The sequence below is a fragment of the Schistocerca gregaria genome, chromosome 5 (assembly GCF_023897955.1).
Source record: "Schistocerca gregaria isolate iqSchGreg1 chromosome 5, iqSchGreg1.2, whole genome shotgun sequence".
Taxonomy (NCBI): domain Eukaryota; kingdom Metazoa; phylum Arthropoda; class Insecta; order Orthoptera; family Acrididae; genus Schistocerca; species Schistocerca gregaria.
This window is the reverse complement of record NC_064924.1, coordinates 659,468,869-659,540,957: the sequence shown is the minus strand read 5'-3', so window position 1 is coordinate 659,540,957 and position 72,089 is coordinate 659,468,869. Positions and strand designations below refer to the sequence as shown.

The 72,089-nt window shown below is 42.5% G+C and overlaps 1 long non-coding RNA gene across 1 annotated transcript; it reads right to left on the bottom strand.

Moving 5' to 3' along the window:
• Positions 1-25,720: 25,720 nt before the first annotated feature.
• LOC126273190 (uncharacterized) lies at positions 25,721-71,133 on the bottom strand. Its single transcript, XR_007549318.1, has 3 exons — positions 70,781-71,133; positions 59,916-60,022; positions 25,721-26,036 (listed from the first exon to the last, which is right to left on the bottom strand). It is a non-coding gene; the product is annotated as an uncharacterized LOC126273190 (long non-coding RNA).
• Positions 71,134-72,089: the final 956 nt, after the last annotated feature.

The window sequence follows — 72,089 nt, the reverse complement described above, 5'->3', positions numbered from 1 at the left end:
CGCGCAGTCACGATTCAGGGAGAAATAACTGTTGTGAAGTTTAAACTCTGTCCACTAGGAAGAGTAAAGGTTTACACCACATTTCACATGTAAAACCGTTTATTGAAAGATAATCTGCTTTTTAACTTTGTCTTTGCCATAAAACTATTCACTTCACGTTACTAGTATGCGTTGTCACACTTTGAAACTGTTTTCATGCAACAATGTGTTGAAATTAACAATCCAGTCTAGAACCTACGGAACGTTCAGTAATTACCACTGCATTGTGATAGTGAACAGAGGACACAGTGTTACTGTGTGTGTACATTCTTGCTTGATAGTTGCACGATTACTAACGACTATAAGGCTTACATACTTAGAAAATATACTGGCACTGCCAATGAGATTTTAATGCAACATTTTGGTTTACTTGAAAATACATTCTGGATTTAAAGTGCTTTCTGAGAGATATCAGATGACACAGTGGTTAGTTTATTTGACAGCTACACGATTATATCACGACGCCACTAATGAGTGACAATTTACAATGTTGCTTTTGCGGTGTTTCTGTTTTATATATGCACAGTTTTTCTGAATTCTTCTGGAAAGTATAACATGTTTTAGTAGTAACTTTTGTAGTATAGCTACAAGGAGACAGCCTTTTCCATAGCAGAACAATACGTTACATTACAGTACTTTCTTGATCACGATAAGGTACGTAATAACTACGATATCTATACGCATAGCATTGACTTCTGCAGAACTTAGCTTTCGGAGGACGATAACTACGACACTTCCACAGAGATAATCTTACAACACGACGCACAGTTTAGCGCTACAGCATACGTATTTGAGTGACTAATTTTGTACTTAAAACATTTATTTTTAAAGATATTTGAAGTACAATGATACAAAGGTTTTCCGTGATACATTTCATTCCATTGCAGTAATCTGCAACACATGAGGATATAATTACATTAATCCTCAGGGGGGTACACGCTTACTTTGTGTACCATGTGTGTGGCAAGCACAAGGAGCCCTAGCTATTATGGTATTTGCTTATACAACTTTACACATCGGTACCATATTTTTCTAACACATTAATTACACAGCTATCTGATAATTTAACTGAGAGAGGCAAACATTTATTTTACTACATCAGTGACAGATGTTTACGTAATTACACCATTGGATAACTTCACGCTTACGAAATTGTATTTTGTCTGTACTTTGTGAACCGTTCATATTTTTTCGGAACCATTGTGATAATATGAGAGCTTTGAATGACATATTTGGTATGGGATCATGATTTTTAAAGTACGTTTGAGGTAGATGACACTTTTGACATGAGCAGAGAATTTTTTTTAGGTTTTGAAATTATTGCAGAAAGCTATGACGTTTTTGAGCTTTGACTGAGGTGTTATGATTTTATTATTACGACGATGATGTGAATTCTGCTGCCGAGGTATGTTTAAGCTGATGCTATATGAGTTATTTGGTTATGCTACGTATCTGTTATGATGAAATATTGAAGAAGTGTCGACGAATATGTATATGTGTAATAAGGTAAAGATCAATGAGTAGTGGTTAGGGAATCTGGTTTGTGAAAAAGGATGTTGGAAACCGAGAATCGTACTTTAAGAGTTATGAAATGTGTGTATATGCGTGAATGTATCACAATGCTGGCGAAAATTATTTGGACGCTATTATATTTAAAAGGATTTTTTTCTACAGATTTGTAACTCAAATTCTTGATCGATCAAACATTTTTATATGAGACTGTCACTGTAGCGGAAAGTGCTGTCGTAGATATTTCGGTAAGAAAGTTAAGTGACCACCTGCACGTAATGCGTCGTGGGCACCCAGGTGCGCGACAGACGCCTTGAAAAAAGCCATTAGTGTGTGACTGTCAGAGGTATGGGTGGAGAGAAAAAAAAAAGAGACCGTTATCCTCGGTATTGACATTCCTTTGTAGAAAGCATCGTAAATACGACACCCTCAAACTTGAAAACATGATTACACTGTAGAGTTCTTAATTTATGATATTTACTGAAATGAAATGATGAGAAACGTTTCATGTCTATTGTCTTGCTAGTTGGAAGATTGTTTAGTGCATTATGAAATGGCTTATGGCTAGCGAATGACGTTTCACGCCTTGCTTTGCCTATTTTGTTTAATATCTAGTTTCTAGCTGCACTGCAGCATTGGTTAAAATAAAATTTTATAGATGTACTAATATAAATATTTTCTGTCTACAGATCCAGTATAATAATAATGTGATATACTTCCAAAAAATGAGGGAGCACAAAAAGACATTTCCCTTCACAGGAACTGCATACATAATTTTCTTTTCAAGTTCTTGGTAATTTATTTCATAGGAAAAGTTTTTGTGGTGCACTACTTTAATTATATAGACATTAAAATGTGAATATACATTTCCCTTATCTGCGTTGTTGTCTTTAGTGTACTATTTTTTCTGCTTGTGGGTTTGTCATGTTTATGTATAAGTTATTACATTTATTGCTGCTTGCTTTGCTTACTTGCATTTTTTGTCATTGCTGTTTGTATTAATTGTTTTGTGATGCTGCATTGCCTCGTCCCTTAGTTAAACATCTGAGCTCAGTAGATTTAAGTTAGCTTAAGAGGGGGTAGACTATATAAGAGAATGAGTTGCGATGAATTGAAAGGAATGCATTGAGAAGCTATAAGAAAATGGTTTGGCCAAAAAAGTATTTTGAAAGAGGAGAGGAACAAAAAAAAGTAGGGTTTAGGGACAACAGGTTTAGGTAGGATTTTCTTGGAAATAAATGATGAGGTAAGATAATGGAAAATAAATAATGAGGTAAGAAATATGTGAACATATAAATACAAAAAGCATGCTTGGATAGAATTTTTTTTGGTGGGTACAAATGTTGACATAAGACGAAAGATCTATGGAATGAAGTTTTCGGTTGGACTGCAGTACCAAATGCTACACTGAAAACAAACCCTATCCTTTCCTTGTGTTATCCCACTATGTGTTTGTGTACCCTTGTGTATTTATGTTCTTCCAGTCTTTATATGTTTATCTGATAAGATTTATGTTGTAGAATTTTTCTAATACTCAGCTACATGAACTATGATGAGGAATACTGTTATCCTCAAATATAATTTGCATTAATAATATGTTATTTACTTTGTAAATATGTTAGACATTATTAATTCTGTTCTGGTTTAATGCTCATGTGTGAAATTGATGTTTCAAAAGTTTTTCTTGTTGTTAAAGAGTCAAACAGCCATTTTAATTTTTGAAGCAAAGACTTTGAGGTTGGTAACCAGTTTGTTTTATTTTGACTGTTTTATAACATTTTCTTGTGTTGTTCTTCAGGAAGTCTTTTTCGATTTCTAAACTTTGGGCGTTTTCATAGTTTCTTTTAGTCTGTCGGATTAATTTCGACGTTTCTTTTCTTACAGTTAGAAAAGTGTTGTACGAATTTTCAGGAAACTGCGATTTCATAATCCGTTTTCCACCAACGGTGTTTTTGTTTCTTTCGAAGCAGAGTTAACTTTAGTGCTGTTGTGACGAACCTTTCTTTTAGGCTTTGCAAATTGTTGGATTGTTCTTTGTCAAGTTCGCTTGTTAGAGTTGGGGTTATTAAAGCGTTGTCAAACTTTGGAATAAAAATTTCCCTATTAATATAGTTGTGGGTACCAAACAGAGACTACACGAACACCTACATCTACATGTAGATGATTACTCTGCAATTCACATTTAAGTGCTTGGCAGAGGGTTCATCTAACCACAATCATACTATCTCTCTACCATTCCACATCCGAACAGCGGGCGGGAAAAACGAACACCTAAACATTTCTGTTCGAGCTCTGATTTCTCTTATTTTATTTTGATGATCATTCCTACCTATGTAGGCTGGTCTCAACCAAATATTTTTGCATTCGGAAGGGAAAGTTGGTGACTGAAATTTCGTAAATAGATCTCGCCGTGACGAAAAACGTCTTTGCCTTAATGACTTCCATCCCAACTCGTGTATCATATCTGCCACACTCTCTCCCCTATTACGTGATAATACAAAACGAGCTGCCCTTTTTTGCACCCTTTCGATGTCCTCCGTCAATCCCATCTGTTAAGGATCCCACACTGCGCAGCAATATTCTAAGAGGACGAACGAGTGTAGTGTAAGCTGTCTCTTTAGTGGACTTGTTGCATCTTCTAAGTGTCCTGCCAATGAAACGCAACCTTTGGCTCGCCTTCCCCACAATTTCTTTTGGAACTCATGTGGATCACCTCACACTTTTTGTTATTTAGCGTCAACTGCCACCTGCCACACCATACAGCAATGTTTTCTAAATCGCGTTGCAACTGATACTGGTCTTCGGATGACCTTACTAGACGGTAAATTACAGCATCATCTGCAAACAACCTAAGAGAACTGCTCAGACTGTCTCGCAGGTCATTTATATAGATCAGGAACAGCAGAGGGCCCAGGACGCTTCTCTGGGGAACACCTGATATCACTTCAGTTTTACTCGATGATTTGCCGTCTATTACTACGAACTGCGACCGTCCTGACAGGAAATCACGAATCCAGTCGCACAACTGAGACGATACTCCATAGGCCTGCAGCTTGTTTTGAAGTCGCTTGTGAGGAACGGTGTCAAAAGCTTTCCGGAAATCTAGAAATACGGAATCAACTTAGATCCCCTGTCGATAGCGGCCATTACTTCGTGCGAATAAAGAGCTAGCTGCGTTGCACAAGAACGATGTTTTCTGAAACCATGCTGATTACGTATCAATAGATCGTTGGCTTCGAGGTGATTCATGATGTTTGAATACAGTATATGCTCCAAACCCCTGCTGCAAACCGACGTTAATGATATAGGTAAATTTATCCCACGAACATTAGCTACAGGTTTCCCGGCCACCGACACCCGTCGCGGGCTTGGACACCAGCAGAGATGGCGGTCACGGAACGCCACAACGCCGGGATACGAGATACGTGCGCGAGATGACCGCGAAGATTGGAAGCATCTCGCTACCGCCCTGCGGCGGCCGGATAGGATTGTAGGGTGCAGTGGCTGCCGGACAGCCAATCAGCGCTGCCTGCCCTCACGCCCTGCGCCCCCGAGCACAATCCGGGTAGTCTTACGCGGGAGGCTGGCGCCGCAGCGCCGACTCGCATTTCCGAGTGGACTGCGCAGCTCCGATGACCAGGGCGCTATGGGCTGACACGACGGCTGTAATGCTACAGTAACAAACAAAGAAGTAATACTGAAGCACTTCGCTAATTTACAGGAGTGGAGTACCGGCAGTTTGATGCTCTCTGTCCGACAAGATATGCCTCATTACACTGACAGCCAACTCCAAGAATGATAGCAAAAGATGAAATTTTACTTAAAGTCCGCAGCTCGCACGGAGTCCCAGGTTCGATTCCCGGCGCGGTCAGCGATTTTTCCTGCCTCGAGATGACTGGATGTTGTTGTGTCGTCTTCATCATCATCTTTCATCCCCATTACGCTCGGAGGAAGGCAATGGCAAAGTGTTTTGGGGGTTTACTGGGTGCGAAATTTAATACAAAGAGCTACCGCCTCTGTCAGCAACAAAGGTTCTAAACCGGTTGAGTCCTGAGTCGAACTAAGACTGCAGATATAATTTCATCACTACATGATCACACTGGTTCCCATCCTAAATTGTCATGCAATAAGAGGGTCATACTCAAAACATTGCAGGATACCGTCAGTCCCACGCAACTAGCGCTTGAGAGAACAGATGCGTTGTTCATTCGGCCATGGAGGATTGTAAGTCTAGTACGAAAAAAAGTTAAATATATTTCAATTTTTTTTCATTGTAATGTGATAATTATGCATACGTTGTGTTTCAGACTAGAATGTCGTGTTCCCAGTTTGACACAGATTTGTCACAGGAAATACAAAAGTGGTCAAAGACGTCCGTCTTCTGGTCGGCTCCTGATCGTTGTCAGAAGGAGGGTAGTTTTTGATTATGCAAAGGCTTCTATTATTTGGAAAAGAACAATCCGGATTTCTTTAGGTAATGAGTATGAATTTAATAATTACTTAAGGGACCTTTAAAAATGAACAATAAAAAAATTGCATTTGCAAATGAAACCATTAATAAATGGGGAGCTATGAGTTGTATAGAAGACAAGGAGCGGCCTTCTGTCTACGACCAGGATGCCACAGTATTCTTTGCTGTAGTAAAGGCTATTTGAAATTTATAAAAATAATATGACATGGAGATAAAAAATAAAGGAAAAGAATAGAAAAATAAATCTGGTAAACACTAAATATATTCGAATAATTCTCACAAGCAATTAGGGCTTATTTTAAAACAGTAAACCTTACATAAGCAATTTTCTAACTGTATGGTGCGATCAGATTTCAGCCTGTCCTGTGCTAACTTCTTGGGTCACGTTTTAGTCACAAATTACAGGCATTACTTTTCTCCTTCCTTCGAGACAATTCTTGCACCGTTCAACACCTTCATAACAATAACTTGAGGATTTACAGTTTCGAACATAAATTACTTGAATTTTATTAATCAATAACTGTTGTCTGCACGCTGGCAAGACCGCTCATTTTTTTGGCTTAAAGACGACATTCTTTACGCTTTCACCTTACAAGCAGAAGTACGATAAAATCTGAAGATCTACAGAAGTTTTTACTGCCATCTTTAATTTAGATTGAAGCGGAACGTTCAGTTCAGCTTCTGTTAAAATGTTTCTTTGACTGCGCGATCGATGTATTAGCGCCCGCGCTAGATGCGCATTTTTACAGTTACGTAAATTATTTAAACAAATGTCTTTCAAAGAACAGGTCTCATCTCATAAGTTGATCATTTAATATACAGATAGCTGAATGCCTTTACAAGGATACTCACAGCTTTCATACGATGGAAATCCCAATATTATTACAACAGCTACGTCCCACGCCTTGAGTCAGGGAATCAGCTTATCTGCAGCAATCCAAGTAAGCACATACCAGGGTTCATCAGTCGTGGCAAGTAGTGGCATGCCAGTCCCTCAACAGTCCATGACCAGATGTTTTCAAAGGGTGAGAGGTCTAAAGGACTTGCTGGATAGGTCAACAATCGAATCCATAACCCTCATCGACGAAGAAAAGGGGACTGCTTGCTGTCACAACTTATCTTGTTGAAAGCTAACACGACGGAAGTCTCGATGATAGGGCACAGCCACTGACCTTAAAACGTCAGGAATGGAACGCCCGATGTCCAGATTCTGACCACGAGAACCAGAGGTGATAACATACCCAAAGGCACTCCATAACATCATGCCAAGTGTGGGACTGTATGCTAATGACAAATGAAACCTGAACATGTCCGTTCTCCTTGGAAACTTTACACACGGATACTTCCATCCTGATGCTGCACGTAAAACCGTGAGACGTCTGAGAAGACAACGTGGCAACACTGTTGCGCCCAGTGTTGTTGGCCGCCGCGCATATCTCTGTTGCCGCGTCGAGGGCAGCAGCCACAATGGCCGCCCAGCTGACAGTCCGTAGTGCTCCTGACGTCGCTACATTGTCCATGTGCCTACTTCGCTTACTGCAAATAGCCCATTACCTGACTCAAGGTATGGGACCCAGCTATACAATCCTTCATAGCCGAGTGAACAATGTATCTGTTCTCTCGTGCACTAGTTGCGTGGGACTCCCGGTATCCTGCAATATTTTGGCTGTGACGCTCTTATTGCATGACTGTTTAGGATGGCAACCAGAGTGATCATCAATATCACGAAACGAGAAACCGCAATTTCGTAGGCCTCTGTCCCTCTGCTGACGAATTACGATACGTGCTCTCGGAAGTCACAGCTCGATCTTCTCACAAACAAGCAACATGTAGATGGTGTTACTCCTACTTACTTTGTGTGGCTATGAGGGAATTCTTCTTCTTCTTCTTCTTCTTCTTCTTCTGTAGAGGTCAATCCAAGGATTGGTTTGCAACAGCTACAATGGCAGCTTGTCTCCATTCTGTGCGTCTTTCAGGTTTTCATTTCTTTATACGTGTTATATCCCACATCTTTCACAATTTGATCCATGTACCTCAGTCGTGGTCTTCCTCTTGGTCTTTTTCCCCTCCACATATCCCTCAATGGTTGTGTTCAGCAGTCCTTTATGTCTTAATAGATGGCCTGTAAATTGCACTCTTCTTTTAACAAAACAATGAAACTCCAGAAGCTTCTTTTCTCACCTGTTCTTTCCAGAACCACATCATTTGTGACCTTGTCGATACATTTTATTTTGAGCATACGTCTATAGCACCACATTTCAAAAGAATTTAGCTTCTGGTCTTCCTCTGCCACGAGAGTCCATGTTTCGCACCCATACCATGCTACACTCCACACATATGATTTCCAAAATCTTTCCCTGATTTCAAGGCTGATGCTCTTAGATGTTAAGATGTTTTTCCTCTTGTTAAAAGCAGCCTTTGCTTGAGCAATTCTACTTCTCACTTTTGCCTTGCTCCTTCCATCCCTGCTAATATTACTGCCCAGATAAGTAAATTATCAACTTGTTCAAGCAGTTCATTACCTACATGAACTTGGACTTTCACTTGATCTTTTTTGTCGCAAGCCATTACTTTTGCTTTTGCTTTAGTATTTCTCATATTATATTCTTCCCCCATAACTTTATCCATTCTATTCAGCAGGACTACAAGATCTTCTTCACTTTCAACCAGAACAGCTATATCATCGGCATATCTTATCATATCTATTCGTTGGCCATGAATTCCTACACCTGTCTGTGAATTTCCCCTTACTTTTTTCAGCGCCTCTTCAATGTATAGGTTAAAGATAACAGGGGATAGTGCGCAACCTTGTCGGACTCCTTTCCGTATCTGCACCTCTTCTTGTTTTTTCCGTCGACGGATAACTGCTGTCTCGTTTTTGTACAGGTCCCATATCACTTTTCTATCTTTATAGTCTATTCCTACTTTTTTGTAATTCTAATAACTTGCATATCGCAGCATTTAGAACACTTCATGCCATTTTGAAATTTATTGCATGCTGCCTTCATAGCGTTGCAATTTCAGTGGCCATCAGTGTCGCACTGCCGGTTTTCTTATACTTTTTTAGTGTTGTCCATTTACCCCAGTTCTCTAAACCACCAACGGCTAGAAGAATGTCTTTGAAGAGTTAAAGACAGGAGAGCTGTACTGACACACTGAAGCTTGGTGTTATGCCGCATTTAGTGCTAGGGGAGCTATTAGTAATGAGGTTCCCTGATACAGACAAAGATCTCGGTTGGAGTCCCAGTGTTGTAACCGCAGAAAAGCCAAGTCTAAATGCAGTTGTTCTCAGACGATACACCAGAAATCATACGGGGAGATAGAGTTAACAGGGGACGCCAGGCGTGTCAGAGGGGTCACAAAAGATAACGACGCAGCCAAATAGCCGAGGCGGCGGTCCAAGCGGCCAGGCAGCTGCGCGTGATAAGCAAGGAAGCAGACTCAGCTATTAAGATAAACAGGGCGCTCTGGGCAGGTCCCTTAATAAACAATAACTTGCAGTATCAACACTCTTGGCTAGAGGGAGAAGTCTGGGAGCGGAGAGAGAAAGAAAGAGGGCCCTAGGTGGGGACCGCACTACGTCATGAGGAGCCAATGAAGGGCTCAGGACGCAGTGCGTGACCATATAGGGAGAGGCCCCTCTACCCCTCCACCCAGCTTCTGAAGAAAAGTACTGAAGTTAATACTAAAACAATCCCTAATAAGGAAAAGTTGCACTCGACGCTACGTCATGCCAAGCGCTGGCGGGGTCGAAGGGGAAGAGCTAACAAAACTCGGAGGCACGCCGCTCCGGGGATCTCTCTCTCTCTCGGGTTTAGGCAGCGACGGTAGTCAGCGTGAGAAGCAGCCGACTTGGGCTGAGGGCGGGCTGCAGGCAGACAGTTGGAGATAGTCGCCGATGAGCGTTTAGGCAGCGACCGCGGGACTCTGACGTAGGGTGCTAGTGTGGGCAGCAAAGTGCTGGAAAGTTCTATCAGGCAGCCAGAACGGTGAAAGTCAGTCACCGTCTCTGTAATGGGCTTGGCTATTCTGTAGGTACAATCACTACGCAGTTAGGGTGATCTGTATTCTTTATGAATAAATTAGAACTTTTATAACGTCCATACGAGTTTACTTCTACCAACATCCTAGCCTTGTACCTTCACACCAGGGAATTTAACATCTTAGCCAGATCAAAAGTCTCCCTCTCAATTAGGTCAACCGGCTAATTCCCGTTTACGAACCGTGTCGCTCAATCCCTCGCAAAACCCACGCTTGGGACGCGACATAAATAAAAGTTTTGGTGCCAGGTGTGGGGTACCACAAAGGCATATAGGCAAAAAGGAGATAGGAGCCAGTAGATTTTGCTACAGCGACTGTGGCAATTAGCAGGAAGTTGTGGCGACTCGCAACTTTCAGCATTAGTAGCCCCACTACGACAGAGTCCAGAGAAGTAGTCCTCGCGGGTGCAGGGCAACGCAGGATAGCGGCAGCACGACGCGGAGCGACGAGGCACAGAGGTGCCTGAGCAGCCAGCGTTCGAGACCGGGGGTCCGGGCCGAGCAGCGGCAGCAGCCGTAGCAGCGGCAGCCGAGGCGAGCGACGGGGTCGGCACAGCCCAGCAGAGCGGCGGCCGACGCATCGCGGCAGCGCGGAACAGCGCGGGCATAGAGAGCACAGAGACAGCGCGGAGCAGCGCGGCACAACGCGGGACAACGCGGATCAGCGGAACAGACGGCGCACCACAAGAGAAGCGGTACATATAAAATTATATTAAGAATTTTGTATCTTGTATTGTAAAGTGCTAACATAGTTAAGTTGGTAAGATGGCCCAAACTAACGAAGTTCCGTCATCCTCCAGTAGCGGTAAGATATCAGTGAAAGAAGCCTTGTGTATAGTTCCAAAAGTGTTCGAAGGAAATAAGAGAGATCTTAGGGAGTTTATTGAAAATGTAGACGCTGCATTTGAACTTGTGAAACCGGAGGAACACGAAACGTTACTGAAGTTTGTTAAAGCCAAAATAACCGGAGAGGCCAGATCGAGGCTGCAAGTAAGGGAACGCACGGGGACATGGCAGGAAGTAAAACATGTTCTAGAGGAAAATTATGCGAGTAAGCGTACCATTGACTACTACGCGTGCAAGATATTTCAATCGAGACAGGGACAAGGAGAGCCAATTGCGACATGGGCAAGCCGAATAGATGAAATGCAAAGGGATTTCAGGGAAGCAGTAAGCAGAGTTACGGCTAGGGAGAACTTAAAGGGCGCAATAGAACTGGTTGATTCACTAGGAAGAGCATGCTTTATACAAGGGTTAAGCAATGATAGAATACAGACGATAGTAAGAAGTAGAGGCGATGAAATCACGCTAGCAGCGGCCGTGGAACTAGCATTGCAAGAAGAAAGTGCAATACTGTCAATGAAAGAGCGGGGACTAGCCCCAAGAGTAACTTTCAACCGGGGAAAGGAAACGGTGAAGAATACCAGAGATATTAGAGATTTGAAATGTTTCAATTGTGGATTGAGAGGGCACATGGCAAGGAAGTGTAGAAAGAATAGGCCAGAGGGAAGAGTACGGATAATGACGGGCAAAGAGTTTACGAATTTTTGTTACGGGTGCGACAAGCCAGGACATACAGACGCGGAATGCCGGGTAAGATTAAGAAAAATTCAGCCGATAGATACAAGAGACTTTAGAGGAAATCATAGGGAAGCTGATGGAGGGTTACGAGAGTGGAGGTGCCCACAATGTAATCTACCAGGGAACTGTGGAGTTCCGTGTACGAGGGTAAAAGACGTTGCTTGTTTCAAGTGTAAGCGGCCGGGACATTACGCGAAAGATTGTCACGCAGGGCCCTGGCACGCATGGAGAAAAGGCAGGGTGCCAGTATCGAGCAAAACCGGTAAAGTGGTGCAGGGAAACTAAGAGGCGGCAAGGCCGCACAGTCGGGCCTTGTTGCGATAGGTAAACCCTCAGTTAGGGTAATCGACTGTGCAACAGAAAATGACGTTTTGGCTTTATACTGCATAGAATTAAAAAGATATTTGAAGTTGCTAATAGACACTGGAGCACAGTTGTGTCTGCTCAAGAGAACGAGTATTCCGATAAATAGTACACTTGCAATTAATGAAGCGGAAAGGCTTCGGCTAAAAGGTGTAACCAGTGAGGCCGTCAGCACAATAGGTACGGTACAGGTACACTTATGTGTGGACGGTTCTGAGCAAGTAGGGCAAAAATTTCACGTGTACGGGAGAGGATTAGATATTCCGTACGACGGACTGATAGGCAGAAATTTCTTGACAGAGCATAGAGTTAAGTTAGACTATGCAGGTAAAATAGTGAGACTAAAAGGGCGAGATATACCCTTAGTAGTAGAGGAAGAGCCAAAGGGACATGAGAACGAACAAGATTCAGAAGTAGGCGGGGAAATAGGGCCCCGAGAGGAAAAAATAATGTTATTAAAGGTGGAAGGAAATGTAAAAAGGGGAATCGAAAAGGAAATGATTATTCCTAGGCAGGAGATTGCACAAGGGGTACATGTACCTGAAGCGTTAGTAAAAGTGTGAAATGGGAAATGCATAGTAAGTGCATTAAACTTGTCAGAAGACAGAGTGCAGTTAGGAAACGTCAGGTTAATGACGGAAGAATTAGAAAAAGTAGGGAAAATACGCGAAGTAAAATGTTGTACTAATGTCATAGGAAAGACAGAAAGTCGTACTAGTGTGTTGCGAAGGCAATTAAGAATGGATCATTTGAACGCTGAAGAGAAAAGCGCTCTAGCAGAGGTTTGCGCGGAATACGGAGATGTATTTCATCTACCAGGGGACAACCTGTCCTATACTTCCGCAGTGAAGCACAGAATACCGATTGCACCGGAACACGCGGGAAAGGTAGTAAACGCTAGACCGTACAGGATCCCGGAAGCGCAAAAGGAAGTGCTAAGGGAGCAAATAGAGCAGATGCTAAGAGATGACATAATTGTCGAGAGTAAGAGCGCTTGGAACGCACCGTTACTGTTAGTTCCAAAGAAGCTAGACGCTAGTGGCAAACAGAAATGGAGAATCGTAGTGGACTACAGACGATTAAATGATATCACTGTAGGCGATGCATTTCCACTACCGAATATCTCCGAGATACTGGATCAGTTAGGGCAAGCTAAGTACTTCTCGACGCTTGACCTCGCAAGCTGGTACCATCAAATATTGACGGACGAGAAGGACAGAGAGAAAACGGCATTTAGCTCAAACTATCAGCATTACGAATACAAACGAATGCCGATGGGACTGAAGGGAGCCCCAGGATGTTTTCAGAGACTGATGAATACAGTCTTGGCAGGTTTACAAGGAGTGAAATGCTTAGTATATCTAGACGACATAGTATGCTATGGGAAAAACCTGCAGGAGCATAACGAAAAGCTCCGGGAAATATTTGACAGGTTGCGAGAGCACAATTTGAAGCTGCAACCAGACAAGTGTGAATTCCTGAGGAAGGAAGTAATCTTCCTAGGTCATTGCATCACTGACAAAGGAATATCACCAGATATGGCGAAGGTGGAGAAGGTGAAGTTCTTCCCACAGCCAAAGACAACTAAGGAACTAAAAGGGTTTCTCGGATTGATAGGTTACTACCGCCGTTTCATTGCTAACTTCAGCAAGATTGCGAAACCTCTCCATGAGCTCTTAAAAAAGGGAGTGGAGTACCGATGGAGCGAACGTCAGAACAATGCGTTCGAAGAACTAAAAGAGAAATTAATAAACCCTCCGTTACTTCAGTACCCTGACTTTACGAAACCGTTCATCATTACAACGGATGCGAGTAATGCAGCCTTGGGTGCAGTGTTATCGCAAGGTAAGAAGATTGGCGAAGACTTGCCCATCGCATATGCATCCAGAGCATTGAACAAAGCCGAACTAAATTATAGCACAACGGAAAAAGAGTTGTTGGCTATAGTTTACGCAGTAAAACAGTTCAGACCATATGTATATGGCAGAAAGTTCACTGTAGTGACAGACCATAAGCCACTAACGTGGATATTTAGTGTCAAAGATCCGAGTTCGAGACTCCTGAAGTGGAGACTGAAACTCGAGGAGTATGATTATGAAGTAATATACAAGCCAGGAAAGTTAAATAGTAATGCGGATGCGCTGAGTAGAATAAGGCATGAAGGGAAGGAAGAGATAGATGCGAAGCAGAAGGTGGAGACAGAGATCTCGGCAGCAAAAGCAAATGGGGAAGAAAGTTCCGTAAACGTGCGGCAAGCACAAGTGTCGAGTGAAATAGAACAGGAAACGGATAGTGGTGAGGAAATTAGTCCCGAAGAAAAAGAAAATATACTAAAGGAAATGCATGACAATCCATTGGGAGGTCACCAAGGAATGCACAGGACACTCGAAAGAATTAAAGCATACAAGCAGTGGCGCGGAATGAAGCGTGACATTGAAAATTACATTAGGAAATGCCCATCGTGTCAAAAGAATAAAAACACGCAAATGAAAACTAGGATGCCCTTAGAAATTACAGACACAGCAGAAACAGTATTCGGAAAGTGTGCGATGGATATAGTGGGTCCACTAGATGTATCTAATACAGGAAAAAGGTACATGTTAACATTCCAAGACGATCTGAGTAAATTTAGCTTAGCAATCCCAATTGACAAACAAGATGCCGAAACAGTAGCTGAGGCATTTGTGGAAAACGTAGTATTAAGGTATGGAATTCCATCAGTATTATTAACAGATCAAGGGTCTAACTTTCTGAGTGATGTATTTAAAAGTGTATGTAAATTGTTGAAGGTAAAGCGTATAAATACTACAGCGTACCACCCTGAATCAAATGGTGCACTAGAAAGAAGTCATAGAACTATTGTAGAGTATCTCAGACACTTTGTAACAGGAGATCAAAGTTCTTGGGACAAATGGGTACCGTATGCAATTTTTGTGTTCAACACTACACCACACAGCAGCACAGGATACACACCATTTGAATTACTATACGGAAGAAAGGTTAACATACCAGGAGTACTGCAGCAAGAAACACAGCAGGTAAGTTACAATTATGAAATGTATGTAAATAAACTAAGAGCGAGAATGCAGGAAGCCCACAGAGTGGCCAGAGACTCGATTATAAGAAGTAAGAAAATCAGTAAGGAACAGTATGACATGAAACAAAATCCAAAAAACTTCAAGGTAGGAGATAAAGTATTACTGCACGATGAGTCGGTGAGACGGGGTAGATCTCGGAAATTAGATTCACAATGGAGAGGTCCATTTGAAGTAGTAAAAGTGGAAGGTCCTAACGTAGTAATAAAAGTTAAAAGAAATAAGGAAACAAAAGTACATGCCAACAGGCTGAAACAATTCTTTTAAATTTCAGGTATGACACTCAAGTGGCAGGTCGTGAAATTCGTCATAGTGATAACAGCATACAACATCACTGCATCAGAGCATGCAACAAATGAGTACCAAGTGACGCCATTTCCGAGTTCATCAGGACTATATTACGATAATAGAGGACAGGTAGAAATATACAGTACCACATGGAGAATAGTCACATACGTAAATCTAGATATAATAACAGAAAGGTTTCAGAATGCAGAGAGGTATGGTAGGGCAGCGGTACAAAGGTGCCGAGAAACACTAACACAACTAAATGTAGGATTAATAGAATGCAGGGTACTAGACCAACAAGTAACCCATCATGTGGAAAAAATCACAGGATTGCAACTTTTAGTACAGCAGCTAACGAAACATGAGACCAGAAGGAAGAGAGGAGTATTCAACTTCGTCGGGCAGGTAAGTAAAATACTGTTCGGGACGTTGGACGAAGCAGATGCAGCATACTATAAGGAAAGAATAGACGCTATGGAGAAAAACTCAGAAGGGTTGTTGAGGCTAACAAAGGAACAGGTGGCAGTGGTAAGAGCCACATTGGCGGGAGTAAACAGGACGGTATATACACTAGAGTCAAATGAGCACGTTCTGAAGACAGGTATGCAAAGACTAGAACGATTCATGAAGGAATACGTGAAGGAAACCGATATAGGGTTTAAACGTGTAGCGTCCTTCGCCACAGTAACAGAGCAAGTATTACAACTATCGGCAGTGTTTGGTCAGATCGAAGAGGAATACGAACAAATGATAAATGCCATTGTAAATGCTCAGAAGGGAATACTACAGCCTCATATAATTAATCCAGTCCAAATTGTAAAATACCTAAGTTTAATACGGGAAGAACTAAAAGATGTAAAGTTTCCTGTTCCTCTTACGGAGTCCTTAGGTTATCTATTGTTAAGAATAATTGATTTAGATGTTTTCATCTCGGGTAGCATACTAGGATATGTAATTAATATTCCATTAATAAATAATAACAATTTCAATTTGTATAGAGTACTCCCACTACCAAAAGAAATTCCAAACACGAAAGGTAAATATGTGTACATACAGTCAGAGAAAGAATTCTTACTAATAGATGAATCCAAAAGGCAGTACGCGAAACTTTCTGCCGAGGAACTAAAATGCAAGGAGCTAAGTAAAAATAGGAGACTGTGCAAACAAGCATTCGCCTTGCTGTCAACATTCGACCACGAAGAGTGCGAAGCCAAATTGTTGCAACCGGTAAGAGAAATTCCGGAAGATTGTGTGCGAAAAATAGTCGCACTGAATCAGAGCCTTTGGACTCATTTAAACAGTAACGAATGGCTATATGCAGCACCGAAGGAAGAAGGCTTAACAGTATTGTGTGGAAGGGAACCACCAAAGGACCTAGTAATAAAAGGGGTAGGAAAAATTAGTTTTTACAGTAAATGTAAGGGGTATGGCACTAGAGTGTTCATACAAACAGATAGAGTGATCCAGAGTAATGTGACGAAGAAAGACATAGTTCCGCAGATCAATCTAGAATTCGATTGTTGCGTGGTAAACAAGGAAAAAAGGAATGTCTCAACGTTAGCATTAGATTTGCCATTGGACCAGGTAATAACACAGTTAGACGACTTGAAAGTCGCAGGAAAAAGACTGGATGATGTCCAGAAGATGGTAGAGAGACAAGAGGAGGAAATGAAGTACTCCAGGTACTTCACACATTACTCCATAACTACGTATGTAGCCATATCAATAGTTATTCTAATCATAATAACATGCTGTTGTAAAAACTGTAAATGTTGTAAAGACTGTTTTAAAAGTATATGGAAATATTTTGAAGACAGTGATTGTTGTGGAAAAGTATGTATAAGAAATACCATAGTGAACCAATACCCAGAGACTAGTTCAGCTAGAAGACACAGTAATAAAGAAACTGAAGAGATAGTAATTTATGAAAGATGTGGAAAAGACCAAGGTGGTACGGTCGCTTTCAGAAACAGACGTTAAATAACTGTATTTGAAATGTGTAATTGAAATGTAACTGTATTTGAAATATGTAATTGAAATGTAACTGTATTTGAAATATGTAATTGAAATGTAACTGTATTTTAAATGTAATTCTAATTGAAATGTGAATGTATGTATCAATGAAAATGTCTTTTGATTTTAATGCAAATGCTTTTGACATAACTGAATGTTAGGCATGTATAATGTAATTGTATTATTGTGTGTTTAATGAATTTGACTTTACTAAATGAAAATGAAAAATATAACATATCAGATGCTAATGTAATAAACAAATCTGTAAAGCATGTAATGGAAAAAAAAAGAGTCACAATTGACGCTACTCTGAGGAGTAACGCCAATTTCCCTGGCGGGGGAGGTGTTGTAACCGCAGAAAAGCCAAGTCTAAATGCAGTTGTTCTCAGACGATACACCAGAAATCATACGGGGAGATAGAGTTAACAGGGGACGCCAGGCGTGTCAGAGGGGTCACAAAAGATAACGACGCACCGTGTCGCTCAATCCCTCGCAAAACCCACGCTTGGGACGCGACACCAGCTAATCTGCAGATTGAAGGATTCATTCTGAATTCGAATCATCATATCTAGAATGAATTTTCACTCTGCAGCGGAGTGAGTGCTGATGTGAAACTTTCATAATAGATTAATACTGTAAGCCGGACCAAGACTTGAAGTCGGAGTCACGTACTCTACTAACTGAACTACCCATACACGACTCACGATCGCTCCTCACAGCTTTACTACCTTCTAAATAGCGCAAACTGTCGTTCTGGAAACTACCCACCAAAATGTGCCTAAGCCTTGTCTTCCCAATATCCTTCCTCGGAAGAGTGTTAGTCTACCAAGTTTCGCAGGAGGACTTTTGTGAATTTTGGAAGGTAGAAGATGAAATATTGGCGGAAGTACAGCTGTGACGAAGGATGTGAATTGTGCTTGGGTAGTTCAGTTGGTAGAAATCATGTCCGCGAAAGGCGAAAGTTCCGGGTTTGAGGCCCGGTGCGGCACACAGTTTTAATCTACCAAGAAAGTTTCATCATCATATCTGATCTCCACCATGCCGGATGCGGTTGTATAATACTTTACCCAGCTACACTTCTTGTTTACGAATTTGAGTCGAGTTGACGTCTCGAGATTAGAGGTTACTGAAGATATACTTTATCCAGCCATCACAAGTTTCCTGTTGGTCTCTTTCGAGATGCATTTCGATCAAAGTGTGGTCGAGGTATCCTGTAGGGTTCCATTCTCTTCATACGTTGATATCATTCTAGAACTATTACTTCACCGATTTCCGGAAGGCTTATTTCCATCTATGTTTTTGGCTGATATTTTCTTCTTTATTTTATCCTCTTTTGCCATTTGTGTGCGAGAGTGGAGAACTTCATGTTTGGTGCCTGGAGAACCCTCCAATCCATACGACAATACAGGTACTAAATGTGCTACTTGGCGAGGTGGCACTGCCGTAAGGCACTGGTCTCGTATTCCGGAGGGCGTCGGTACCAGTTCTCATCTGGCTGTCCAGGTTCAGATTTCCTTGGTTTCCCTAAATCGCTTAAAGTAAATGCCGGTATGGTTCCTTTGAAATGGACACTGCCGGTTTTCTTAGTTTTCCTTCCCAAATCTGAGCTTTCTTTCTAACGACCTCGTCGTCGATGAATGTTAAGCTTTCCTTCCTTTACAAAGAGACTGTTATTTGTGGAAATATTTCATCATAAAGTATTACGGTATAACTTGGAAGATTTTTTTTTGTCTACTGTTACCAATCTCTTGGTGTGTGGGATTACCTCAAGAGATAACGCTACCTGTTTACTGGGTGTCGGGCACAAACTCTGTCTATTTGTTTCCAGTTCTTAGATGGAGTGCTGGATAATTTGCACTCATTACTGAATCTACTGTCTTGGTTTTGCTAATTTTGAGAGCCTTTGACATAAATTGTTGTTGATAGGTATCTAGCTTAGCTTGAGCTTCAGTGTGCGCCTCATAGCGTACCTAAAAATAAATTAAACTAATTATCTGTGTCAGTCATTTTTATTTTATTTCACGATGCGTTTATAGGGACTACACCCTTGTCTTTAGGTGAACCCTTGGATTACATAACAGGCTTTCGAAATGCGTCGTGGAAGAAAAGTGACTGACATAGATAACTGGTTTAATTGATCTTCTATGTCATAAACAGTCGCATTTTGCAAACCACAGTCCAACAAGGATTATATAAGGTCACAACATGCCATTAGATTTTCAGCCACTGGTGGAGAACGCTTTCTATGATGAACTTATTGCTTAATGGACCTTAGGACTATTGTTCTTTAACGATTCTCGTAAGTTACAATACTGACTTACTGTCTGATGAGTATGTTTCATTACAGCTTTGTATCTGTTTTTGTTCTGGCTCTTGCAAATATAGGATCTCACGAACTTCTAAAATGATTTCGGATCGTCTCATTCTCAACAATTTTGTTGTTCAATAAAATATAAAGTCAGTTTCAGTTTAAGTTCCATTAGGCCCTTGGCAAATCAGTTTTCTACTTACATTTGTGAAAATATATGTTAAGGACAAACACGATTCCCTTTTCATTAGGTCTACTTTAGCTGAATGTTGTCACTTTGCGTTTAACAGTATCTGAAACGCTAGCACACTGAAACGAATAGACAGAAAATTACTGTTTTATTCGTAAAACGAATTGCTTACATTTTTAGTCGTTGATTGCTTTCAGAAAGAAACATAATATTATTGACTTCATAACTGTGGTTGCTACATGTAACTTCACATTTCTACGTCAGAAAACATTTTTACCAGTCGTGCATGCATGGTTTTTTCCCTACCTGTTCCACTCACGTTATAAAAGTACAAACAAACTTCCTTTAATTTCTTCGGAATAAATTTACTTACCTACGTCGAAATTTCTCTATTCCCCTGATTTACAAAACGTGTAGCTAACGACAAAGGATTGTTTCTGCACTTCTGGTATACTACGTTTAGGTAAGTGGACTCTGGCCACTGCTGAAACCTGTACGAAGAAGTTACTGCCTACTGGTCACGGGAGGATACTTATAGACTGTGTTTCTTTAAGTAATAATATTTGTTATACAGGGTGTTACAAAAAGGTACGGCTAAACTTTCAGGAAACATTCCTCACACACATAGAAAGAAAATATGTTATGTGGACATGTGCCCGGAAACGCTTACTTTCCATGTTAGAGCTCATTTTATTACTTCTCTTCAAATCACTTTAATCATGGAATGGAAACACACAGCAACAGAACGTACCAGCGTGACTTCAAACACTTTGTTACAGGAAATGTTCAAAATGTCCTCCGTTAGCGAGGATACATGCATCCACCCTCCGCCGCATGGAATCCCTGATGCGCTGATGCAGCCCTGGAAAATGGCGTATTGTATCACAGCCGCCCAATACGAGCACGAAGAGTATCTACATTTGGTACCGGGATTGCGTAGACAAGAGCTTTCAAATGCCCCCATAAATGAAAGTCAAGAGGGTTGAGGTCAGGAGAGCATGGAGGCCATGGAATTGGTCCACCTCTACCAATCCATCGGTCACCGAATCTGTTGTTGAGAAGCGTTGTTGTACAGGAGCAACTTCTCTGACGCTGACACTAGGGTTATCGTCTACTGCACGAAGAATTTCCTCGTCCATTGCAGATATTCTCGTCGTTCTAGGTTTTCCCCAGTCGCGAGTCATAGGCTGGAATGTTCCGTGCTCCCTAAGACGCTGATCAATTGCTTCAAACGTCTTCCTGTCGGGACACCTTCGTTCCGGAAATACAAACGTACAGCGCCACGGCTATTGCCCCGTGATAATCCATACATCAAATGAGCATCTGCACTGACTGCAAAACCACGTTAGTGCTGAACACTAACCTGTTGATGCTACGTACTGATGTGCTTGATACTAGTACTGAAGAGCAATGAGTCGCATGTCAACACAAGCACCGAAGTCAACATTACCTTCCTTCAATTGGGCAACCGGCGGTGTATCGAGCAAGTACAGTACATACTGACGAAAGTAAAATGGGCTCTAACATGGAAATTAAGCGTTTCCGGACACATGTCCACATAACATCTTTTCTTTATTTGTGTGTGAGGAATGTTTCCTGAAAGTTTGGCCGAACCTTTTTTTTAACACCCTGTATATGAAACAGAAAGGATCACTGACTGCCGAATGATGGAAGAGTAAACAATATTTTTAACTAGTTCCGTTAAAGGGAATGTAGTAAACCAGCTGTAGTGTTCAGTAAACCAAGACTGTGCACAAATAGGGAGAAGCACTGTTATCCATCGGTAATACGAAATGTGAAACTAATGAAGTTTTCAGGCATCAATTAGAAATATACTGTTCGATATCGACATCATTTAGTCGCGGTGCAAGAAGTTAAACTACGCAGAATCAGTAACTGGCACGTGGAGAGGAAACTTAGGTAATCCGTCACCGAGTCAGTGGAGTTCTGACAAGCCGATCCTCATCCATGGGGCGGGTCCATATAGGTGGAGCCTCCGCTGCTCTGCAGACCGTAGCACCTGCAAGTCACATCGGCCATCATCCACGTCACATCAGCCGTCATCCAATTCACAATTGCCGTAACCCACGACGCCGTTTTCACGAATAAGGGAACTCAACAGAAGGCCCACAACTGTACAAAGTCATTCTTGGTTCTGCGCACATGTCGTGAGGGCAAGAACTTGTTACACTAACTGCCCTCTTTGAAGCTCCAACACTGATATTTAACGTCATTCTGATTTTTGGTTGCGCTCAACTGAGCTTTGCCAAGTGGTGCTCAGTGGTATATACACTCCTGGAAATGGAAAAAAGAACACATTGACACCGGTGTGTCAGACCCACCATACTTGCTCCGGACATTGCGAGAGGGCTGTACAAGCAATGATCACACGCACGGCACAGCGGACACACCAGGAACCGCGGTGTTGGCCGTCGAATGGCGCTAGCTGCGCAGCATTTGTGCACCGCCGCCGTCAGTGTCAGCCAGTTTGCCGTGGCATACGGAGCTCCATCACAGTCTTTTTTGAGCGAGGGCGTATAGTGGGCATGCGGGAGGCCTGGTGGACGTACCGCCGAACTGCTCAACACGTGGGGCGTAAGGTCTCCACAGTACATCGATGTTGTCGCCAGTGGTCGGCGGAAGGTGCACGTGCCCGTCGACCTGGGACCGGACCGCAGCGACGCACGGATGCACACCAAGACCGTAGGATCCTACGCAGTGCCGTAGGGGACCGCACCGCCACTTCCCAGCAAATTAGGGACACTGTTCCTCCTGGGGTATCGGCGAGGACCATTCGGAACCGTCTCCATGAAGCTGGGCAACGGTCCCGCACACCGTTAGGCCGTCTTCCGCTCACGCCCCAACATCGTGCAGCCCGCCTCCAGTGGTGTCGCGACAGGCGTGAATGGAGGGACGAATGGAGACATGTCGTCTTCAGCGGTGAGAGTCGCTTCTGCCTTGGTGCCAATGATGGTCGTATACGTGTTTGGCGCCGTGCAGGTGAGCGCCACAATCAGGACTGCATATGACCGAGGCACACAGGGCCAACAGCCGGCATCATGGTGTGGGGAGCGATCTCCTACACTGGCCGTACACCTCTGGTGATCGTCGAGGGGACACTGAATAGTGCACGGTACATCCAAAACCGTCATCGAACCCATCGTTCTAACATTTCTAGACCGGCAAGGGAACTTGCTGTTCCAACAGGACAATGCACGTCCGCATGTATCCCGTGCCACCCAACGTGCTCTAGAAGGTGTAAGTCAACTACCCTGGCCAGCGAGATCTCCGGATCTGTCCCCCATTGAGCATGTTTGGGACTTAATGAAGCGTCGTCTCACGCGGTCTGCACGAACGCTGGTCCAACTGAGGCGCCAGTTGGAAATGGCATGGCAAGCCGTTCCACAGGACTACATCCAGCATCTCTACGATCGTCTCCATGGGAGAATAGCAGCCTGCATTGCTGCGAAAGGTGGATATACACTGTACTAGTGCCGACATTGTGCATGCTCTGTTGCCTGTGTCTATGTGCCTGTGGTTCTGTCAGTGTGATCATGTGATGTATCTGACCCCAGGAATGTGTCAATAAAGTTTCGCCTTCCTGGGACAATGAATTTACGGTGTTCTTATTTCAATTTCCAGGAGTGTATTTCCTTATTGCGTAGTTCTCCAACAACGCTAGGATTGCTCTATGCATTTTTACTTGCGATACTTCTGGTGCATCTTGCTTAAGGCGGGTAGGACATCAAACTGGCCGACTTGGAGCAGGAGAGGCACCACACGACATTTTAATTTCCACTGTCTATACTTTTAAAAATAAATTCTTAAAACTTTGTCAGCATGACCAGGAAGTGTTCAGAATTCACGCTCATGGCAGTGGAAGTTCAAAAATATAACAAAATATATTTTTGTAGATGTGAAATTTCATCATATTTTCACTTACTATTGGCTGCATTCGTTGCTATAGGTACATTTTTCTTCATAAGTAAGGGAGATTCTTCGATGAATTTTGTACAGCGTACAAACCATACTTACAGCTGTATGAAACTCTAGAATTTTCCGAATCTATTAGAAACTGTGCTAAAAATTGAGAAAATTAACCACAAAATATGAGTTTTTTCTAAACATGAAGTTTAAACGTAACAGCTCATTCATTTTTTTATTAATTAAATAAATTCTAGAGTTTCATACAAATGTAAGTATGGTTTGTATACTGTGCAAAATTCATCGAAGAACCTCTCTTAGTTGTGAAGATAAGTGTTCCTATAGCAACAAATGCAGCCAATAGTAAGTGAAAAAAAATGATGAAATTTCACACGTAAAAATTGTTATACTTTTGAACTTACATTGCTATGAGATTGAATCCTGAATCCTTCCTGGTCGTGTTGACAAAGTTTTATAAATTTATTTGTAAAAGCATAGGCAGTGGAAATTAAAATGTCGTGTGGTGCCTCTCCTGCTCCAAGTCGGCCCGTTTGATGTCCTACCCCCTTTAACGAATCCAGCAGCGCGCAACTGAATAGCCGATCAGCAAATTCAAAAGAAAGGATGGAAGCAGTGAGTCGATATTTTGTGCAATGTCTCACGAAACAGTTATATAAGAAATAACTCTGTTTACAGATCTCAAAGGTCTGCAATTAATTGTTTATGCAAGGGTTTAACATCTGTCGTATACCAAGGTGATACTGTTCAGGTTGTTAAGTAATTGAACCACGCTTTGATATGACTTTGCTGTAGGAATGATTCACGACAATAACGCCAACATGAATAGTCTTTCTTTTTATGAGAAGGTGACATTTTGTCTCCCTGGCGTAGTGAAGCAATATAACATGTGTCTTTGAGATTCAGGTGCTCTTGTGAGGTGATAAAAATAAACTAGAAGCAACTCAATGGCGAATACTTGGTGCGCGCTTTTGCATGAGTACATCATCAACCCCCCACTCCAGTTTACGTTTTCATGTCGAAACAGCTGACTGTTCCTCAGAAGATTGATTATGACTTATTCGTTATTTTCCAGCACGGCAATACACCGGCTCCCAGTTGAGTACCTCAGTACTTTTCCCTGCCGGTGAGTTGCCTGTTATGCCATGTCAGCTTGACAATCATGCACAGCTTGCTACAGTTTCTCAAGAACAATGTAAAACATACTGAAACTCTGAAACAAAGGAAATCCACAAAAACTGCATCGATGCAGTTATATCGCGGTTCAAATAATGGACTGCAATTGACGGCTGACCTTAAGCGCTATGCTCTACCCAGGCTGGTCATGTGGAAGGAAGAAAGGTGTTAAACATCCTATCGACTTCGAACTCATTAGGAATGGACTACAAGCTCTTATTGGAAAAGGAAATCGGCAGTGTCCTTTCTGAGGAACCATCCCGACAGTCGCCTTAAGCCATTTAGGGAAATCCTAGAAAACCTAAATCTGGATGCCCCGAATATGAGCCCAGTATCTGACCAATGACCCAAAGCTAGCGCTCACAGGGAAGCTTATGGAGCGGATTGGTGTTTCCTTACGTTGTTAATTGTAAAACATTCAAACACTAGCTAAATTTCTTCGTCATATTTGCAGGAAGATAAAGTTTGCTATCAAGGAAAGTCTTTTCGTACACCTTGTAGTTCTCGTCTAGCTCCAAGTTGGTAGCAAGCACTGTAACGCTTAAAACCACTACTACTGACAGATATACAAACACGATTAGATCACAGTAGTACTGGTTTCAATGCGAGCTTTATGTAAAGATAAAAATATAACTTTCCTCTGTAACTATGACTAAGAAACTGATAAGCTATTTTTCTTTTTTTTAAAAACCAGATTACAGCTTACCTAGGTATTAACTGAGAAATTTTTATATTTAATTTGTAGTAATATTTACAGATCTCACAATTAATGTCTAATTAGTTAACAATCTGCATGTCCTTTATTTGTGTATTGACTGATAGTCTATTTTTCTAATGAAGTGATTCCGCCGACACATCTCCGATCAAAGAGAAGGGCAGGTCTCGCTGTGTTTTCCGGGTCACCAGCACTTCCATCGCCAGCCTCTGCAGCAACCACAAAACCAGTTCTGGTCCTCCTCTTCGGGCTTTTCGAGGACCTCCCCCAAGAAACGTTGGAAAACATTTGTCACGGAAAATTCATCTATAAAGAAAGAAAATAATTGTTACTGTTCGTGTCTGTCCGTGACAGAATGTCCACGACGACCAGCGAACACTTAGTATTACGGAATGAAACCATCAGCGATATATCTAAAAAAAGATGTATTCTATACAATTCAGATTACACATTTATGGTCCGAAATGTTACTGTGAATAATTTCAAATAAAGGTAACAGTAACAAATAAAAAAAAAGAAAACCAAATGGTTGTAATCAGAACTTCTGAAAATGCAGCTGGTAGATACCGATCAACAATAAAACAGTTTCTATAATGAAGTTGTTGGCCGTGTTACAAGGTTTATGACTCTACATTTCCACAAAAAAAGCCACAAAGGTTTTTTAATTGATATTGTCCATCAGTAGAAGTGTTCCTAAAAGCTTCGATTAGTTATAAGCTTACCTGTGAAGGGATGAAAAATGCCTCTGGCATTAATTTGCGATTTTTATAACACAAGATAGTTTGTTGATAGCTGACAAAGACTACACAAAATCTAAAAGAACTACCGCACCGCGATTTTAAAATAAGGAGCTCAGATTTCCAGATTGGTGCTGCAGAATATTACATCTACCTATTTATTTATATCCCACAAAACACGTTAAGATGTTTAACGGAAGGTAAGCCTTGCACCACTCTCACTTCTTCCCTTCATTACGCCAGTCGTCAATGGTAAGCTGCAATAACGGTTGTTGGCGAGCCTGGGAGTTCGTATCTCTCTCCTTTGATCTTCATGGTCTTTTAGGGAAATACGCCCATCAAAAAAAGTTAAGCATATTTCCTAATTACCCACAGATATTCACTATGGACATTCCTTCTGTGTTTAGGTAGAAAGGTGGTTGTGTACATAATGCGAACTCGTTCGTCGTTGCCACTCTGCTCTCAATCGCGACCTGCAAACAAACGCAGTACATCAGAGCTGATTTCTGGTGAACGCACAGTTGTCCGTGTACCTCGTAGTGTTGCACAATGCCTCAGAACAGGCTCTCCATGGCAGAATGTATCAAAATCTTCATTTTGATAGGACAAAACATGAGACAAGTTGACGTTGCGAGTATTGTTCACGTTAATCAAATGGTTCAAATGGCTCTAAGCACTATGAGACTTAACATCTGAGGTCATCAGTCCCCTAGACTACTTAGAACTACTTAAACCTAACTAACGTAAGGACATCACACACATCCATGCCGGAAGCAGGATTCGAACCTGCGATCGTAGCAGCAGCGCGGTTCCGGACTGAAGCGCCTAGAACCGCTCGGCCACTGCGGCCGTCTCACATCAATCAGAGCGTTGCCTCTAGACTGTGGAAAGAGTTCCAGGAAACGCATTCAATAGCAGATCGACATTGCGAAAGCCGTCTTCGCAAAACTACAGCAGCTCAGGACCGATATGTTACGATATCTGCACAGAGACACGGTTCAAAAACAGCAATTACTCTGCGCCACGAGCTCCGAGAAGTCACAGGGATTACCGTAAGTAACCGAACTGGACGCAAAAGAATTTCTGATGGGGGTTTGAATATCCGGAGACCTCTCAAGACTCCACCACTCCGTCCACATCACACGGATGCTCGTGTAAGTTGGGCTAAAGCACATGAACATTGGATACGATACCACTACACCAAAACACAGTTCACAGACGAAGTGTCAACAGGCATTCACCCTGACGAGAACTGCATTCGGATATTGAGTTGAATAGGGGAACGCAATCATCCCTCAGTGACTGTGTAACGTCGCCGACAATCCGGTGGCTGAATCGTATTCTGGGCAGGTTTCATGTACAGTCGCCGCACACAACTCGTTCCCATTGAAGGCAACATGAATGCCGCAGTGCATGAAAACAATATTCTCCGGCCGGCCGCTGTGACTGAGTGCTTCTAGGCGCTTCAGTTCGGAACAGCATGACTGCTACTGTCGCAGGTTCGAATCCTACCGCGGGCATGGATGTGTGTGATGTCCTTAGGTTAGTTAGGTTTAAGTAGTTCTAACATCTAGGGGACTAATGACCTCAGATGTTAAGTCCCATAGTGCTCAGAGCCATTTGAACCATCTGAACCCATATTCTCCGACCCGTAGTCAGTGGTTTTTGCAGAGACTGTAGGGGAAGTTCACTCTACAGGATGATAACGACCGACCTCATCCCGCTCCCATTGTGTGTTGGTATCTGACGGGACATAGGATCTGAAAAATGGATGGGTCAGCATTCTCAGCGGCTATGAATTGCATAGCGCATGCATGGAACTTGCCGAAAAGAGCGATTTCTAATCGTCAACACTCTCCAGTAACGGTTGAAGCTCTTAGGAATTCTGCTCTTGAGGAGTGAGACAATGTCTCAAGAGACCTGCAAAGAGTTGGTACAGAGCATGCCCCGTCGTATTCAAGAGTCACTGACGGTTCATGGTGGACCTACACCTTACGGAACAGTGCACTGAACACACAATTTTATGTTTTTTGATGTTGTGGGATATTGCAACTATTTTGTTGTTGTTTTTTAAGTGATGTTCCTTTTTCATTTCATAATCTGTCGAAAAAGAACGTGTAGTGCAGTTTTCCTTTGAATAATAATCTGTATTATCGAAAAATACAGTATAACACATCTATCTCATTTCAAGATACGAGAACCAATTACATGTTTAACTTTTTGATGAGTGAATTTGTAGGACGAACCAACATGTCGTTTCACTATTCTAGGAACGTAGGCTATCGGAATTTTAACCATATCATGATGCACTTATCTTACACAGTCTGGCACTGGAGTTTGATGAACACCTACGCGATGCTCGCGATTACAAAACTTACGCGGGGCGAAACAAACTGGTCTTTTTCGGATTCTTTTATGTTTATTAAACCTAGTTGCTAAGGATCCTTCATTTAAGAGCAATACAGAAATACCAGTCAAACGAAGTTTTCGTGAGTGACCTTCTTCGTGAGTGGACTGCATTTCCCTAAGATTCTTCCAATATATTTCAGTGTGGTACCTGCCTTTACTACGATTAATTATATGTAGTTGTTGCACCTTAAATCGCTCCATACGCACACTTCCAGACATTTCATGGTTATGACTCTTTCCGCAGACTGTTCCACAATCGTGTAATCAGAAAATACTGTTCATCCCGACACTATATGCGCCATAGGTTACATTTGTTTATGTTGAGGGTTATCTGCCAATCCCTTCACTTTTGTATCGATTAGAACAGTGGTTCCCAGCCTTCCTCAGTACAATCAGGTACTAAAATAGTAGACCCACAAACATCAGCATCTTGAAACTTCCTGGCAGATTAAAACTGTGTGCCGAGTTCGAGTCTCGGTCCGGGACACAGTTTTAATGTCAGGAAGTTTCATATCAGCGCACACTCCGCTGCAGAGTGAAAATCTCATTCTGGAATCAGCATCTTGATCAACTAACTAAGCTTTAAAGTGAAAAATAATATTCTTTAAACACTTTCATTTTTAAAGTAACTAAAGACAAGTTATCGTTAGTTTTTGTACATGTTCCATTAAACCGCGAACGAATCAGCCAGTGAGGCAATTGGTACTGCTTATTTCTAACAACCTTTTTTCATAGAAGGATGAAGCAATTCTCAGTGGATTGCGAGCGTTACCTAAAACTATATCTCAGAAAGAAAACGTAACTATCCACGTTGAGGGTACACACTTGCTACAAAACATGCTTTTTCTGCACCAATCCTTCACCGACATCCTCCACCCCTATTGAAAATCAACCAAATGATATGTACCCCTACTATTTGTAAATCACTTGACTGCTGGACTCCTTACTGGCTGCCAATGCACTGTTTCTGACTGCAGCCAATAATAATAGTAACAATAATAATAATATTAATAATACAGTGTAGGCCCTACAGTAGTTAGTAGCCACTACACAGTTACTGCTGTGTTGTCAGTTAGTTCGTTTATTGTAGCAAAGTGAATAATGAAGCAATTTCCGGTCTATCTACAACTTGGAGAAGGCCTTTTCATGAGATTAATAATACAGTGTAGGCCTTACAGTAGTTAGTAGCCACTACACAGTAACTGCTGTGTTGTCAGTTAGTTCATTTATTGTAGCAAAGTGAATAATGAAGCAATTTCCGGTCTATCTACAACTTGGAGAAGGCCTTTTCATGAGATTTTTGGGGATTGGGTGTTTGTGTTGTCCTCATCATTTCATCACCATCATCATTCGTGACGGCTGCTAGACTGGACTGTGTAAAAACTGGACTGTGAAAAAACTGGGACTTCGTACGGGCGCTGATAGCCGCGCTGTTGAGCGCCCCACAAACCAAACATCATCAAACATGCGATTTTTAAGCGGATGTGATTCGTGTTTCTCAAGTTGACTGTCATTAATCAATCGTACTGTAACCGCACAAAATTATTTCAAGTGTTAAAGCTAATATTTGGAAAAAAATCCAATTATTGTTAACTTATGTAATTAGTACTGCAGCCTAAGAAATAGTGGCAACAGTAATGCAATGATCTTCTAAAAGATTTAGTTTCGTCACAAAAAAACAATTGAGCGCTTTTGCTTTTACCCCTCAGAATGTTACACTGTACCCTTAAGGGAGTAATTACCCCCAGGTTGGGAATCACTGCACTAGGATAACCACCCACTCCACATACTTTCTTGCGGTAACTAAAATGATTGCTGGAAGAAAAAAAAAACCTCTGAGTTCAGCAAGAATAAGACCTTACTTGTATACGAACTACAGGACGGAAAAAACATAGAATGAAATAAAAAATCTTAACATCTCTTACGTTTTTCGGAATACGGTTTCATTCTGCTGTTACTGTTTCTCGTAATGATGTCACAGGACACTATACTGTATATCCACAACAATGAGAAAGGTATTGTTTCAAGATCTTTTCTCGCAAATTCTTCTCGGCGTGTCACATATTTTCTACGCCTTCGAATATAATGACGTCTTTAGTATACGTTCTAAACAAAAGTACAGAAAGACAGCGATGTAATTATGTGTTAGACAAGAAATTTCTGGTACATTGTTTCAGTCATAGCACAAACATTCACATTAAGAACACTGGGATTCAACACATCTACAGAACAACTGTCTAGTAATAACTAAAAGAGTTGAAAATGCAAAATAATGCAGAAATATTTTTTAACTGGAAACATTTGTTTACTCTGAAAGCACTGATAGAAATAGTAGCTGGGTTCCATAATGACTGTCCAGTATGACTGTGTAAATACTCCTGGACATACTAAATCGTAGTGGAACAAATTCGTTCCATGATCGCTCAGCTGCTACTCAACATACGGAGATTATTCGGAGCTGAAAATGTTAGTGTGTGCTGGGGTTGGCCACTGTGTTACTAAAGATAAAAGGTCGCTTACGGGGCGGTATAAACCGACAAATGGATGCACATCATCGGACACCTTGTTCCTGTGTCGTTCATCTGTGAGAGACTTGACATATCATGAGCTCCATTTCACCCTATGTAAATATGCCCTAAGTGGAAAAGCTCCACCAGCTACCTGAGCGGTGCCCTAATGGCAAACAATGCATCATCGCATGTTGTTTCGGATATACACTGATCTGTCAAAACATATGTCCATCTACTTAATAGTGAGTTGATCCAACTTTGTAATACATCACAGGAGCGATTCTGGGTGGTTTTGATTCGACAAGTCTTTGGTAGGTGCCGGAGGTTTGTGTCACCAGATGTATACGCACATGCCACGCAATTCTTATTAATTATGGTCTGCTAGCTTCTGGGCGCAGTTCTGGGATCTGATAGCGTCCCAGATGTGTTGCACCTGGTTGGGATCAGGCACATTTGCTAACGATATCACCATCATTTCACTATCACAACCCTGTATGAGGGGCTTTTGAAAAGTCCGTGCAAAAATAAAAACTACTTACGTGTTTGGGGTAAACCTCTTTTATTTTTCGACATAGTCTCCTTTTAGACTTATACACTTGGTCCAACGCTGTTCCAATTTGTTGATCCCTTTCGAAAAATACGAATTGTCCAAGTCTGCAAAATAGCTATTATTTGCTGCAATCACCTCCTCGTTTGAATAAAATCTTTGTCCTGCCAGCCATTTCTTCAAATTGGGGTACAAATAGTAGTCCGAGGGAGCCAAGTCTGGAGAATAGGGGGGAGTTGAAATCCTATTTCCATTGATTCTGCGACCACAACTGCTGAGGTGTGTGCTGGTGCATTGCTGTGGTGGAAAAAGACTTTTTTGCGGCCCAATCGCCTGTGTTTTTCTTGCAGCTCGGTTTTCAAACGATCCAATAACATTCACCTGTAATAGTTTTACCCTTTTCCATATAGTCAATGAGGATTGTCACTTGCATATGCCAAAAGACAGTCACCATAACCTTTCCGGCAGGAGGAATGGTCTTCGAATTTTTTGGTGCAGATTCTCCCTTGGTAACCCATTGTTTAGATTGCTGTTTGGTCTCAGGGGTATAGTAATGTATCCATGTTTCATCCACACTGACGAAACGATGCTTAAAGTCCTGCGGATTCTTCGTGAACAACTGCAAACCATCCTTGCAACACTTCACACAGTTCCGTTTTTGATCAAGCGTGAGCAATCGCGGAACCCACAGCACTAGCAATCTCACGCACCTTAACTCTTCTGCCATCCATCACCATATCATGGATTTTATCAATGATTCCTGGAGTCGTGACCTCCACAGGGCGTCCAGAACGTTCAGCGTCACTTGCGCCCATATGGCCACTCCGAAAATTTTGAAACCACTAGTAAACTGTTCTAATCGAAGGTGCAGAGTCACCATAATGTTTATCAGGCTTCTCTTTAGTCTCCTGAGGCCTTTTGCCTTTCATAAAGTCATGTGTAATAACCACACGAAATTCTTTTTCCCCATTTTTTGACAATCACTCGACTTCCTTGATTCACACGAATGCCAAACACAAAGGAATACACCAATATGGCTGAAACTTGGTGTGCGTTCTTTCCAAAGATGCTACTAACTAAAATGACTTCGATACGCGCTGGTGGTGCCATCTCTCGGACTTTGCACGGACTTTTCAAACGCCCCTCGTAACACGATTCAGGCCTTGTGACATGGACAGTTATTGCTCGAAGATACCATCGCCGTCGAGGAAGACATCAGGCTTGACTGGATGTAAGTGGTCCACGTAGCCCACAGGTTGAGTTGAAGTCCACGGGAATAGGCCACTGCAGTAAAATAACTGCCCCCATCGATCTGCGTCAGTGGCGCAGTTGAGCCTTTCGCCTTGATGACGGCAGATCCGGAAACGACTGTCGAACTAGTGTAACAGGAAACATGAGTCATCCGAGCTGGCGACGCGTTTCCATTGGCCCAAAGTTCAATCAAGGTGATCTCGTGTCCACTGCAGTCGTAACTGACAGTGGCTTTGGTTCGACACAGAACACGTAGGTGTCGTCTGCAACAATGTGCTCCGGAACATTTCTACCTGCGTCAGCATTGTACTCTGTCGTCACAGCTGCCACAGATCATCGCCTATCCTGGTATATAGGGCGGCCAAGCCTCCGCCCCCCACATTCTGTGATGAAGCGTGGACGTCCAACACCTTGTCGCCTTCTCGTTGATTCGTAGTCTTCCAAGAACTTTTCATAGATGGTCACGAATAAACAAGAGGACGTCCGCCACGGTGGGTGAGTGGTCAGCGCGACAGACTGTCAATCCAAAGGGCCTGGGTTCGATTCCCGGCTGGGTCGGAGATTTTCTCCACTCAGGGACTGGGTGTTGTGTTGTTCTAATCATCATCATTTCATCCCCATCGACGCGCAAGTCGCCGAAGTGGCGTCAAATCGAAAGACTTGCAGCAGGCAAACGGTCTACCCGACAGGGGGCCCTCGTCACACGACATTTCATTTCAACAAGAGGACAATCGCACACCTTCGCCGTTTTTGATGTGCTGGTTCCCAAGCGCCTGGCCGTTACAAACTGCCCTTTGTTAAATTCGCTTAATTCAACGAATACCCTTATTTGCATCCTGTATCGTCGCTGAAGAAAGCGCTGCTGTCACTGTGACATCTGAACGTTACGACAACATGTTAGAGACGTTTCTCTTTCCAAGTGCTGGCCGCTGTGACCGAACGGCTCAGTCCAGAACCGCGCTGCTGCTACAGTCGCAGGTTCGAATCCTGCCTCGAGCATGGATATGTGAGATGTCCTTAGGTTAGTTAGGTTTAAGTAGTTCTAATTCTAGCGGACTGATGACCTCAGATGTTAAGTTCCATAGTGCTTAGAGCCATTCTCTTTCCAAGACGACGCCACACACTTCCAAATGTTGACAGTCAGCACACTTCGTTTCAAACAGGATCAAGCCACCTCTCACACTGCCAGAGAGTTTATGCCAGAATTAAAACGTTTGTTAATTGCAAGGAATACTTGTGATTTTTTTAAAGTGACGTCTAATGCAATTTCCATTTCACTATAACATGTCTCGAACTAGAGCCCTGCAACGTGCCACATTTGCCCGTCCAAGCCCGCCTGCGGCCGACCGCTCCATTTTGCTGCTCGTAGCGCGGGCAGTGGAGATATTGTGTACTAGAGTTGTGGGCTGTTAGTGAATGAGTCAAATAGTGATGGGCTAAACTGCGATTTCCCGATATCAGTGATTTCTGTAAATGCTACTTTTCAGTATCTGTTATTCTTAACTGTGATTTGTCGCAGTTAAGAGTCGCAGTTAAGGACCCTAGGTCGTGTATCCCTCCGCCACTGCTATTTCTGCGACTTCTGCTACTTCCGCGATTTCTGCTACTTCTGCGATTTCTGTGACTTCTGCGTTTTCTGTGACTCCTGCGGTTACTGCGACTTACCACCATATGAAAAAGTTACATCTGTCCACCCAGACAATTGCATATCAACAAACCTGTCATTGGTAAGTATGTTTTACGTTTGTTCTTCCGTTGGCTTCAGTTTTGTATTAAAGAAACAACTGTGAAGATATTAATAGTGTAATTAATACAGTATGTAAGTAGCCATACAGCAGCGTAATAGTTTGAGTTTAGAAAATGAATTCTAACATATTGTTATGTTCACACTTCACAGGTACCCGAACTACATTTCAGTCACTCAGTAAAGTGATAACTCAAAATATCATTGTCAACAGTCTTTAGACCGTTTTCGTCAGACGAGAGGTTAGTTTCTAAGTGTTTCGATGAACTTAATTACTTCAGTGAGATCGTTGTTGCAAATGTGGAATATACCCCATTGAGTGGCTTTCATTATAGCAAATATTAGCAATCTACTTTGTCAATTATATTGCTTGAAATTAGTGACAGCAGAAATTGTTTAATAATCCTTGTGATTTTGCAGACACAGTTCTGACTCTTGATTGCTGGTTGCTGTATGTATCTATCCACATCAAGGTTGTTGAGAGAGACTCGTGAAGATTCAAGACAGCTCTTAGAGGACTTGCACTTTAAAAGTGACATAATTGTGAAATAAGTGTGCAGATGAGTGATTAAACTGTGTTTTATTGAAGTTGTGCGATTTTAAAGGAATAATAAATGTTAAATACAGTGAGTGAATAATGAAAATCTCATTTTCCACATGTTTAAGCCGTCCTGTACCTGTAATTTTCCGCCACTTATTTACTGGTAAACACTTGTTGGAGAGTGACATGCCGCCCCTCCCCCCTTCTCCACAATCTTGGTGTGACACTGACCTGTAACATATCCCAAAGTCTACAATATGCTTTTAGAGGCTGTTGGTATGAAAGTGGGAAGTACAGATCTAGTGGTTAAATCAGGAATAGCTTAAGTTCAAATGGTTCAAATGGCTCTAAGCACTATGGGACTTAACATCTATGGTCATCAGTCCCCTAGAACTTAGAACTACTTAAACCTAACTAACCTAAGGACATCACACAACACCCAGTCATCACGAGGCAGAGAAAATCCCTGACCCCGCCGGGAATCGAATCCGGGAACCCGGGCGTGGGAAGCGAGAACGCTACCGCACGACCACGAGCTGCGGACCAATAGCTTAAGTGCATTACTTGAAAGTAACACATGAAGAGCTTAGTTATATAGGTGGTAGTAGTGTCGGCAAAAAGTTCTTGTGTGTGAAGTTGCCATGTAGAACACCAGGTGTAAAACTTTTATACCGAGTCTTGAACTGTGTCGGAACAAAAGTGAGGCATTCATATGAGTCAATACTACTGTTTTCATTTCGCTACACTTATACAGATATTTGAGTTCTGCTGTGTTAACATTGCAAAGCCCTGTAGGCATGTGGAGTATTAACCAAACCTGTCATATTGGAAGCAGAGTCAAATACATTTGTTATGTTACTTGATATTTTCAGGAGAAAAAGGCAATGTTGCTTCTTATTAATATAATACATTCAGAGTCACAGCTGTGTTTGACCAACCATAACTGATGCTGAATGTGCATGTCGTCATATAATGTGAAGGGCTTATTTCAATAGTGGTACAAGTCCATTACCTCCACGTTTCTGTCTATAATGCTTGTTGTTGTTGTTGTTGTGGTCTTCAGTCCTGAGACTGGTTTGATGCAGCTCTCCATGCTACTCTATCCTGTGCAAGCTTCTTCATCTCCCAGTACCTACTGCAACCTACATCCTTCTGAATCTGCTTAGTGTACTCATCTCTCGGTCTCCCTCTACGATTTTTACCCTCCACACTGCCCTCCAATGCTAAATTTGTGATCCCTTGATGCCTCAAAACATGTCCTACCAACCGATCCCTTCTTCTAGTCAAGTTGTGCCACAAACTTCTCTTCTCCCCAATCCTATTCAATACCTCCTCATTAGTTACGTGATCTATCCACCTTATCTTCAGTATTCTTCTGTGAAATTAATAATCCAAACAAACATAAATTAAGGTTCATCTCTAGCAAGAAGCCATATGTTTGAATATTTCTGGTATCTCAACTGCAGATTTTTCAGCGCTCATTTAACTTTCCGTCTCTGTATCTCAAAATGAACAAAAATGCACACACACGGCACAGGCACACCGATCTCGTGAGGCAGAAGGCTCTCATAACGAAGTACGTACGTCGGTCAACAGATGGCACTAGGAAAAGAATGTTAACTGCACTTTTTAGTTGTTACTTGCGACTCTTAGTTGCGATTTGTCACAGAAATCGCAGTTTGACTCGGTAGCGAATAGCGTAGTATGAACTTTGCTCAACAGATAGCACTGCTAACTGCGCTTTTTAGTTGCTACTTGCGACCCTTAGTTGCGACTTGTCATGGAAATCGCAGTTAGACTCGACAGCGTGTCGCAGAGATGAGCGTAGTACGAACTTTGGCCAACAGATAGCACTGTTAACCGCGCTTTTTACTTGCTACTTGCGACTCTTAGTTGCAGCTTGTCACTGAAATCGCAGAAAGCAGTGCTAAATTCGACCAACAGATGGCTCACGTCTTTGAATGTAAAATAATACTTGCGACTGCTAACTGTGACTGAAATCGCAGTTAGATTCTGTAAAGTTGTTATTGTGATATCTGTGACTTCTCAGTCACTGTGATTCTAACAGATACGCGATTTCCTGCCCACCATTAGTACGTAGTGATCTCCATACTATAGTATAGAGATCACTGTTAGTACGCTGTGCTTCGAAGGCAACTTCCGAATCATGCCTAGTCATGCCGAATGATTACGACCGGCAGATGGCAGTCAAGTGGAATATGCGTGTGAACAAAGGAAGCTCGGAAAGACCTAACGAAGTTCGTGGGCCGTAATATTACTCGTGAAAACGAAGCTGGCATAATGAAATAAAACAGAAGCTGCAATCAAATTAAACGTGACCTTTCATCAATTAAGGCATTACACGTATAAATCGAGAATCACACTTGTAACGTCATATGCATGTTTACTCATAAATAGACTATTTCTGGCATATCTTCGATTATGCCCCATTGACAATTTCAGACATGTCCTGCCATCTGTGAGTAAGTTGTAAAACTTTTTGCATTCCGAAAGAATCGTGCCATCGCAGACTAGAAAGAATTGTGAACGAATCGTAGGAATCGATTCGCAATGTGAGATTGAATCGTAGGAATCGAATCGGGAAAAAGAATCGTGTTGCCCAACTCTATTGTGTACCGGAAACAAAGCGCCGTCGAGGTCCTCGACTTGCTTGGGTACCAGGCCGAGCCCGGGTGTCAACAGGGGTCGGTGCAACACAGAAACGGACAGCGCTGGTGAAGCGGGAATGGCGGGCCACACGCCAGCGGAATAGCTTTCTGAATCGTCTGCACTCCTCTGACAATCTAAAGCATTGATATGCTAGGAAGAGGCTATTCTTAAGCCTTTGTAAAGAAAAATAGCTCGCAATGTAACACAGTAACGCATAATACAATAATGAACATAGTGCAGGCAACATTTTATTGGTTTATTCAATTCATCCATTCATAAAACTTGATCTCATATTTTGTACTAAGCTTTATTACACTTTGGCCCACAGTTTTATATGGTCTAGAAATGTTTCAACAACCTCTTTGTATCCCTGCTTTTTATGTTCTTCTTCGTGTAACCCTCCCTCCATGAACCATGGACCTTGGCGTTGGTGGGGAGGCTTGCGTGCTTCAGCGATACAGATAGCCGTACCGTAGGTGCAACCACAACGAAGGGGTATCTGTTGAGAGGCCAGACAAACATGTGGTTCCTGAAGAGGGGCTGCAGCCTTTTCAGTAGTTGCAGGGGCAACAGTCTGGATGATTGACTGATCTGGCATTGTAACAATAATCAAAACGGCCTTGCTGTGCTGGTACTGCAAATGGCTGAAAGCAAGGGGAAACTACGGCCGTAATTTTTTCCGAGGGCATTCAGCTTTACTGAATGATTAAATGATGATGGCCTCCTCTTGGGTAAAATATTCTGGGGGTAAAATAGTCCCCCATTCGGATCTCCGGGCGGGGACTACTCAAGAGGATGTTGTCATCAGGAGAAATAAAACTGGCGTTCTACACATAGGAGTGAGGAATGTCAGATCCCTTAATCAGGTACATAGGTTAGAAAATTTAAAAAGGGAAATGGATAGGTTAAAGTTAGATATAGTGGGAATTAGTGAAGTTCGGTGGCAGGAGGAACAAGACTTCTGGTCAGGTGACTACAGGGTTATAAACACAAAATCAAATAGGGGTAATGCAGGAGTTGGTTTAACAATGAATAGGAAAATAGGAATGCGGGTAATCTACTACAAACACATAGTGAACATATTATTGGGGCCAAGATAGATACGAAGCCCACACCTACTACAGTAGTACAAGTTTATATGCCAACTAGCTCTGCAGATGACGAAGAAATTGAAGAAATGTATGATGAAAAAAAAGAAATTATTCAGATAGTGAAGGATGACGAAAATTTAATAGTCATGGGTGACTGGAATTCGGTAGTAGGAAAAGGGAGAGAAGGAAACGTAATAGGTGAATATGGACTGGGGCAAAGAAGGTGGGAATTTAAGGAGATGGGACCTGGATAAACTAAAAGAACCAGAGGTTGTACATAGTTTCAGGGAGAGCATAAGGGAGCAATTGACAGGAATGGGGGAAAGAAATACAGTAGAAAAAGAATGGGTAGCTTTGAGGGATGAAGTAGTGAAGGCAGCAGAGGATCCAGTAGGTAAAAAGAAGAGGGCTAGTAGAAATCCTTGGGTAACAGAAGAAATATTGAATTTAATTGATGAAAGGAAAAAATATAATAATGCATTAAATGAAGCAGGCAAAATGGAATACAGACGTCTCAAAAATGAGATCGACAGGAAGTGCAAAATGGCTAAGCAGGGATGGCTAGAGGACAAATGTAAGGATGTAGAGGTTTATCTAATGAGGGGTAGGATAGATACTGGCTACAGGAAAATTAAAGAGACCTTTGGAGATAAGAGAACCACTTGTATGAACATCAAGAGCTCTGATGAAAACCCAGTTCTAAACAAAGAAGGGAAAGCAGAAAGGTGGAAGTAGTATATAGAGGGTCTATACAAGGGCGATGTACTTGAGGACAATATTATGGAAATGGAAGAGGATGTAGATGAAGATGAAATGGGAGATACGCTACTGCGTGAAGAGTTTGACAGAGCACTGAAATACCTGAGTCGAAACAAGGCCCCCGGAGTAGACAACATTCCATTGGAACTACTGACGGCCTTGGGAGGGCCAGACCTGACAAAACTCTACCATCTGGTGAGCAAGATGTATGAGACAGGCGAAATACCCCCAGACTTCAAGAAGAATATAATATTTCCAATCCCAAAGAAATCAGGTATTGACAGATGTGAAAATTACCAAACTATCAGTTTAATAAGTCACAGCTGCAAAATACTAACTCGATTTTTTTACAGACGAATGGAAAAACTAGTAGAAGCCGTCCTAGGGGAAGATCAGTTTGGATTCCGTAGAAATGTTGGAACACATGAGGCAATACTGACCCTACGACTTTTGTTAGAAGCTAGATTAAGGAAGGGCAAACCTACGTTTCTAGCATTTGTAGACTTAGAGAAAGCTTTTGAAAATGTTGACTGGAATATTCTCTTTCAAATTCTGAAGGTGGCAGGGGTAAAATACACGGAATGAAAGGCTATTTACAATTTGTACAGAAACCAGATGGCAGTTATAAGAGTCGAGGGACATGAAAGGGAAGCAGTGGTTGGGAAGGGAGTGAGATAGGGTTGTAGTCTCTCCCCGATGTTATTCAATCTGTATATTGAGCAAGCAGTAAAGGCAACAAAAGAAAAATTCGGAGTAGGGATTAAAATCCATGGAGAAGAAATAAAAACTTTGAGGTTCGCCGATGACATCGTAATTCTGTCAAGGACAGCAAAGGACTTGGAAGAGCAGTTGAATGGAATGGATAGTGTCTTGAAAGGAGGATATAAGATGAACATCAACAAAAGCAAAACGAGGATAATGGATTGTAGTCGAATTAAGTCGGGTTATGCTGAGAGAATTAGAACAGGAAATGAGACACATAAAGTAGTAAAAAGAGAAATTTGTTACCATCGCGTATAGATTTAAGTGTCAGGAAGTCATTTCTGAAAGTATTTGCATGGAGTGTAGCCATGCATGGAAGTGAAACATGGACGATAAATAGTTTGGACAAGAAGAGAATAGAAGCTTTGAAATGTGGAGCTACAGAAGAATGCTGAAGAATAGATGGGTAGATCACATAATTAATGAGGAAGTATTGAATAGGATTGGAGAGAAGAGAAGTTTGTGGCACAACTTGACCAGAAGAAGGGATCGGTTGGTAGGACATGTTCTGAGGCATCAAGGGATCACCAATTTAGTATTGTAGGGCAGCGTGGAGGGTAAAACTCGTAGAGGAAGACCAAGAGATGATTACACTAAGCAGATTCAGAAGGATGTAGGTTGCAGTAGGTACTGGGAGAAGAAGAAGCTTGCACAGGATAGAGTAGCATGGAGAGCTGCATCAAACCAGTCTCAGGACTGAGGACCTCAACAACAACAACAATAACAACAACAACTTCGTGTAACGTTCCTGGGTGATTTTCCACGATCAAGATCTTTCGCTATACGAGTCCTTAAATTTTCGATGTGGTCAGCGGTCTACTCCTTTACCATACGGAAAGCAAATAAATCTGTCAAGTACAGGTGGTTCGCGTGGCTATCCCTGTCGCAGGTTCGAGTCCTCCCTCGGGCATGGGTGTATGTGTTGGCCTTAGCTTAAGTTAGTTTACGTTAGATTAAGTAGTGTGTAAGCCTAGGGCCCGATCACCTTAGCAGTTTGGTCCCATAGGAACTTATCACAAATTTCCAAATTTTTCATGTGCATGAAAACTCCTGGACCCTGTTATGACGCTTGAATAGCTCCAAAGCTTCTCCTAACAGTCAGATCATAACAGTAGTGGCAATCTTCCGGCGTCAGCAAAATTCATTGTCTTGGAAAGTGTGTAAGAATGTGCACAAGAGATTTGTGGTCCTTTGTCAAAGGGGCAGGAGACTGCTTTCTAGGTCTTGCACGCATACTGCCAGAAACAGAAGAACAGTACCCCACTGCAAGTGCAAGAGATGTGCTTCCTCACCCACCAACAATTTCTCGCCATGAAAAAGAAATATCAGACGAATGCCGCGTGGGTGTGGTCCCCGGAGTGTTGCTGGATATGGAGGATGGAGTGTGGGCGTGTGCAACTGTCACGTGGACAGACGCGTACACTAACTAAAAGTCATTATTTTACTCTTATTACGCATTCCCTATCGTCAGGGTTGCAGTGCGAAAATCGTATCCTGCTTGTTGCAGAATTCCTGTTTGTTGGAGAAAAGTGCTACAAATGTACTGGACGAAACCGCAACTAACATAAGCAAGTTAGGGATACCTACAAGCCATCTCTTGAAAGTTACGTTCGTTGCCAATCAGGGGGCACACATGAAAAAGTCCCTACAGAACTGTTGACGGCTTCCATACAACAACCGCTTCTTCAGCACTGTTCTATGTTACACCCTTTAGGAAAAATGATCGCAGGAATGGTGCCGAAATGTTCAACATGGCGTTACTTGTTTAAAGAGGAGTGGCCGTGTGAAAGACTCACGGCTGTAGTTTACCGTAAAGTAGCACGTTGAGACTCGCTGGAATACTCTGTGTGTCCTGCTAAAATCGTGTTTACGCACCACGAACACATTGTTGAAGTTTTACGTGAATTCGGAAAAATACATTGTCTGAGAACTGGAATTAGCAGGTAGCTGGCAAATTAATTTATTTTATCGAAGTATTTCAAGGGGTTACCAAGACTATGGAGGCTGACAGTTGCTTGTGCCATGGGCGTAGCGGCCACAGGAACACTGTGTTCAGAATGGTGCGGACACTAAGGTTAGCAATCCGCTGTATGTAAGAAGACGCGTGTTCGGTTCATGGAGTGTCCACCCGCTGTAGCAAAAAGCTAAGTGACATTTTCATTAACTGAATTTGAGAGACGTTACGTGACATCCACACAAAAGTACTGCAGAAACACGACTATGAAACAGATAGAAAGAACGAAAAAGAAAGTGTTTAGAGACGTGGAGTTACGGAGTTATCATCTCCACGTTTCTAATAAATTCTTGCTCTCATTTGTAACATATTCAAGGAGTTCTTATCAGTGTAATAGAAGCATATTCTGCAATATTCGATGTTATTTGCCTGTAAGAGCGGTCCCTCTCAGGCGTAGTTTGATTTTGTGACTATCGTCTGATTAAAAAACGAAAGATTTCATTTCTGCAAGTGAAATGATTCTTGCCTATCACAAAAATTTGGCAGCTTATTTCCGAATATGTCGCGATTTCCGAGGGTGTGGTTAAGTAGTAAGTTAAGAGCACAGATTAAAATGCTGTGAGTGAAAGAAACAGCAATGACAGTTATATTCCTGCGTTTCACAAATATGTAGCTGTTTTTTTTCGAGGTATCAACAACAAAATTCACTTGAACATGAGGAAAATCAGTCTATGTCCCTTCTGCAGTTCTTTTATGAAGAAAGTGGAGTTTTACTAGCGAGTTTTAGAATGTTTCGTGATAACGTCGCCCCGTAAGGAAAACAGAAGTGTTGTTTTGAATATCATAATGGAATAATTATGAACTGATTATTATCTTTTTCGGGAGATAACGGTATCAGTTACGACGCCTATCAGTAATGTTAAAAGCTCGACCTGTTGTCTGGAGATAACTCGTGTAGCTGCAGGAGAGCGCACAGGAAGTGCAAGCGAAACTTGTCGGACAACAAACGTTCTCGCTCGTATCTTCGAAATAGTTTACACGTGCACCGCTGCTGCCACTTGGAAGCCGACGCCAAAAGCAACAAATCTCTGGTGACGACATCCGCTTCAGTCCCTTTAAATGCGTACTCATCTTCATTCTCGTCAACATCGTTACGTCCAACACAAACTCTCGAGTTGTCATCACCGACTGTCCGAAAATTTCCTCTTCTCCGCGTGCAAGTTGTCACAGGCTGTCAGCAGCGGGAATTTAAATTTTGTAGAAACGGACTTTTACAACGAATATGTCTTTGTTTAAACAAGACGTAATAGCAATTATTGTTCGAAACCTGTGGGATGTCTAGTGCCAGTGATGTAGTTTCAAGACATTCAGTATAAACTGGCAATTTGTTCCTAGATGTTGTTGTTATTGCTGTCTTCAGTTCGACAATTGGTTTCATGCATCTCTCCATGAGAACTCTCTGCAGTGCAAGTCATTTCATCTCTGCACAGCTACTGCAACCTACATCCATTTCAACCTGCTTACGTCCGATCAATGTCCATTTCACGTCTCGTTGCAACGTTACGCCCGGACATTTAAACGGCGTGGCTGTGTCGAGCAGGACACTACTAATGTTTTATCCAGACATTACGGTTTTGTTTTTCCTCCTCATCCCCATTAACTTATACTTTTCTACATTTAGAGCTAGCTGCCGTTCCTCACACCAACTATAGATTTTGTCTGGTGGTTTTGTCTTCCCCTACAGTCACTCAACTTGACTCATTCCCGTACCCCAAGCAGCAACAGCAAACAACCGTAGATTGCTGTTCGCGCTGTCCTCCAGATCATTTATATATACAGAAAACAATAGCGGTCCAGTCACACTTCCCTGGGGCACTCCTGTCGATCCCTTCTCTCTAATGAACACTCGCCATCGAGAACAACGTACTGGCTCCTATTACTTATGAAATCTTCGAGTCACCCATATATCTGGGAACCTATTCCATACTCTCGTACCTTCCTCAACAGTCTGCAGTGGCGCACAGTATCAAATGACTTTCAGAAATGAAGAAATAATGAATCTGCCTGTTGCCCTTCATTCATAGTTTGCAGATTATCACGTGAGAAAAGGGCAAGCTGAGCTTCGCACTAGCGATCCTTTCTAAAACCGCGCTGATTCGTGGACATAAACTTCTCGGTCTCAAGGAGATTTATTATATTCGAACTCAGAATACATTCCAGAATTGTGCAGCAAACCAATGTTAAGGATATTTTCCGGGTCCATTATTTTGCCCTTTTTTGTACAAGAGTCACTTGAACTGTTCTCCAGTCGTTTGGGATTTTGTGTTGGGCGAGTGATTCGCTATAAATGCAAGCTAAGTAAGGCGCCAGTGCCATACTAGTAGAGTATTCTTTGCGAAACCGAAGTGGGATACCATCCTTACCTGGCCATCTTCATGGCGGCGATCAGTTTTTCGAGCAGCCTATCCCGTAGCTGTTCTAATTGCCGGGCAACGGCAGTGTTGATGAGTTTGTAGACTTCGTCTGTCGGCTTGTTGGTCTGTGCCCTTGTGCCTTCAGTGTGGTCTTTTGTGCCGCCTTCTGTCGCTGTGGTGGCTATTGTCTCATGCCACCTCCCGTTGCCGTTTTCCGGAGGAGATACCGCAGTTTGAAAGGGGTCTTTCCTTCCGCGTCTCCTTTTCCTTTTTGCCCTGCTCAGCACATACTAAATCCACCGAAACTGTCTTGCTCAGCTGTGTCTTCGCGCCAACGCTACGGTTGGCTGTGTGCGCTTTGCACCCTCCCCCCCTCCCCCCAAACATGCCATGCGTTGGCCGCCTCAGCGGGCACAAGTCAGTGTATCTTCTTTGGCGCGTCGAAAGTTACGGCTGTCATGGTTTCCAGCGCAAGTGACGCACGTCGTCAGATTGTGACAATGTTTTGCCACGTGACCTTGTGCGGTATCAAGCGAGTTGTGGGGCCCGGGAAATATTATATGTTTGAGGTTGGGGCAGCTACACAGGACGCTTTTCAAAGCCAGGGCCCCGCAGCAAACAAATGGTGCCGAACGTTAGCCGGACGAGAGGGGTAGCCCCACCGCACGGTCCAGCCGCGTGGCTGGGAATTCCGCTGTGACGAGGGCCGTGCTTTGTGTCGATGAAGAAGATGTCTATGCCGGGAGGGCCAAAGATGGCGGACTTAGTGAAACCTTAATGGCAGACATGTCACAGTTCATTTAAAAATTAATAGTAGCCATATGAATCATGATAGCTCAAAAAGAAACATGTACATTATCCATTATTTGCACGACGATTCTGATGGTTTAATCAGATTTTCAATATCTTTATTAGTTTAAGTTTTAGTATCTGTAGGTAAATTATACAAGTGACACCCAGCAACGAATTTCCAAAATCTAAACGGTTCATCCGATTTTGTCGATCACTGTGTCTTTCGAAAGCTATTAGTGTAAACCTAAATTTGTATGAATTAGAAAGCACAAAGACATTGGGCTCCTGGTCTACCTTTTGTTCTATTCCTTTATATGGTAGAGCACTTGCCCGCGAAAGGCAAAATCCCGAGTTCGAGTCTCGGTCGGCCACACAGTTTTAATCTGCCAGGAAGTTTCATTCCTTTATATGTTTATTTAATTTGTTTGTGTATCTAATAATGTGTGTTAGAGCGTGTTTATGATCCAGCAGTAAGAATATCTATTTAATTTAAAGTTATTTAAATGTAACACCAGTATTTCTAGTATGTTTCATTATGTTTGTGAGTGTAGGTTGGCATGGAGACATGAAGGGAGCGTTCTAGCCAATCACAGCGCTCGTTACTAAGAGAGAGGTATGGGGGTTGGGGAGGAGCATCTTTTTCGGAGAGGGCATGGGGGAGTTCAGAAGAGGACGGCACAGGACACGGGAGGTGCTGGAAGGCGGAAAGACTTGGACAGTGCAGGCAGCAGTTTGCGCGTGGTCGCGGGGGATAGAAACATTTCGGAGTGCCGACCTGTGCACTTGTGTAATTTTCGTGGCTTCTGCAGTGAAGACGTAATGTGCGTTTAGAAGTGAATACCTCGCGAGCTATGTTGTTGTTCATAACTAATTACATGCTGTAGGAATCTATTGTTTCCCTGTTATTCAACAATTGCTGGACCATCGACACCAATAAAAGTTTTGCAGAAATATACCGCATTCTCAAACGTATCGTACTCATAATTTAAAGTCGTTAAGATAGTACCTGCAGATTTTATTTAATTGCAATCTTTCATTTACAAATTTATAAGTTCCTTCCATAATTCGCAATTTCCGAGTGATAGAAACCTTCCAAGCCAGAGTTGCTGAAAGTATCCTGCGGCCCTTCGTCTTCATAAAGTTCCATCGACATGGCGGTTCCGTCCAGCTCGTCCTCCGAGGTGCATCATTCTTAGTTTCATCGATCTTCATTCGGAACGTCCGTCAGTTCCTAAGATGACGATGTGCGGGCTCCCTGTTGATTCTGCCATCTTCTTCGTTGATTTGCGTCCTCCGCGTCGCTTATTTCCCATTCTGAGTGCGGAACCTCGACGACAATTTACTCCCCGTTGTAAAAACAGCAGCACGACAACTTTTGCCGAGGCTCGCACGCTCAATACGTGGGACCGCTCTTCCCTCCCAGTGAAGTCTTTCCGCTTTCTTTATACTCTTATCTTATCGCCCCCCCCCATCCCTTCCTCCACTGATGATCGCACGATGGGGTGATTGTGGAGCGGGGGAGGGGGGTCGGGGCGGGTGGGGGGGAGGGGGTGTGACGCCGCCACTGAATGCTGGGCGCGTACCCCTGTGACCTGCATCGGGCGCGGAAGTCGGTCTCGGCCGACGCTGTGATCTATATTGGCTGAGTGCTGCATCCCAAGCTTTGCTGAGAATGAAGCCAGTATCTCTGCTGATCAGCACATCAGTCACTCGTACCGCATTTTAGTACGCAGACTCCGAAAACGATGAGGACTGTCTTAGCACTTCCGTTTCTTTGTACTTAATGGAGTCCCCTGTAGCCATGCAATATTCTGCAACTGCAAATATTGTTGGTTCCTTAAGTTCAGTATGTCTTCTATATCCCTCGCATTTATCTTCGATTGGGCACACAGCCTTCCAGATACATGCTTGAAAGCATTTGCATGGAATGCGGTGAACACCTGGTTTAGGCAGCTCCAGGTTATCTTTCACCATATCTAATAGGGCACCCGTTTTCAAAGGTGATCAGGGGTAATATTAGTCCGCCGATTCTATTCGATACTTTGCGGTGTATGGCAGATACGCCATTGTTTTCCTGTCCTCGTCGTTTTCTGTCTTCTGGGCTTACCCCTACGTCGGTAAATGTAAGCAGTAAGTCAGGAACTCTGTACATTTTATTCAGCAGGCACAAGAACTACACCTCCGTGACTAGTACCTTATGGTCCACCTTGATGTGGTAGCGCTCTTCACCAGAGTGCCGCTCGCTGATTTCCTCAAGTTGATCAGAGAGAAATTCAACCTAATAGTGACTAATCTCTTCGAATTTGTCCTCACATCAAAAATGGTTCAAATGATTCTGAGCACTATGGGACTTAACATCTGAGGTCATCAGTCCTCTAGAACTCAGAACTACTTAAACTACGAGGTGCATTCAAGTTCTAAGGCCTCCGATTTTTTTTCTAATTAACTACTCACCCGAAATCGATGAAACTGGCGTTACTTCTCGACGTAATCGCCCTGCAGACGTACACATTTTTCACAACGCTGACGCCATGATTCCATGGCAGCGGCGAAGGCTTCTTTAGGAGTCTGTTTTGACCACTGGAAAATCGCTGAGGCAATAGCAGCACGGCTGGTGAATGTGCGGCCACGGAGAGTGTCTTTCATTGTTGGAAAAAGCCAAATGTCACTAGGAGCCAGGTCAGGTGAGTAGGGAGCATGAGGAATCACTTCAAAGTTGTTATCACGAAGAAGCTGTTGCGTAACGTTAGCTCGATGTGCGGGTGCGTTGTCTTGGTGAAACAGCACAGGCGCAGCCTTTCCCGGACGTTTTTGTTGCAGTGCAAAAGGAATTTGTTCTTCAAAACATTTTCGTAGGATGCACCTGTTACCGTAGTGCCCTTTGGAACGCAGTGGGTAAGGATTACGCCCTCGCTGTCCCAGAACATGGACACCATCATTTTTTCAGCACTGGTGGTTACCCGAAATTTTTTGGTGGCGGTGAATCTGTGTGCTTCCATTGAGCTGACTGGCGCTTTGTTTCTGGATTGAAAAATGGCATCGACGTCTCATCCATTGTCGATGAAAAGAAAGTCCCATTCATGCTGTCGTTGCTCGTCAATATTGCTTGGCAACATGCCACACGGGCAGCCATGTGGTCGTCCGTCAGCATTCGTGGCACCAATCTGGATGACACTTTTCGCATTTTCAGGTCGTCATGCAGGATTATGTGCACAGACCCCACAGAAATGCCAACTCTGGAGACGATCTGTTCAACAGTCATTCGGCGATCCCCCAAAACAATTCTCTCCACTTTCTCGATCGTGTCGTCAGACTGGCTTGTGCGAGCCCGAGATTGTTTCGGTTTGTTGTCGCACGATGTTCTGCCTTCATTAAACTGTCGCACCCACGAACGCACTTTCGACACATCCATAACTCCATCACCACATGTCTCCTTCAATTGTCCATGAATTTCAATTGGTTACACATCACGCAAATTCAGAAAACGAATGATTGCATGCAGTTCAAGTAAGGAATACGTCGCCATTTTAAGTATTTAAAACAGTTCTCATTCTCGCCGCCGGCGGTAAAATTCCATCTGCCATATGGTGCTGCCATCTCTGGGAAGGATTGACAATGAACGCTGCCTCATTTTAAAACAATGCGCATGTTTCTATCTCTTTCCAGTCCGGAGGTGAAAAATCGGAGGCCTTAGATCTTGAATGCACCTCGTAAACTAACCTTAGGGACATCACACACATCCATACCCGAGGCAGGATTCAAACCTGCGACCGTAGCGGTCACGCGGCTCCAGACTATAGCGCCTAGAACCGCTCGACCACTCTGGCCGACTATCCTCACATCAACATACTTTCTCTGCAATGGCAACTATTATAAACAAACGGACGACGTCGCCACGGAGCATGCTCTGTGACGAGTTGTCGCAAACTTGTTTATGGAGGACTTCGAAGAGAAAGCTGTGGAAAAAACTGCACTGACGCCTACATGATTTTTCAGATACCTTCGTGACACGTTTGTGGTGTGGCCACATGGGAGTGAAACATTTCGGGAGTTCCTCCAACATCTTAGTTTCAAATTCACCATGGAGGTGGAAGAGAATGGCTAACTCCTCTTTTTGGAGGTCTTAGCCAATCGCAGAACAGATGGCAGTATATGACACAGTGCGTTCAGGAAAGCCACGAATCCAGATTTGTGTCTCCACGCTGCCAGCTGCCATCTTCCTTCACAGCGTGAGGGTGTGCTACGTGCATTGGTACACAAGGCCCGCACAATATCGGCCGGAGAAAGCCTACCAAGGTAGTTTAACCACATTAAGCACGTTTTTCCGGAAGAACGGACATGACGAGAGACCTATCCTACTTGTTTTCAGGCAGCTCAGTAACCACAAAACGACGAGGAGTAGAAGACAAAGTGGTATCGACCATACATGGCGAAGTAGCTAACAAAATATGCAGAATCCTGGCTCGGCGTTGCATTAAATGCGTTTTTCGTCCACCACCGAAAACACGTGCCCTATTAGGCACGGTGAAAGATAACTTGGGCATGCATAAACCAGGTGTTTATCATATTCCATGTAAATGCGATAAGGCAAATATAGGGGAGACTGTACGACAATCGAAGAAAACTGCAAGGAACACAGAGGACACATTCAGTTTTAGCAACCAACAAAATCAGGCGATGGGTTTACCAGCAGAGACACCGAGCTAACTCTCAGCGAAGCTCGGTGCCCAGCACTCAGCCAACTTAAATCACAGTGTCGGTCAAGGGCGACTTCAGCGACCGACGCTGGTCACAGGGGTACTGAGGGACCGGCATCTGGTGGCGCAGTGGCCCCACCCCCCTCCCCCACCCAAAGAAAGTCACCCCATCTGTCACGGCGAGCGACCGGCAGTGGAGGAAAGGGTGGAGAGCAATGAGAGTATAAAGGAGACGGGATGTCGCGAAGATGACGGCAAGGTACACTGTCAAACATTGTTTTACGAAAACGACCACACCCAGATGGACACCAGACAATAGGAACTGGACAAACAGTTGTCGCGCAGGGAAAGCCTAAGATCACACAAACGGAAATATAGGTGTATGAGTCTCCTGTGTGAACTATTTCTCAAACGCGAAATTCAAAACTTTAGCTGTATTTTTGCTCTCTTCTACTTCCGCATCAGACTGGTGAATGAATGACTGTATGGAAGCCTTACACCAGCTTAGCGCTTTTACAAAGGGCCAGTAATCGAAGTTACCTTGACAGCTGAGAAATATGTGAACAAAGTTGTTCACCACCTGCATCCCTTCGTGCCCGATATCTTACTTGCCAGTGTTAAGATTTTCCAGCAGGATAAGTGTCAGTTTCAAAAGGCCAGACTCGTGCTTCAGTGATCTGAGAAGCATGAGAGTGAACTCACATCGATGTCTTGCCACCAAATTGGCCTGATATTAATCCGATTGGATGCACCTAGGTCGCTATCAGGCACCAGCTCCACACCTACAAACCACGGGAGGTTACGGGTAAGGTCTGACTTGTGCATAGAGCATATCTGGAGACGCAACTGCGAAAGCTGGCTTGCCAAACTGCACGGGAGTACGACTTGGGGCTGCATGCGGGCCAAAGTTCGACCTGTGTCGGCTTTCCTCGGTACTTCTCGAAAGTACAGCGCGACATTTCGCGTTATCATAGTGGTGCATTATTCAACAGTCGGCATGACTTTCCTTCAGTTCGGAAGAATCGTGGTATCAGCGCTGTTTGCCGTTTACTATTTGTTCCTGGTGTAAATGAAGTTCTCAGGTCCAGTGGCTGTTCGAACAAAAGTCAGCAAACTAGCGACCTACCGTCGCAAGCCTGTAAAATGAAAGCTAATGACAGGATAACACGATAAGGATTCTCAGTATCTATTATGCAATACGCAGTCGCATAATCGACGGGTACCACGGACTTGTTATAGAACGACATTACAACGCCATGCAGAAAGAATTTAAAGATTTAATTGACGATGAAGGAGCAAAAAATTACAACAATCGACAGACGAGATTCATTGTTCTCTACATCAAGAAGCACTTTGTGATAAATTTGCATGCATGGAGCACGTGATGAAACTGGTGATACAAACAGTAAATTTTCTGAAGTCCCACGCATTAGCCCTCTGTCAATTGCAAGAGTTTTCGATATAACTGAACGAGTATGGAAACATATAATTGCATAGAACGTTACTAAAGTCAAGGGGCACACCTGGAAAGAATTTTCGATTTAAAACTCGCTGTTGTCGGATTTATGAATCAAAAAGGAGAACAGGAACGAAAATTAGAACATCGAGAATGGATTGGAGACATGTCAGATGAGAAACAACCTATTCCTGATTTGACTGGGATGCATTCAGAGAGAAAATCGCATTGTAAAAGGGACAACTTGCAGCAAAAAAACACAGTCCACTTCCCAAAGCCCATTGGAGTTAAAAACGTGAAGTTTGAATCACTTATTGTGGCCTTGAAAGTTGTTGTTGATGTGGCCTTCAGTCCTGAGACTGGTTTGATGCAGCTCTCCGTGCTACTCTATCCTGTGCAAGCTGCTTCATCTCCCACTACCTACTGCAGCCTACATCCTTCTGAAACTGTTTAATGTATTCATCTCTTGGTCTCTCTCCACGATTTTTATGCTCCACGCTGCGCACCAATACTAAATTGGTGATCCCTTGATGCCTAAGAACATGTCCTACCAACCGATCCCTTCTTCTAGTCAAGTTGTACCACAAACTTCTCTTCTCCCCAATCCTATTTAGCACCTCCTCATTAGTTATGTGATATACCCATCAACTCTTCAGTATTCTTCCGTAGCACCACATTTCGAAAGCTTCTATTCTCTTCTTTTCCAAACTAGTTATTGTCCATGTTTCACTTCCATACATGGCTAAGCTCAAAACAAATACTTTCAGAAACGACTTCCTGGCACTTAAATCTATACTTCATGTTAACAAATTTCTCTTCTTTAGAAACGCTTTCCTCGCCATTGCCAGTCTACATTTTATATCCTCTCTACTTCGACCATCGTCAGTTATTTTGCTCCCCAAATAGCAAACTCGTCTACTACTTTAAGTGTCTCATTTCCTAATCTAATTCCCTGAGCATCACCTGACTTAATTCGACTACATTCCAATATCCTCGTTTTGCTTTTGTTGATGTTCATCTTATATCCTCCTTTCAAGATACTGTCCATTCCGTTCAAATTCTCTTCCGCAAGTCCTTTGCTGTCTCTGAGAGAATTACACTGTCATCGGCGAACCTCAAAGTTTTTATTCCTTCTCCATGGATTTTAATACCTACTCCGAATTTTTCTTTTGTTTTCTTCACTGCTGTGCTCAATATACAGATTGAATAAAATCGAGGATAGGCTACAACCCTGTCTCACTCCCTTCCCAACCTCTGCTTCCCTTTCATGTCTCTCGACTCTTATAACTGCATCTGGTTTCTGTACAAATTGTAAATAGCCTTTCGCTTCCTGTATTTTACCCCTGCCACCTTCAGAATTTGAAAGAGAGTATTCCAGTCAACATTGTCAAAAGCTTTCTCTAAGTCTACAAATGCTACAAACGTAGGTTTGTCCTTCCTTAATCTATTTTCTAAGATAAGTCGTAGGGTCAGTATTGCCTCACGTGTTCCAACATTTCTACGGAATCCAAACGTATCTTCCCCGAGGTCGGCTTCTACCAGTTTTTTCACTCGTCTTTAAAGAATTCGCGTTAGTATTTTGCATCGGTGACTTATTAAACTGATTGTTCGCTAATTTTCACATCTGTTAACACCTGCTTTCTTTGGGATTGGAATTATTATATTCTTCTTGAAGTCTGAGGGTATTTCGCCTGTTTCATACATCTTGCGCACCAGATGGTAGAGTTTTGTCATGACTGGCTCTCCCTAGACCGTCAGTAGTTCCAATGGAATGTTGTCTACTCCTGGGCCCTTGTTTCGACTCAGGTCTTTCAGTGCTCTGTCAAACTCTTCACGCAGTATCGTATTTCCCATTTCATCTTCATCTACATCCTCTTCCGTTTCCATAATATTGTCCTGATGTACATCGCCGTTATATAGACCCTCTATATAATCCTTCCACCTTTCTGCTTTCCCATCTTTGCTTAGAACTGGGTTTCCATCTGAGCCCTTGATATTCATACAAGTGGTTATCTTTTGTCCAAAAGTCTGTTTAATTTTCCTGTAGACAGTGTCCATCTTGCCCCTAGTGAGATAAGACTCTACATCCTTACAATGTTCCTCTAGCCATACGTGCTTAGCCATTTTGCACTTCCTGTCGATCTCATTTTTGAGACGTTTTTGCCTGCTTCATTTACTGCATTTTTATATTTTCTCCTTTCATCAATTAAATTCAATATTTCTTCTGTTACCCAAGGATTTCTACTAGCCCTCGTCTTTTTACACACTAGATCCTCTGCTGCCTTCACTACTTCATCTCTCAAAGCTACCCATTCTTCTTCTACTGTTTTTCTTTCCCCCGTTCTTGCCAATCGTTCCCTAATGCTTTCTCTGAACTCTGTACAACCTCTGGTTCTTTCAGTTTATCCAGATTCCATCTCCTTAAATTCTCACCTTTTCGCAGTTTCTTCAGTTCACAACCAATAGATTGTGGTCAGAGTGCACATCTGCCCCTATAAATGTCTTACAATTTAAAACCTGGTTCCTAAATCTCTGTCCTACCATTATATAATCTATCTGAAACCTGTCAGTATATCCAGGCTTCTTCTATGTATACAACCTTCTTTTATGATTCTTGAATCAAGTGTTAGCTATGATTAAGTTGTGCTCTGTGCAAAATTCTATCAGGCGGCTTCCTCTTTCATTTCTTAGCCCCAATCCATATTCACCTACTACGTTTCCTTCTCTCCCTTTTCCTACTACCGAATTCCAGTCACCCATGACTATTAAATTTTCGTCTCCCTTCACTAACTGAATAATTGCTTTTATTTCATCATACCTAATCCTGCATTACCCCTATTTGATTTTGTATTTATAACCCTGTATTCGCCTGACATAAGTCTTGTTCCTCCTACCAGCGAACTTAACTAATTCCTACTATATCTAACTTTAACCTACCCATTTCCCTTTTTAAAGTTTCTAACCTACCTGCTCGATTAAGGGATCTGACATTCCACGCTCCGATCCGTAGAATGCCATTTTTCTTTCTCCTGATAACGACGTTCTCCTGAGTAGTCCCCGCACGGAGATCCGAATGGGGTACTACCTTACCTCCGGAATATTTTACCCAAGAGGACGCCATCATCATTTAATCATACAGTAAAGCTGCATGCCCTCGGAAAAAATTACAGCTGTAGTTTCCCCTTGCTTTCAGCCGTTCTCAGTACCAGTACAGCAAGGCCGTTTTGGTTAGTGTTAAAAGGCTAGATCAGTCAATCATCCAGGCTGTTGCCCCTGCAACTACTGAAAAGGCTGCTGCCTCTCTTCAGGAACCACACCTTTGTCTGGCCTCTCAACAGATACCCTCCGTTGTGGTTGCACCTAAGGTATGGCTATCTGTATCGCTGAGGCACGCAAGCATCCCCACCAACGGCAAGGTCCATGGTTCTTGGGGGGGGGGGGGGGCACTGAAAGTATTACAAGGAAATCACGAATCCAGGCGCACAACTGAGGCGATACTCCGTAGGCACGCAGTTTGGTTAGAAGACGCTTGCGAGGAACGGTTCAGATGGCTCTGAGCACTATGGGACTTAACATCTGTGGTCGTCAGTCCCCTAGAACTTAGAACTACTTAAACCTAACTAACGTAAGGACTGCACACACATCCATGCCCGAGGCAGGATTCGAACCTGCGACCGTAGCAGCGAGGGACGGTGTCGAAAGCCTTCTGGAAATCTAAAAATATGGAATCTATTTGACATTCCCTGTCGATAGCACTCATTACTTCATGAGTATAAAGAGCTAGTCGTGTTTCACAAGAACAATATTTTCTGAATCCGTGCTATTTGTCAATAAATCGTTTTCTTCGAGGTACTTCATAATGTTCGATTACAGTATATGTTCCAAAATCCTACTGCAGATCGACGTTAGTGATATGGGCCTGTAATATTGCGGATTACTCCTACTTCCCTTTTTGGCTATTGGTGTGACGTGAGCAATTTTCTAGTCTTTAGGTACGGATCTTTCTGTGACCGAGTGGTTGTATATAATTGCTAAATATGGAGCGATTTTATCAGCATACTCTGAGAGGAACCTGACTGGTATACAATGTGGACCGGAGGCCTTGCCTTTTTTTATTAAGTGATTTAAGCTGTTTCGTTACTCCGAGGATATCTACTTCTATGTTTCTCATCTTGGCAGTTGTTCTTGGTTGGAATTCAAGAATATTTACTTCGTCTTGTTTGGTGAAGGAGTTTCGCAAAACCGTGTTTAATGACTCTGCTTTAGTGGCTCTGTCATCAGTGAGAGTTTTCTAAACGTTTTTTGGACACTGCCAGCCTTACATTTATTTTCGAGCTGTTTTCAAGAACGTTCGCAGTTTCAGTTGAAAGCTCCCCTGTGCATGCGCAGATGGAACTAATTGATTTTCGATATAACTCCCATTTAAAAGACAAACTCTTTGACATTAAAACTGTCCAGGAGGTCTATGTTGTTTTCATCAGGAAGAGTTTCTACATCTCCATAGTGATGTTGGAAAGACGAGAAACTATTTCGATCAACATACGTTTGTGAAAGGAGTTTTTCGGTTATGAAACAAAATAAGAACAGAGTGGGCAAATCTGTGAAACTGCCTGCGTGTGTCTGTATGCTGACTGCATGTGTCAGATAAAAATTATGTAATGTCCTCAGTGTGCCAAAAATAATTAATACTGGAAGTTTGTTTTGTTTGTGGTCTATATTGTTGACAAATAAGAAATGTAAAACCAAGTCGTTTGCAGTTGCGAGTGCATTGTCATATAAATGTGACGTGTTTGCAGTTTTCATGCCCTTCCCCTGCTATGGTCTGGCGGTGGGGGAAGTGCGCAGCTAGGCTCGATGCTACGGAACTCGTGCCAGAGGACAGCTCTAATGCCAAATTCTTGATTGTCCCTGTTCACGACGGTAGCACACACCTCATTGCACAAAGTCGCTATCGTCCACTAGTGCAGCAGTGCTCGGTGAGCCTATTGAAACTGTCCAGGTGGTCTACATTGTTTTCATCAGGAAGAATTTCCACATCTTCATTCGAATGATGTTAGGAGTGCAAGTGCACACTTTTATCAGCAGAACTTTCTTGGTGATGTAAGTAGACTTGACGGTGTATTAGGATTCCGTGCCAGTGTCTTGTGGTAAACGCTAAACATCTGCGGAATTTATTAGCGAGCGGTAGCGTATGGATATGTAGACGGCCACAGGATCTGTCGTTCTGCAGGAGCCTCCCTGCCATTGATATTGTCCGAGGGGGTATGAATGTGTGGTGGTTCGTGAATTTATCCTCTTTGTTTATTTCTTTCATATTTGTCCACACAAGATGAATATGACCGATGCGTAGTGTAACTGCAGACATAGCATTTACGCTAGACAAGTACCCATTACAGCCACGGACATCATACAGATAAGCGTCAAAGCATCAAAGAATGGCTAAGAGAACGTAGAGGATAGCAACGCGGAACACTTGCTTTGTCGCCAGCGACCTTTAACGATTAATATTTCTATGTAAAAGAGGACGGATTTACATTAAATTTTTATAAACTACCTGCAAACGTCTTGTTGCAACCCTTGTTCACTCAAGTACCAGCAGCCTTTAGCGGCTCGCCATCTTATTTACAACCATTCATCACGTCGCCTTTCCGGCTTAGATTTTTAAAATGTGACTTATAAGTAGTGCATCTCTTTCCAGTCTGTACAAACTTTAATTTTATTAATGTATTATATACCTAATATGTTTTAGAATAGTCAGTTTAATTTTGAAGACGACGCTCATAGTAGCGTCGAAACCTGGTCAATTTTGACTTAATATTTGTGACCGAGGGCTTGTTTGTTCTAATATAATTCTGACACGGTCACTGAACGTTAGCAGTTATGTTCAAAGTTTTACCTGCAAAGGTAATTATGCTATTTATTAGTGATTTCTTGGCGATAAAATAGTTTATGCAAGTAGTATATATAGCCTACCCTTATTTCGCGATCACCGATGGAATAAAATTCTTAGCCTAGATTTCAATCTATACGTGATCTTCCCACTCTATCTGGTTCTTTCACGGATGCATTCTCGTGCTCTCTTTTTTTTTTCAGTCTGATTTTAATCATGCCTAGGACCCTAGTATTACTGTCATATTTTTATATGCTTCACTGTCCGTCCATCAGATAATCCTACTTTTAAAGTAGACTCTAAGTGAAGAAAAACGACGCATCAAGAAGGTATTATCCTAATGGGACGGAAATCGGTAGATGTGAGTACATGTAGAAACAAATGATTACGGTTTCAGAAAAATTGGATGATTTCTTCAAGAGAAAGAGCTTCGCAAACTGGGCAAGTTGATAATGCCGTTAGAGCATCAAAATGCCGAGATGATTGGAGGGCCCTGCCCATAATGCTCCAAATATCCTCAGTTGTGTAAAGATCCGGCTACCCAGATGCCCAAGTATGGTTTCAAAAACACGAGCCGCGCGGGGTAGCCGCGCGGTCCAAGACGCCTTTCACGGTTCGCGCGGCTCCCCCCGCCGGAGGTCCGTCCTCCCTCGGGCATGGGTGTGTGTGTTATCCTTAGCGTAAGTTAATTTAAGTTACATTAAGTAGTGTGTAAGTCTAGGCATCGACGACCTCAGCAGCTTGGTCTCATCATAAAAGCTTACCACAAATTAAAAAAAAAACAAAAGAAACACGAATACCAGCAGCAGAAACTCTAGCCTTGCGTTGTCGGGGATTACCTTGCTGAAATGTAAGCTCCGAATGGCTTTCCACGAAGGGCAACGAAACGGGGCAAATATCGTCGACGTACTGCTGAGCTGTAAGTGTGCCGCGAATAATGACCAGAGTGGTTGTGCTATGAAAATGAATGGTACCCCAGACCATTATTACTTTTGGTTGTTGGGCCCTAAGGCGGGCGACAGTCAGATTGGCATCCCACCGTTGTTGGAGGCGTCCTCAGACACTTTTTCAGCCCGGAATCTAGAGTAGAACTGTCTTCACTAATGAATCCCGCCTCGAACTGAGCCCCGATGACTAGCCAAGGCGTGTCTTCTTCCCCTTCTCATCATCCCTTGCTCGTACCACTTTTTTAAGGATGTACTTTCGTTATCACAATTTTTAATAAGCGTTTTATGATACCTTATGCTTCACATTTGTTTCTGATACTGTTTTTGCTAATAATTATTACGTCGACTTTTAATGTAAGATCCCTACGCCTCTATAACAATGTAGTGCATTGTTAAGATTGAAATCATATGATACGATACTCTTTATCAAGTTCTTTTATCTGGTACCTAAACTTTTCAATGTATTTAAGTATGCTTATGTCGTTTATTAGTTGTACATACGTATTCAAGAAAACTGTGGTAGTTTTGCAGATATTCTGATTATAGCCTAAGCCTGAAAGGCGCAAATAGATAAAGTTTCAACAACAACTAGACTCTTGTCATTACCACCCAAAAGACGGCAGTGAAGAGGTGCTCAGTATTTAGATCACGGTCACAGGCCTTCTGGGCGATTTAATGTTGCAAATTAAAACATCACTGCCACTCTTAACGCAATGCCATGAGGAGCTGTTGGGTATTACTTCACGTCATCTCTGGTAGACGTTCAGGGAACTTAGACGGTACTGATTATTTTTTTAAATTTATGGATCACGCAAAATATCCATTATTTAATTTATATCTAATGCACTTATTTAAGAGCTTTATTCCCTCTGAAGTACACTGACTACTCCTTACACGGAACCTACAAAACCACTGAGTGGTCCTCAGAAGAAGAAAGGTGAAGAAAGTAACTACTTTCCGTACATCAGTGCTTTGAAACACATTACGTACTGCGTCCTGGGACATAGAATGTACCTGCTTCACCTTCAGCTGCTTCTCCAGGCTGCGACTCTCCGTGTCCCACGCCCGTATCCCCATGGAGAGGAGGAGCTTTTCTGCCATCAGTGTCGTTTCTCGTCGACCTGGGCACGAACAGATATCTTAAGCATAAGGCAACAGAAAAGCTGGCAAAAGAAAGATAACTTGGTTCACACTTCGGGACATTAAAAACGCTTTCGTAATTGCTCAGTGAGACGTAATCAGGTATCGCACATTAATTTAAGTTGCGTTGATTTTTTTACGAAAGGTATTGCGAAATTTGTGGCAGTTACTACGGTTAGAAGTATAAAATACAAATAATCGAAATGTCGGGGTTAAATTCCGACGTGATGCTTAGCAGTTGCAATGAAATGGTTGGAATTACACTTTACTGATTCCCAGGGCTCCTGCCTTTTATATCCACTCACCGATTCGCTTGGGGATACTGACCATGGTTTATTATGCGAAATTAAATTTCACGAGAGGAATCAATGGGCGAGGTGAACACATTACAGATGCTAAAATTAGCGAACAGTCAAAGCGGCGCAGAATTTGTGATATAAGAGACCGCAGCAAAGATTAAAGGCGATTAACGGTATCAAAACGAGAACAGCAAATTAACAGCCCTCAAATTGAGAAAACACATACTAACAATAATAATAATAATAATGGATACTCCCTTTGTCAGAAAAGTGTCAGGACAGTTTTTTTTAAAATAGAAAACTATGCTTACCAAGTAATGATCCTAGGTCCTAACGAAATAGTCCCCTTGCCTATTTATACACAGTTCCCAGCGTTTCTAGAGGTCTGTGAAGCAAGCAGGGTAATTTTCAACTGCAATGCTTGTAAGCTCGTTTGTCACGGCCCATTGGATGCCTGCAGTATCTTAATGAAGCCTTCCTTGCAGTCGCCTTCCTACTCGTCGACACTTGAAAAAATCGCGAGGCGACAGGTTGGGCGAATATGGCGGATGCGGGACAGCAATAACAATGTCTGGCCGGTTTAACCATAACAATAAAGCAGTATGGGTAGTCTTGCATTGTCATGCAGTGGGAACCAGCCCTCGGAATGGCACAAATCAAGGCGGTAGGTCAAATTGCTTGTCGCAAACGTTTCAAGACTTAAATGCAGAGAGTTTGTTTCACTGTTTGACCTGGAGAAACTCATAGTGAACTAATCCTTCACTACCAAAGAATGCGATCAACATTTACTTACGTTTTCGAAGGTTGACTTTTTTCGACTCTGCCATTCAGCACTTTCACGCTTCATTTGAGGGTAATACTGGTAACACCAACTTTCATCCCACTAATAATCTGGAACAGAAATGTAGATCACGTCTGACTCTGTCCAGTAGTTCAGCAGAAATACTTCTTCTTCTTTCCTCTTTCTGTTCGCCTGGTTGATGTAAGAGGAACGAGTTTTGCATTTAATTCCTGTTTCCCTGCCGGCCAGTGTGGCCGAGCGGTTCTAGGCGCTTCACTCTGGAACCGCGCGACCGCTACGGTCGCAGGTTCTAATCCTTCCCCGGGCGTGGATGTGTGTGATGCCCTTAGGTTAGTTAGGTTAAAGTAGTTCTAAGTTCTAGGAGACTGATGACCTCAGATGTTAAGTCCCGTAGTTCTCAGAGCCATATGAACCTGTTTCCCTAAATCTTCGCGTAAAATCTTATGACACGCCTCACAATTCAAATTAAGTTCTTCCGATATTGCACACACAGTTACTTGATGGCCTTCTTGCAATAATTGCAGTGCATCGATATGTGCTGTACACGGGCGACCAGCTCGAGTATAGTCTTGCACTGAATCTCTGTCTTGACGAAACCTTTTGTGCCACTCAAAAACGACTCTTGAAAGTGACTCGCCTGCATACACTTGCTTAATCATTGTTCACGTTTCACTAGGGGTTTCCCCGAACTTAATGCAGAACTTAATGTTCACTCCTTGCTCACAATCCGCATACATTGTGTCACCATACTAATGCACCAAGAACCCAAACACTATGTCGCTAAGCACAGCCCTACCACCTGCTGAGTTTGTACGGCAACATGGCCAAGGTCATTTCAAGGACATACACATAGCGGGAACATAAAAACAACATTTTTTTCATTTTTAGTATTGTAAACTCAGAAATAAAAGAACCTGTCCTGGAACTCTTCTGAAAAAGAAAATAAAATGGGAATCATACAGCCACCAGGTTGCACGGCGAAACCTTATTTCAAAACTTTAACTAGGTTTCGACAGGTATAAACCTGTCTTAAGAATTTATCAGGAGAAAGAAAACTGGTGTTCTATGGATCGGAGCATGGAATGTCAGATCTCTTAATCGGCCATGCAGGTTAGAAAATTTAAAAAGGGATATGGATAGATTAAAGTTAGATATGGTGGGAATTAATGAAGTTCGGTGGTAGGAGGAACAAGACTTCTAGTCAGGTGACTACTGGGTTATAAATACAAAATCAAATAGGGGTAATGCAGGAGTAGGTTTAATAATAAGTAAAAAAATAGGAGCGCGGGTAAGTTACTACGAACAGCATAGTGAACTACGCAAGATAGACACTGTTTACTAAGCCTTATGACTTTGTTTCTCTCTTCACACAATATGTAATATGTGTTATTACTTCTTCCGAGGAAGACGGGTTTATATCTGTCTGAACCTGGGTAACGATTTCAATAAACTTTTAATGTGCAACTGATTGGCTGTATGATTCCCACTGCACCCACAATAGTTGCTGGCTGCTGCTACGTCCAAGATTATAGTAATAATAATAATAATAATAATAATAATAACACATGAAAGTCACCAGGAAAACTAGAATACACAAGATAGGGGAGACATCGGAAAGAAGATGCTGGAGAAAGACATCAGGGTTCCACGTCCCGTCGGCAACGAAGACATTAGAGACGGAAGACAAGCTTGGACTAGGGAAGTTTGCGAAACCAATGCAGTAGTGTCCTCTTCAAAGAAGCTATCCCGCCACGTGCCTTAATGTGCCTAGAGAAACCAACGAGAACATAAATCGGAATGGCTGGGTGGGGAATTGAACCCCGTTACTCCCGAATGAGAGTCCAATGTGGTAACTACTACACCTGCGCGCTCGGTGTCTGGTATTGAATATCGACAAATAACGAAGTAAAATACTCTGAAAAGGCACGTCTGGATCACAGTGCCCTATAAAAATGGCAGTTAAATGGCAGTTATTTCTATGAAATTCTAAACGATGAATCTAGATGTAAATCTTCTAGCATCTACATAAATATTTCGTAAATTACTGGTGTTGGACGGCGACAGCACTTTGAACTAAGATTAGCGACATTTTTTCTTGTTCCATTCTCTTACGAAGCGGGGGAAAATGCTACTACCTGCCTAAGCAGTCTCATCTTTCTTGGCTCATTCTCGACTACTATGCGAGATAAAACGATTGAGACAGCAGAATTTTCGTACAATCTATTTCGATCGTCCACTCCTACAAATTTACCCGAGATGATACTGCAGTAACAACATAGCTTATATTTCCAAATGTTCCCATTTCGTTTGCCGGAGCATCTGTGTTACACTCTCGTGAGTGCCTGTACCAAACAGTTACAATCCTAGCTACTCGCTTAAGTTCCTCCGACGTCTACTGACAGGCCTACTCGTTAAGGATTGCTAACAGTGGAACAGTACTCTAGAACAGGAGTCTGCATGCGCTTCCGTTAACATATTCGTTGCAGTGTCAGAGTATCCACCAATTATTCACTTCCCCTACTACCGTTTTCATGGGTTCGTTGTATTCAGTATCGCTCCGTCGTAGCAGCCTTAGGTATTCAAACAACGTGACAGATTCAATAACTTTACTTCTTATCTTGTAATCGGATATTATCAGAAGGAAAAGAAGGTGGGTTAACGTCCCGTTGACGACGAAATCATTGGAGATAGAGTATAAATACTGATATGAAAATGAAGGAGATGTATGTCAATGATGCCGTTATCAAAGGGACTGTCCCGTTATGCACTATAATCGTTTTAGGGAAACCTACATGTGAATGTCCAGACGGAGATTTCCATCCCGATCCCTCAGTGTGTCAGTACTACAGAGCGTTTTTCATTTGAAATATTGTGCCTCAAAAGGTTTTTACATAACTGGGTTCACAGATAAAGTACAAAACAAATAGGTAGTAGAAAAATAGGACAGAAAGGACATATGTGGAATGGCAGGTTAGTCTGACGTGTACGGGGACATGCAGAAAAAAAATCAGTAAAGCGAACAATTTTGAGATTAGAAAAGGTCGGAATGTTTAAGTAAGTGTTGAAGAAATTTGTTGTAACAGGTATGTGGAGAAGAAAATATTAGCAAAAGATATGAAAAGATATGAAGAACACTGATCACCTGCTTATGGTTCACTGAAAGAAGACTCTCGGTGCGGTGGTTATTTCGGTAGAACTGGAATGGCTTCTGTCGGTACCCACAACTCCCTTGGCGCAGCCAGTCTTAACTAACAGATGACACTGCACTCATTGCGTGTACATATTTGTAAACGAAACTATAATTATTAGTTTCAAATATCAGGACGTCGATGTCATAATAACAGGGCGATCAAAAGTACCTGGAAACCTATTAGCGGTAAACAATATATTGTGCGTCAATTCTTCGCCTGTATGACTGCTTGAACTCTATTGGTGAAATTTTCAGTGACGTATCTGGATACCTGTGGAGTAATAGCAGTCCACTGTTTCTCAGAAGCCAAAGCCACTGGGTGCACTCAACTGCAGATTGTTGCTCATGTCGGCACCAATGACTCCTGCCGTCTGGGTTCAGAGGTCATCCTCAGTTCGTACAGTCGGTTGGCGGAATTGGTGAAGGCGGAAAGCCTCGCTCGCGGGGTGGTATCAGAGCTAACTATTTGTAGTATCGTTCCCAGAACCGATCGCGGTCCTCTGGTTTGGAGCCGAGTGGAAGGCTTAAACCAGAGGCTCAGACGATTCTGCGGAGATCTGGGGTGCAAATTTCTCGACCTCCGCTATCGGGTGGAGAAATGTAGGGTCCCCCTGAATAGGTCAGGCGTGCACTACACGCCGGAAGCGGCTACAAGGGTAGCGGAAGTACGTGTGGAGTGCACATGGGGGTTTTTTAGGTTAGAGAATTCCCTCCCTAGGCCCGACAAGACGCCTCCTGAGACGCGGCAAGGTAGGAGTAGGCAAAATGCAGCAGGGAATAACAATATTAATGTGCTAATAGTAAACTGCAGGAGCGTCTATAGAAAGGTCCCAGAACTGCTCTCATTAATAAACGGTCACAACGCCCATATAGTACTAGGGACAGAAAGTTGGCTGAAACCACATGTAAACAGTAATGAAATCCTGAACTCAGATTGGAATGTATACCGCAGTGACAGGCTGGACAGTGAAGGAGGAGGCGTGTTTATAGCGATAAGAAGTGCAATAGCATCGAAGGAAATTGACGGAGATCCGAAATGTAAAATGATTTGGGTGAAGGTCACGGTTAAAGCAGGCTCAGGCATGGTAATTGGATGTCTCTATAGGCCCCCGGGCTCAGCCGCTGTTGTGACTGAGCACCTGAAGGATAATTTGGAAAATATTTCGAGTAGATTTCCCCACCATGTTATAGTTCTGGGTGGAGATTTTAATTTGCCGGATATAGACTGGGAGACACAAACGTTCATAACGGGTGGCAGGGACAAAGAATCCAGTGAAATTTTTTTAAGTGCTTTATCTGAAAACTACCTTGAGCAGAGAACCGACTCGTGGCGATAACATATTAGACCTTCTGGTGACAAACAGCCCCTAACTATTTGAAACAGTTAACGCAGAACAGGGAATCAGGGATCATAAAGCGGTTACTGCATCGATGATTTCAACTGTAAATAGAAATATTAAAAAAGGTAGGAAGATTTCTCTGTTTAGCAAAAGTGACAAAAAGCAGATTACAGAGTACCTGACGGCTCAACACAAAAGTTTTGTCTCAAATACGGATAGTGTTGAGGATCAGTGGACAAAGTTCAAAACCATCGTACAATATGCGTTAGATGAGTATGTGCCAAGCAAGATCGTAAGAGATGGAAAAGAGCCACCGTGGTACAACTACCGAGTTAGAAAACTGCTGCGGAAGCAAAGGGAGCTTCACAGCAAACATAAACATAGCCAAAGCCTTGCAGACAAACAAAAATTACGCGAAGCGAAATGTAATGTGAGGAGGGCTATGCGAGAGGCATTCAGTGAATTCGAAAGTAAAGTTCTATGCACTGACTTGGCAGAAAATCCTAAGAAATTTTGGTCTTGTGTCAAAGTGGTCGGTGGATCAAAACAAAATGTCCAGACACTCTGTGACAAAAATGGTACTGAAGCAGAGGATGACAGACTAAAGGCCGAAATACTAAATGTCTTTTTCCAAAGCTGTTTCACAGAGGAATACTGCACTGTAGTTCCTTCTCTAGATTGTCGCACAGATGACAAAATGGTAGATATCGAAATAGACGACAAAGGGATAGAGAAACAATTAAAATCGCTCAAAAAAGGAAAGGCCGGTGGACCTGATGGGATACCAATTCGATTTTACACAGAGTACGCGAAGGAAACCTCCCCCCTTCTTGCAACGGTGTACCGTAGGTCTCTAGAAGAGCGTAGCGTTCCAAAGGATTGGAAAAGGGCACAGGTCATCCCCGTTTTCAAGAAGGGACGTCGAACACATGTGCAGAACTATAGACCTATATCTCTAACGTCGATCAGTTGTAGAATTTTGGAACACGTATTACGTTCGAGTATAATGACTTTTCTGGAAACTAGAAATCTGCTCTGTATTGGATTGAGGAGTTCCTAGATAACAGAACGCAGCATGTCATTCTCAATGGAGAGAAGTCTTCCGAAGTAAGAGTGATTTCAGGTGTGCCGCAGGGGAGTGTCATAGGACAGTTGCTATTCTCAATATACATAAATGACCTGGTGGATGACATCGGAAGTTCACTGATGCTTTTTGCAGATCATGCTGTGGTGTATCGAGAGGTTGTAACAATGGAAAATTGTACTGAAATGCAGGAGGATCTGCAGCGAATTGACGCATGGTGCACGGAATGGCAATTGAATCTCAATGTAGACAAGTGTAATGTGCTGCGAATACATAGAAAGAAAGATCCCTTATCATTTAGCTACAAAATAGCAGGTCAGCAACTGGAAGCAGCTAATTCCATAAATTATCTGGGAGTACGCATTAGGGGTGATTTAAAATGGAATGATGATATAAAGTTCATAGTCGGTAAAGCAGATGCCATACTGAGATTCATTGGAAGAATCCTAAGGAAATGCAATCCGAAAACAAAGGAAGTAGGTTACAGTACGCTTGTTGGCCCACTGCTTGAATACTGCTCAGCAGTGTGGGATCCGTACCAGATAGGGTTGATAGAAGAGATAGAGAAGATCCAACGGAGGGCAGCGCGCTTCGTTACAGGATCATTTAGTAATCGCGAAAGCGTTACGGAGATGATAGACAAACTCCAGTGGAAGACTCTGCAGGAGAGACGCTCAGTAGCTCGGTACGGGCTTTTGTTAAAGTTTCGAGAACATACCTTCACCGAGGAGTCAAGCAGTATATTGCTCCCTCCTACGTATATCTCGCGAAGAGACCATGAGGATAAAATCAGAGAGATTAGATCCCACACAGAAGCATACCGACAATCCTTCTTTCCACGAACAATACGAGACTGGAATAGAAGGGAGAACCGAAGGAGGTACTCAAAGCACCCTCCACCACACACCGTCAGGTGGCTTGCTGAGTATGGATGTAGATGTAAATGTAGATGTAAAAAACCAGAGAAGGTAATGAACTCTGGGGCCTGGAGAGAAGTCGACGTCCTAGCTCATCCCAAAGGTACTCCATTGGTTGACGTCGGGACTATGGTCAGGCTGTCCGTTGCAGGAACGTTGTCCGCAAACCAATGCCTCACATATTCTGCTTTATGATAGGGTGAATTGTCATATTGATGCAAATAATTCGATCTGTCCCTCTATAGTAGGCAATATACAATGCTGTGAAGTGTATTCATATCCTCCGGCGTTTAAGGTTTTTTTTTTATTTTTTTAAAATTTTTTCTAGGCGCAATAAGGGAACCAGACCCTAACCACGAAAAACGTCCCCACACCGTAACACCCTTCCGTACTTCACTGTTGGGACTGCACATGCTGGGAGATACCGTTCTACAGGAATTCGACAAATTCACTCACTGAACAGTCACGGAGTATAGCGCGATTCGTCACTCCAAATCACTAATTTCCAGTCATCCATTGTCCAGCGGCATCGCTCTTTATATCACCTCAAGTGTCGCTTAACACTGACTACAGAAATGTGCCGCGGAGCGCCTCGACCACTGCAACCAATTCTGTTTAATTCACTAAGCAAATTCATTATGCTGGCTGGGAGCACTTTGGAACTCACGCGTGATCCCTTCTGCTGATTTCATGCGAATTTTAACAACCACTCTCTGTAATGCTCAACGGTCCCTGACAATGAGTGTGCGAGTCCTGCCCAGTATTTGTTTAGCTGTTGTGGCCCTTCGCGTTCCCATTTCACATTCAGGCCACCAACAGTCGACTTAGGCAACTTTACAAGGGCTGAAATGTCCCTAATGATTTTTTTACTCGGGTGACATCCAATGACCAGCTCACGTTCGAAGAAGCTGACTCTCCTGACCGATCCAATCTGCTGTTACCGGCTTCTCTACTGACAATAGAATTCTGTCTGCCTCCTGTTACATTGGCGGGCTTGCCTCTTGGGCCAATTCCGCACTACATAGTGGTTTTCGGCTACTTTTGGCCACACAGTGTAGGTGCAACACTGGCAGTTTACTAGCACACAGCCGGTCGAAGTGGCCGAGCGGTTCTAGGCGCTTCAGTCTCGAACCGCGCCACCGCTACGGTCGCACGTTCGAATCCTGCCTCGGGCATGGATGTGTGTGATGTCCTTAGGTTAGTTAGGTTTAAGTAGTTCTAAGTTCTAGGGGACTGATGACCTCAGATGTTAAGTCCTGCTCAGAGCCATTTGAACCATTTTACTAGCACACAGTAGTGGCAAATAACAGTGGTTGCGAGCGGAAGTAAGTTAATATGGGACCGAAATCACACACCAAACTTCTGTCGAAACAGCTACTCCCGTCAGCCTTCGCACCTTTGGTCTCCTTGGAGTGAACAATTAGTATTGGAAAGAATTGCTTTGGCCTCTCTGTTCCACAAGGATGGAGAGTACGCACATCCAGTTTGTACGAATTTATATTCCGTTTACACATGCAGCAATCACTCATATAACTATCACGTTCCCTTCGTCTCTTAAAGAGAAAGTCGCTGAGAGCGCAGGAAAGAGATATCGTCTAACGCTATAAATGTTGCGTGGAATGGAATGAAGCATTGCCAACAAGAAAATCGTATTCTGAAGATTTCTCCCTCATGTGGAGCACAAGTAAGGGTTAAGACTGGCTTAGAGAGAAACGCTTAAATTTACATATTATCTTACAAACTGATTGGTGAACATAAGAAAAAGTGAAACTCGAAAGGTTGACCTGATGCTGATCAAACAATAAAATTTGCCCAGAATCCCGAAGTAGACCAGTCGCTAACTAGGGAGCTATGAGACAAAGAAATTGTGGACATGTGGTAAAAAATCCTATTACATGGTCAATATTAATAGCTGCAGCAATCATAATAGTAATTTTCATAACAATGCAGTTCTATTAATAAGAATTATAGCAACTTCAGTTAACTAAAAACTAATGCTTGCAGTAATAATCGAGCAGCTTACTGGACCTATTTCTACTTGCAAAAGCCTAAGTTAACTAGGTTGGTAGTAAAGTGAAAGGTACTTCTTTGCAAGTCTTGGACTGACACTTGGTTATAACTGAAGCCCATTAGCATCGATATAATATTTTAAGTGAGGTGGAACAAAACAGAAGAAAAAAGAGGCGAAAAGTACCAACTCTATGGAAGATTAAAACTGTTTGCCACATCTGGATTCGAGCTAGGAATCCGGCATATCGCCACGAGTAAAACTCTAAATGTTCGAGCTATCCATCAATGCCCCGACCAAGAAATCCTCACTGCAGTCACAAATGCCGTTTGATACTGCTTAAGATCTCAGTTCCGTCAGTAAGCATTGGTGTGAACTTTAAGAATCCACTCCCACTCAGTTTCAGTTCTGCAGTATATCTGTGCTCTTTTTAAAACTGCAGAGAAGAACTGCTGGAAGAAAATATATCGAGGAGAAAATGCCTACCAACAACTTCGCGGTTGTGTCATCCTGCTGCACGGAACAAACTCGGCTTCATTTCTTGCGAGACTCATGAGTCGTCATTAGGGCGGGCAAGTAAGGATAATAGACAATGATACATAGTTACGTGTTTACGGTGGGAGGGAGATCGATAATTAGAAAAAGAACGGAGTAGGAAACCTTTACGGAATAATGATTGTGACAGGTAGTTCATTAGCTGTCTTTGAAAGATACGTCGTTACAGAATAATTCACTGAGGTCTAATTCATGAAAGGATACATTAAGTCAACCTGCAGTTAATGACCTTAATGGTAAACATACATTGCAAAAAATGCAGCAACGTTTAATATAATTTGTGAAAAAAAACCGTGAATCCATACAGCAACAGATCTTTTAATTATTTCCCTAAATACATTGGAATATCCGAATGTTATGTTGTGTTTTAGAATAGCCACACTTGTTCGATAACAAGACTGAAAACTATCTTCTGCTTTATAAAGATTCTTATCAATAATAGAATAATCATTTTTGCCCACATGCCTGTTTTTGAGAAAATTTCTTGTTATTTGTGGAAAGTGATTAGAGCTAAATAAGCTTAGTTAAAATACTGAAAACTTACTTTTCGACTTCATTGTCGGGTAGCTGTTGGATTTCCTCTTCTATGATTCAAATAAATATCTGGAACTTATATATCGTACTAAAATTCTTAGGAGAGAATTACATTCGCTTTTGAAGGAAGTAACTTTCAACAGCTACTTCGTATATTAACGTCAAAAGCATTAGCTTTAAAAACGTTCAATAGACATTAAAAAGTGACCAAGCAATGTGCTCGTACGAACGGAAACCAGAGATACGAAACAAATGCATTTACTCAACACAGGCACTAGAAAATGCCAGTGAGCAAAATCACCACTAGTTCTTCGCCTTGCTTGCGTTTGCATCGCTAAAACCGTCTTAAAATGGCAAAGAAAATACGTCGTATATGGTAGCAGAGATATTATTATTTCTTTTGTATCTGTGGATAAATCAAAAACGTTCAATTGTGATGAAGTAGATTCTCTCGGTGATAATTTTCGGTTAGCTATTGTTGCTAAAAACGCGATGATTGTTCGGAATAGTATTAAAACTTTCACGTCTTGGGATAAACGTAACAGTAACTTCATTTTTAAGCTGCGACACAACCATTTTTGTTGTCTTGAACTGACTCCTATAATGGAATTTGTCTGGTACTCGTTTCCAGACAGGCACATTATCTATACGAACCTGGTGTTATTACTGTATGTACTGCTTCGAAATTAATGTGCTTGTTCTGGGTTCATTAATTTCTTCCATTCCATTCCGTACTTCAGTATCTCTAACGGTATCTTGCTAATCCATTTTCATGTGACCGATGATCTCGCTGTTTGCTCCCCTCCACCAAACCAACCAAACAAATAAACCATTTTCTCATTTTTGTTAAATATCCCTTTTTACAGTGTGATATGGGCTGCATAGCCTCATGCTCCAGCACAGAGAAGCTTCGAAGCGATTGATAATAACGAAATAGAATAATTTGCACGAATTTTCATTCCTATATTGGAATGTCTCATTAATTGTTCCCCCATATTTCATACTCATAAATTGCTAAACACTCGCCCAATAGTATTAACAATAACTTCACAGTAAGTTTGGTTTTAATTATTGGGTTCAGGTTCGGACGAAAGAAAGTTAGGCGCAATAGCCACAAGTGACTTTCTGTGTCGTCAGCCCAATTTAAAATTGTCACGAAGGTGTTCCTAAAAACGAGTTCATTGTACAGAAAATATTAATATTTTCTCGCCTTTTTAATTGTATTCAGGGTATTGTTTACTCTCGAAGAGGTAGACATCAAAGCACAGAGACCGTACGTTTTTTCTTTGATCCTTAAAGAATTAACTGACTTATACCGA